The 72,089-nt window shown below is 38.2% G+C and overlaps 1 long non-coding RNA gene across 1 annotated transcript; it reads left to right on the top strand.

Annotated features, from left to right (window-relative positions):
* Window positions 1-38,779: 38,779 nt before the first annotated feature.
* Window positions 38,780-65,778, top strand: LOC124595568. The gene is made up of 3 exons (XR_006978225.1): window positions 38,780-39,389; window positions 59,055-59,570; window positions 65,385-65,778. It is a non-coding gene; the product is annotated as an uncharacterized LOC124595568 (long non-coding RNA).
* Window positions 65,779-72,089: the final 6,311 nt, after the last annotated feature.

The following is a 72,089-nucleotide window of genomic DNA, read 5'->3' as shown; positions in this document are numbered from 1 at the left end:
TGGAAGGTAGGAGACGAGGTACTGGCAGAAGCAAGGCTGTGAGGACGGGGCGTGGGTCGTGCTTGGGTAGCTCGGTTGGGAGAGCACTTGCCCACAAAAGGGAAAGGTCCCGAGTTCGAGTCTCGGTCCGGCACACAGTTTTAATCTGTCAGGAAGTTTCATTAACGAAGATGTTCTGCTGCCACTGAATAACTTTGCCTCGCGAAGAGTAACGCACGGATTTTTTATAGTTGGATGTTGCCTCTCGTAATATCCATATATGTGATGACGAACAGATACTTGTTGAGAAGAATCCAAGTTTGTTATTCGTGGTTCCATCCTTCTCTTTTTACCGTGTGTCCGCTGTTTGCATGAACCAAGCTCTTCCTCTTCTGCAGAGTATTTCTCCTTACAGATTTTCATGACATTATTTTTAAGTATCTTCAAAGCGTCTGCAGTTCTTTCTATTACCTTCGTTAGGGGCAATAGACTTGCACCATTGTTTCTCTCTTTCTCGAAATATTCCCGAACCGACCACTCAAACCCACGTGTCTGACTATGAAAAACGTGAGCAGATCGCTGAACTTCCCGTTAGCAGCTCTTTTGCACGCTTCCACCTAGGAGGTTCAGACATTCTGTAACGCAACATAAACTCGCCACACAGAGAAACAAAGCACACAACGAAGTAGACCACAACTACTTACGTCACCATCTGCGAGCGTCATCTCCAACTGGCTACAGTAGCCGCTGCCTACAGTAGCAGAGAGATTTGACAACGGTGAACGGCACAGGAGGTGCGATCAAGCACGTTCTCACACTGGCTGTTGCTATGGTAGCAGCCTTGTAAAATGCATGACGTCACCACTTTGTCATTCTGGTTCGGGTATAGTAACCGTGGCTGGCGCCCATCGATCCAGCTATCAACCTCACAGCGGAGAGCCGCAGGTTGCCGCAGTTCAAAGGCGCCTGAAATTCAACCGCAGCATATCAGGCGTACAGCAGCCGTTGCGGCATCTGGTGGCGTGACGTTGGCTGGATGCAGCGCTGCTATCGTTTTCTCGAACCACGTGACATTATCGTGACTTCCTAGTATTCTTCCCCTGGCAGGCTTTATAGGCGGCCGCCCAAACACTCGCCAGTCAGTCAGCGTCAGGAGGTAAGGCTCCATAGGCCAGGAGTCGACCGCGCAAGCGGCCCCACAATGAGACTTCCATTCGTCAGAGCGCAGCACATGTCAATCGAAGCCTACAGCCTCACATACCGCATCCAAACCTCCAAGTCTTGCCAAGTGCTTCTTCCACAGACTACGCCCGCATACAGATGTTTTCTGGGTGTGTCAGTGGTACCCTGTTAGGACGGATTCAGTGGCTACGTTAGCACAACAGTACGGCTCGTATATTCCAGAAACTGCCATTGGGTTTGGTGTCAATCCTTATCGGATCAGGACAGTCCTTTAGTGGTACTACTTTGGAAGATGTTTTTGTTGTAGTTGCTTTGGGTATTGTGTAATAAAGTAATAAAATACTATTGTTCTTTTCGCCATCTGGGCACATCTGTCCGCTGTAGAGTGCACCTACCAGAATGAGATCCAACAACAAGCACTTTATAATATCAGCTATTGTACTAACAAGACTTGACATCACCAAGAAATTAATCATTTTTTGTATGTATCGATCACGTCGACGTCTTTTTCTATAAATTAACAGAAGTTCTAGATAAACTCTCAAGTACAGAAGCCAACACAAGTTTGTATGGACACATATATCATAAATGAAACTAGTATCACCCTCATAAATACTTTTCAGAGCTTTGGCATATCCCTGTTGGTCAGTAGTGCTACAATGGTTACTACAATGACTGCATTGGTAGTCGACCATGTGGCCACAAATATGGACAGGGAAAAGTGTGGTGTACCTGTGAAAGTTGTTGGACTACCAGACCTTTTATGCCTAATAATAACAGTAAAATCGGGTATGGAAAAAAATCCTAAACTGCAGCCCTACAAAACAAGTTTATCAGAAATCAAAATATATGATTTTTCATGAGAACTAGCAAACCAAAGTTAGGATGAAGTGTATAGAGAAACAAATGTAAATGTAATATTCTTTAAACGCTCAATAAGGATTAAACTGAACTTTGAAAAGACATTTCCAAAAGTACTCACATCAGTATCAACGCCTCACAAAACTAATACATAACAGCAAGTATTAAGAAGTCCTCCCAAATCCTTAAGTACCTCAGACATATTGAGCCAGAGTTCTTAAATTTCTATCACACGTGCAAAAAGATTTGTATGGAAATGCCGACTGCTCCAAAAAATCATTTCCTTAAGTACCTCAGACATATTGAGCCAGAGTTCTTAAATTTCTATCACACATATAAAAAGATTTGTATGGAAATGCTGACTGCTCCAAAACATTATTTAATGATAAAATAACATACAAGACAGAAAATAAAAGTAAAGCAGTAGGTGAAATCAATAGAAAGAAAACAGGGAGAGGCAAACAAGGGTATAATAACCCATTGATACAGAAGGGGAATCAAGTAATAAATGATCCACACCACCTAGCAAACTACGTAAATGGTCATTTTTCAAGTATTACAGAAAAATTACAAAAAAATACTAAAAACAGATACGTCACCTGTAAATAATCACACATTAATTAAAATGATGTTATTACTAACCACAGAGGATGGAGCCAGTGAAACTGTACAAAACCTGAAAAATAAAAGCGAGTAGGCTGTGATGTAGTACCAGTGTGTGTTGACATAATGTGTACAGAGTACACAAGTCCCTTAATAAACATAATAAATGAATCATTCATATCCTGGAGTGTTTGCAGAAGACACAGAATTTCCCTGTTGTCGTCATTTTCAAAAATAATAATCAATTACGAAAGACAGATTAATGAATTACCCGTATAAATAAAATATTTTAAACGAAACACTGTATGATTTATGAAGTGGTAGAAGCAGAGAATCGACCATAGTGGAATTCACAAAAGTGATACTTGATGTTCTTGACAAATATGAGTCTGTCACGGACGTAATTTTAGATCTTTCTAATGTTTCTGACACTGTTGAACATAATATTCTACTAAGTATACCAGAAGCTTTAGGGATAAGATGCGTAGTAATGATCGGTTCCAATTGTACCTAGCAGACAGGGTTGTAACGACACAAGTACGTCACACAGTGTGGGTATTGTTCCATTTCATTTCGTAGAAGTTATTTCGTCATTCTCTGTGATAACTTCAAAAAATACGATCAGCAGCAGGGCAATTGTAAAAACCTGTATAAAGCAAGCAGTGAGACTATATAGCCCTGAGACCGCATATGCCATCTAATGGCAGCAGGATAAAGTAGGAAATACTGTCAATAAGGTGCTGCCACCAGCCTGCGAACTACGCAACCAATAATCTGATTGTGTTTTAAATGTGTAGCTGTAAATCATGTTTTTTGTATTAATCTCTATACAGGGTGAGTCACTAACTATTGTCATCAAGAATAACTCCGAAAATATGTTCGAAGTGATGACCATTGGTATCAATGCAGTGCTGCAATCTTCTTATCATGGAATGAGTAGTATTCCTTATCACTTCGGCACTTACCGAAGCACATCCTCTGACAATTCTCTCTCGCATATCTTCAGGTGTAATTGGAACGTCTTTATCAACAATGTCTTTTACGAATCCTGACAAGTAAAAATCCAGAGGCGTCAAGTATGGCGAACGAGTCGGTCACGACACATCTCCTCCGAGTCCAATCCAATGGTTTGGAAATTGTCTCTGCAACGCATTTCTAGCCATCAGCGAAAAATATGTTGGACACCCATCGTGTTGAAACCACATTCTGTTCCTTGTTCCTAAAGTTATTTCTTCCAATAACAGACCTAATATTTCTTGCAGGAATGTGGTGTACTTCCTACCATTAAGATTTCCTTCGATGAAATAGGGGTCTATAATTCTGTCCTCCAGAATCCCTTACCATACATTCACCGACCACGGTTTTTGGTGTGCAACTTGCCGCAGCCAACTTGGATTTCCAGTTGCCCAATAATGCATGTTATGCAAATTAACATTTCCATGGTTCGTGAATTTAGCCTCTTTAGTAAATAAAATCAAATTAATAAATGTGTCACCCCTCTGAATCTGAAGTTTAGCCCGTCGGTAGAAATCAGTGCGACGCATGCAATCCGTACCATTTAATTCTTGGTGGAGACTGATATGATATGGATAATATTTATGACGATACAGAATACGAACGACACTACTCTGGCTCATGCCAGATTTCCTTGCGATTAGACGCGAACTAACACAAGGATCTCGAACCACAGCGGCAAGAGTACCAATTTCCATTTCCTCGTTAGTAACTTTTCTTTGCCAGATATGTTTCCGATGCGTTAAAGATCCAGTTGTTCTCAGTTTATCAGACACATATTTAAATGTACCACGTGTATGGTGAGTACGCTGAGGATATCTTTCAGCGTATAAGTCTCTAGCTCTCACTGAATTTCGTTGGCATTCTCCGTAAATGAGAAGCATATCGACTTGTTCTTCGAAGGAATACATCATTCACATTCGCTTGATTCGACGATACTAGTCTTACAGTTCCTATTAGTGTTGTATTGCGAAACCGCCGAATGGTGTTTACATGTCAATAGCACATTAGATGGATACTCCGTATTCGGCGAATATTTACTATTTGCACGATATACGAGAGAGAATTTTCAGAGCATGTGCTTCGATAAGTGCCGAAGTGATAAGGAATACAACTCAGTCCATGATAAGAAGATTGCAGCACAGCATTGATACCAATGGTCATCACTTCGTACACCTTCTGTAAATGGACGTTCATGCCACCTTTATGACCTTCGTTGACCTTGAAAGAGCTTACTGTTACGCATCGTTGGATTCGTCTCGATAGCCACTATCAGACAATAAGTACCAAACTATAGCATCCCATTTAAAAAATAATAAAGTTGACCTTCATATCTCTGAAGCGACCCCACTTAGCAACAAAAATCCAACGTCATATTATGCCCCCATTGTCTCAGCCAACATTAGTGCCACAAACTTCTCAGGTACTGTCATACTTTCGGAGTTATTCTACATGGCAATGGTTAGTGACTCACCCAGTATATTGTTACGTAGATCTTAATTTTAAATGTATTATGAACCTTTGTAATTAAAACTGTAATGAGTCATGGGTTTAGGCTTACATTAAAATCTAAAAGGACTTCCGCCCATAAGAGTAAGGCGGGAGGAACGTTACAACAAAAAGTTCTAAAACAGTCTTCTTTCTGAGCCGTTAGGTTGTGAAGTAAAGTGTAGTGCAATGCCCATGTACTGTATTGTGTGGTGATCAAAATTAGCACAGTTATTGTTAAACGGCCCCAGATGGACGGGAAACTGTTGCTACATATAATTCTACAGTATTAAGCAACTATTTGTCAACCAATCAGAAGTGGCAATGTTAATATGACGGCCAGTGGGAGTCGTCGTTTGCTGTGAAGGGGGTAGACTTCATGTTGCATTACCCACTGTGCTGGCCAAATACTACGGTGGGAATTACGGCTTGGAAGCCACTGTATAAAAGCTGCTAAAGCATCCTTCGGTAGCAAAATCTCATCAGAGGCTCCAATACGTGGCTCAACACCACAAAAGGACGAAGTACTTATTTCTATGGTCAAGTTTAGTATATTCTATTTTTAAAAGTGACTGACATATTGTGAAAGTCACGATTTGTCGTCCTCTTGTACAAGTTAATACAAGATACGTGTTTAAAAGCAACAAGCTTTATTACAGCGTTGTTATTTCAGTAGATGTTTAGTGTGCCCTGCTTTTCACATACTGTGATATTTACTCAGCAACATTTCACGTCATAATCTGGATATATTTAGGCCCATACAATGTACTTAAAATTATTTTTGCCATATTAAGCAAAGTATCAGATAGTGTTCAAAGTACCAGCTATTTTATTACATTGACAAGCATGATAAAAGCAGTTGCAGAAGAAGACCACAAAAGGTATTGTGCACATTTTCATTACCACAAAAAAGATTATTATTGTAGTGTTCAGAACATACGATTTTACTGATTCGCGGCATGTGACAGACTAAATTTATGTTCCAACAAAAGTGCAGGAAAGTGTTTTTGTTACGTTGCATTGAAGTACTATCAGTTCAAAAGTTCTTCACGTCAAAAATTATCATGAAGCATCAGTGTAAAATTTCATTTTCGGTCAGTGGTCAATTCTGTGTAAAGACGATGTTAAAGAAAGATGTTTATTAGTTACGAAACCTACAAATAACTCAACCACAGTAGCTATGCATCTATATGCTTATAAGGACCTTTTCATTCAACATTTCAGTGTTATTTTACATAAAGTGTCTCAAATTTAAAATAGATTTATTCTCTACTGATGAACGTGTCTACTGCTGCGGCAAGGAACGTAATACATGTGTAGGATGCATATTGCCCATATGCAACATATGTCTCTATTTCAAAGTGGTTATGACATATTGTGTGCTCTCCTCCTCCTTATTTGCTTGTCAAATTACTACATCGGCTCCAGTTATTCAAAATTAAAGATTGTGTGGTAAGAGCTTAGATCTGCAGTGCTTAGAGTGATAAGTGAGAACAACACGGAGATCTTACTGCATGCGAGTGTCCGCCCATTATAATTACGAGTCTGATGGCCAACCACGGTCATTTATAGGCGAAAACTGATCCATATAAGGGTAGAACTGGGTGGGACATCGCAGGCTACAAAGAATAGAGATAGCATGTATTTCAAATAAGTAAAAAAATTAGTAACACATTTCTCAGAACCAAAATACATTACCATCGCAGTTCCTCAGGGTGTTACATTCGGGCCAATACTGTTTTCGATGTTCATCAATCACTTTCTCAGTAGTGTTAGCTGCAGGAAGAGAATTCTCTTTGCTAATGACAGCAGTATTAGAGTCGCTGAGAAAACAAGAGAGCCCATTGCAGAAAAAGCAAATGATACCCTCGAGGAAGTTTACAATTGGTAAATATGCAATAAAGTGACATTGAGCATAAAAAACGAATGCCATGAATTCAAGTTTGAAGAGGAAGAACGATATTTATAAATTAAATGTAGATGGAATCTCGATAGACAGTGTAACAAAAATAAAATCTAGGAATGAATATTGATTCTCAGTTGATGTGGGTGCGAACACACAAAGATACTTGCAGATAGAACATTATCAGCATGTTCCACCTTCAAGTCCTGTCATCAGTATGTAAAACCCAGTGTTCTTTAGTTACATACTGTTCATGAGTATACTCAGTTCTTGGCTATGGAATTCTTTTCTGGGGAACAAATGCACAAAACGTGAACTGAAAAAAAAACTGTAAGAACAATAACCAAAAGCAGTAGTCGAGCTCATTGTAAGGATATATCCAAAACATGGCGGATTTTAAATACACCATGTGAGTACACTTACTAAGCAGTTGTACATATCAAAAATAACATTTATAATTATTACATAAACAGCTCTCTTGATGACTGTGAAACAAGAGCTAGTCTAAAATTTACCAAGAAGGAATGAACAAAAAAACTCAAAACTTAATTTTCTACTAGAAAATAAAATTGTACAGTAAACTGGCAAGGAGTTTAAAGAGATTAATATAAGAAACTTATTTAAAAAGGCAGTTTACAAGTACCTGATAAGCAATACATTCTACAGCAGAAAATTCTCCTGTCAGAGCACAAGAAAGGCGAATGCGTTCTTCCAAAGACTCTCGCAAAAAAGTGGGGAACCAAGTACCTCAATCCGCCTTTCTCGCCAAAAATTTTGTCAGGTAAACGTATTCGCGCTCTTTTAATACAGAATATTCTAAATACTTTCACTCAGTCTCCCCTCATCTTCATATTCAGCATCTCCCTCTTACTGCCGCTGTCTATATTCGTCTCTCTCCCACTGTCTCCTTTCTTCCCACTGATTTACAGTACATCCCACTGCCACTATCTCCTCTCTCACTGACACTGTATCCTTTGGTCTTTCTTTCTCACTACCATAGTCCCGACCACACCTCCACAGCTTATAATATTCTGGTGATTCAGGTTATTTTCTCCTAATCCGACATGTATAAAATTTCGGTCCAAAATGAGCCCTATCCTATACCAACATATTAAAGTTCGCCTGTCTGGGAGGGTTCAGGTCCCACAAGCCTATATATGGCCTCCACTCACCTGTAATTTTTATTTCCACTGTCTCCTCTCTTTATTGCTCCCGCCGCTCTTATCTCCATTCATCTCTCTTTCTCGCTTACTGCCATTATCTCTCACTGACCACTAATGCCTCCTCTCTCTCGCTTCCAATTGCCATTGTCTTCATTCATCTCTCTTTCTCTTTCTCATTCACTGTCACTTTCTCTCCTTCCCACCACCACTGTCACCCCTCACCTTCTCCCCCACTGGCTGTGTCTCCACTCTCTTTCACCGTCACTGTCTCTCTGCTACTATATTTCTGCACAAAAAAACGTGAATATGTTCGCATGCCAAAATGTTTGATGGACAAGACCGCTCGGCTAATCCCGCGCGGCAAAGACCCTTACCGACACCGTTCGCAGGGAACTAAGGGAATTCTTATAATTAAACCCTGTTCGAGTGCGATCGAGTTTGACATGGCAAACCCACCCACAGTGGACGAACAAAAAGCAAATGAAAGGGCGATTGGTATTGTACAACAACAGTAGATGACAGTTCACTTGATGATACAGAAGACTGCCAAACTGCGAAAGAAATATGGGACGCGTTGAAGGTTTTCCATACATATTTTGATTTCTGAAATGGAATGCTTGCGTTAAAGGAACATACGAACATCGAAAACAGAGTGGGAGAATCGATGTTAGATTACCTTTCGAGGTGCAACGCACTGCTGTTGAAAGTACGTGGTTCTGACAGAGAATCGTCAGACAAGCAAGCAGCTGTGTACACCTTGAAGGATATATCTTCCGAAAACAAAATTTTTGCAATAAGTACGCCGTGTGGTGAGGCGGATTTCCCTCTTAAGAAGTTCAAAAATCTTATTTTTGAAGAGAAACGATGACTTACAAACACGAAATGCGAAAGTGAAGTGACAGCATTAAAAGTTTCGACTGTTAGACGGGCCCACACAACAGACGTGTTCAAAGCAGACGAGGCCATGGCACCAGTCAGTGTGATAACAGCCACAACAATGACGAAAAAAATATGACGGTTGTCCACGATGTTTTCGTTGTCAGGAGCGCGGTGATGTTTGTAAGTATTGTCCACAATTTGATGATTACATTACAAATAATGGGCAAGCATACCATAAAAAGGAGGCAGGCAAAAATCTTTAAGTTCTGTAACACTATCTACTAGCAAAAGTGAGTTATTGACAGTGAAATACAATGACAAAAAATGTCATTCTACAAATGAATTAAACGTGACCCTATTTGACCTGGTTGCGTCTTTACAAGTGGCGTACATCACTTTCCGAGAAAACGAGCAATGAGTAACCTAATGATTCGATTCTTGCAGCTGGAGAGAATGTTTCCACAAAGTCAACTTCAGGCCATTGGTTGAATCCTCGTGCAACTATTCCTCTATTTCTCCTCAGCAAGTATCCATCATTTCTATATTTGTTCCTTAAAACAGTACTACAGTCAACTATCCTTTCGTTTTTTGACCTGTCTGCAATGCTCCAGGCATCATTTTTTCATCAGTGATCAGTACTAACACTGATCTTCGTTACATTTGAAATGAAATTAGAATCATGAATTGAAACATCTGATAAATCTACATCTGGCACCGACTGTTGAGCAGGTGTGGCGCTTGAAGAATTATTCTCTTCATCACATGATAATTCATCATCGGTACTGAATCCTTGGCCTGTAGAGATTGGAATGCCGTCTCCTTCAAGGCCATAGAACAGTTCGTTATCTGACAATAGCTCTGGTCTATTGTTTGTATTACCATTGAAAGCGCCTTCCACCTAATTCGCGTTGATGCCCCCATTTCGGTGACATCATAGAAGTCCAAATAAGTTGGTTTGATCTCAAAATTGTCATGATCATTTTACTTCACATCTCTTCACACGTGACTCCTGTGAGCCAAACAGATAGAACAGCCTAAAAAAAATCCCTTCTTTGCCTTTAGGCTCGAACTTTTCTTTGTTTGGCGATTCATCTAGGATGATGACCTTTTGACAAAATGTACGAAAATGAGAGAGGTCAGGTATTTTCTTCAGCCACTTAAAACATGGAGTTCCATCAGACAATCCATTAGTTGAGCAACGATTTTGCATGTAGTTAGCTATGTTGATGGCTTTGGTCCAAAATGATAAAATTAGTTCTGTCTCGAGCAGCCTGCAATGAGCCACTTCGACCAACGAATGGTTCCTTTGTTCAGCAACACCGTTCTGCTGCAGTGTGTATGGAACTGTTAGATGTCGCTGTATTCCTGGCATTCTGAGGATGGAGTCCAGCCTTTCATTGCAATACTCCTTGCCATTGTTTGACTGAAGCGATCTAATTTTAAACCCAGTATGCTTTCAACTAACTTTTTGAACTTAACGAATTTTTAGAAAACTTCTCTTTTATGACAAAGGAAATAAAATTGACACCATCTGCTGTGGCTGCCTATAGAGGTCACAAAAGGTTTCGCAGCATCTTGACATATTTCTGTCATTAGCCCACAGACATCCTAGTGGTTAACTCCATAAATTCGTTTAAGTTCCCTCCTCGTTTGGTCAAGGGATGAGGCGAGATTTTTCCTTTAACACACACAGTGCGTCTAATAAGATCAAATGGTTCACATGGCTCTGAGCACTATGGGACTTAACATCTGAGGTCATCAGTCCCCTAGAACTTAGAACTACTTAAACCTAACTGACCTAAGGACATCACACACATCCATGCCCGAGGCAGGATTCGAACCTGCGACCGTAGCGGTCGCGCGGTTCCAGACTGAAGCGCCTAGAACCGCTCGGCCACTCCGGCCGGCCAATAAGATCAACATCATTGAATTTCAGACCTGTAACATACTCATTTTTGAGCATTTTGATCTTATCTCGCGACTTCGTGTGGCCTAATCGAGCATGCCCGAGATGCATACCACGTTTCGTAACTTTCGGTTCGAAGACACACGCCTTTGGACATTTTCTTGTAATCAGTTTGATTTATCCGTTAGTATTCGTATAAGTGCACGAGTTTTTTTTTTTTCAATTATCACTGTGTGGTTGTTGTCCTTAAGCTTTGCCATTGAGATGAGATTTGTTGTTTAGACGCGTTCAAAGTGTTTTTCAGCGTTATAGAGTTGGCGCCACTGGCTGCGATTGCAATGCGTATCACGTACGTCACCTGTAGATGTTACTTGCGTAGCACTGTTGTCTGGAAGCATTAAATTCTATCATGTCTCTGTCACATGTGTGAATACTTTTGGATTGTTTCACATACGTGATGTGCAACCGCTGTCTATGTTGGAGTCACAAAACTTCGGAGCACGCTTACTCACAACAAAGAAACAGCATCGAGCATCGTTGACATTGTTTGCAGCTTGCACATTTAGTTTTCTCTAGAAAAAGCACTTATCTTCTGCGTGCCCCTTCAAGTTATAAAAGCAGCATTTCTACACAGATTTTTCCCTTTTTAACCTTTGTTCCAAATTTTCACTGTCACTTACAGCATTTTTTCCCTTGTTCATGAAATGTTTACCCAGTTTCACAAACGTCGAGGAACTAGCAGTTTCACTGTTTTCTGAATCCTTGAGTTGTGTTCTTCCAAGATTTTTACTGTTAATTTTACTCTACATCTGATAGTCTATCACGAGATTAAGATCGAGCGAGGTGGCGCAGCGGCTAGCATAATAGATTCGCATTCGGGAGGACGACGGTTCAAACCCGCGTCCGGCTCTCCCGATTTTAGGTTTCCCTTAAATCGCTTCAGGCAAATGCCGGGGTGTTTCCTTTGAAAGGGCACGGCTGACTTCCTTCCCCAGCCTTCCACAATGCGATGAACCGATGACCTCGCTGTTTGGTCCTCTCGTCGAAATCAACCAACCATTCAACCTGATTCAGTAGCACACCTAAACTGCCGTAGCTGTCTTGAAAACTGTAGATCAGCATTATTGACAACAGTCATCGCTAATGTCGAATACATTGATTGTAACTTACATCTACATCTGCACTCTGCAAACCACCTTGAGGTATATAGCAGAGAGTACATCCGATTGTACCAGTTATTAGGGTTTCTTCTCGTTCCATTCACGTATGGAGCGCGGGAAGAATGATTGTTTGAATGTCTCTGTGAGTGCAGTATTTGTTATAATGTTACCTTCACTATCCCTTTGTGAGTGATACGTTGAGGTTGTAGTATATCCTTACAGTAATCATTTAAAGCCGGTTCTTGAAACTTTTTAATAGACTTTCTCTGGATAGTTTATGTCTATCTTCAAGAGGCTTCAAGTTCAGCTCCTTCAGTATCTCTGTGACACTCTCCCACCGATTAAACAAATATGTGACAATTCATACTGCCCTTCTCTGTATGCATTCAATATTCCCTGTTAGTCCTATCTGGTACGTGTTCCACACACATGAGCAATATTCTAGGATGAGTCGCACGCGTGATTTGTAAGCAATCTCTTTAGTTGACTGTTTGTACTTCCCCAGTATTCTAACAACAAACCGAAGTCTACCACCTGTTTTACCCACGACTGAACCTATGTCACCATTTCATTTCATATCCCTACAAAATGTACATCCCAGTATTTGTATGAATTGGCCGATTCCAACAGTAACTCACTGACATCATAGTCACAGGATAATACTTTTTTTTATTTTGTGACATGCACAATTTTACATTTCTGAACATTCAGAGAAAGTTGCCAATCAATGCACCACGCTGAAATCTTTTCAAGATCTGACTGAATATTTATGCAGTTTCTCTCAGATAGTACTTCACTGTAGATAACTGCATCATCTACAAAAAGCCCAATTTTTCTATTAATATTGTATTCAACGTCATTAATATACATCATGAATAGCAAGAGTCCCAACACACTTCCCTGGGGCACACCCGAAGTTACTTCTACATCTGACGATGACTCTCCATTCAAGATAACATGCTGTTACTTTTAATTGTATTATTATGAACTGCAGTATTAACTTTGTAGAACTAATATTTAATGCTACACATTGTAGTACTGTGCATTGTATATACATTATCTTGTATCAAATTTACGAAACCCATAATATTGTGAAATGATTTATGGTGAATAAAGATTCTTGATTCTTGTGACCTTCCTACCAAAAAGTCCTCAATGCAGTCCCAAATTTCACTTGGTAGCAGTGGTGCCTACTTAGGGGGGGGGGGGGGGGGGGGGCAAGGTACTTTGTGCCCTCTCCCCCCCATAGTTAAACGTAGGGGCCTCGCCCCCCCCCCCCCCCCTCCAGTATTCAAACATTCATTTCTCACCGCTCTCTCCCCCTTCCTCATCCTTTACTGGGAAATTTGTTAAAATTTCCACATACATTTTTGCTTAATAGTATGTAATGATTATGTAGGAAAAAAATACCGATTTTACGAGCTATTGCGCATTCCTTTCTGCTACTCCTCCAACCTCTGCATATGACGAACTGTCGTGACAGGGTTTGTCCCCTGCATCTGTACTATTCGCACACTTTTACTGTACGGAGGTATGCGGGGAACGAAAGTTCACCATGAGCTCGCAGCGCTTTGGCTGCTAGGACGAGCTCCACTTCCTCCCACAGCAGCCTGATGGCAACTTGCGAAAGAAACTAATGACCAATAGTGACACCGAATTTGATGGCGATCGCTAGAAGGACTAGGTAACATTAAAGACTCTTCATTCATTTTTGTAAACTCTATTGACAATCACTAGGTACAACACCACACAAATCAGCACCGGCTCCAGAGATTTTGCCGCCCCGCGCGAACATGTCAAGTGCCCCCCGCCCCCGATTTTCGACATAGTCAACTTTTCCCATAATATATTTCATACATGACGCCTTATTTTCACATATCACTCTCATTCGTCTCTTTGTTGTAAATATGTCTTTAAGATCAAAGCAGCAGTCAGTGATACGTCTACAGTGCAATACATTTTAAGCCATTTTTGTCGGAGGAAACGTTTCTTTCGTAAATCGGAGGACACTCTCTCTGTACCATAGATAATTTTCAATAAGACTCTTGATTTTATGAATAATTTGTATTTCCAATTTATTCTCACATTCCTTCATTTACGCAAGATGGATTTGCCGCCCTCAAAAATCTGCCGCCCTGGGCTATGGCACGGTTCGCCCCTCTCCCTTCCTAGAGACGGCCCTAACAATAATCAACACTATTGTTACATGGCTACTTCTTGTTAGGCGCACAGTACTGTTACGCAGGCCGCAGCTAATGTTCGCAGCGAACGTAAATATTCCGGAGCTGGACATCGCCAATGGTCAGTTAGTCTTACTGTGACTCGGTTCAGTTGTTAATCTTTCGTCCCTTACTGTCCAGTTTAAAATGGACAAGTTTATAATTAGAAAGAAATGTGACAATGTGGCAAGTGTTAGCGATGGTGAAGTGTTACTGATGCTGTGTGTGACAATAAAGACACAGATAGTGACGGAACCGTGGCGGTGACAAAAAACACTGTTCCCGGAAAAAAAAACAACTCTGTTATCAGCCCTCTTGGAAACAGCAATTTGTATGGATCGATTACAATAAGGTAAAATATTTTTTTTTTTTTAATTTGCAGACAAAAGTTTGAAGAAAATCGTTTTCAGCTTTCTCACAAAATGGAAAAAAACTTTCATGGAAACTGTTTTTTTCGAACTGGAAGAAAGGGGCAGAAAAGTTGAAAGCGCATGAAGCATTGGGCTGCCGCAGAGAAGCTGTACTGAAATTCAAATCCTTAAAACTGAATGTCAATGTATTTAGCCAGATTTCCAAAGAAAAACTGACACAAATGAAAGAAAACCGAGCGTGTTTACTAAAAATAATATCTTCCCTCCGTTATTTAGCAGTGCAGGGGCTTGCAATACGTGGGCATACTGGTGAAACAAGTAACTGACAATTTATTACGCCTTCGATGTAAAGATAAACAGCTACTTTTAATAAGGGTACAGCGCGAAACTTACAAACGAACATTCCATGATGTGCAAAACGATATTTTGGCCATTTTAAGTCATACGCTTCATAGAAAATTACTGGAGGATATCTAGAATGCAGAGTATTTTTCAATAATAGCAGACGAAACAACAGACATAGCGACCAAAGAGCAATTTAGTATCCGTATAAGATTTGTTGATGCTTCGCTAGAGATAGAAGAATATTTTTTAGGGCTATACTCAATACAAAGTACCACAGATAAGGCTCTGTTTCATATTATTATCGACATTTTAAGACAATTTGATTTGCCCACATCTAATTGTAGGGGTCAATGCTTTGACGGTTCAGCTAACATGGCCGGATTATATAATGATGTCCAGGCAAAATTTATGAAAATGGAGAAGAGAGCTATGTTTGTGCACTGCCTTGCACACTGTTTAAATCTAACACCACAAGACACTGTGAAAGCAGTTCCAGAATGTCGAAATGCACTGAATGTTATGAAAGACTTGATACATTTTGTGAGAGATTCACCTAAAAGATTAGATCCTTTTGCTCACCTGAATGCAGATGCCTCTACAAATTTGAAATCACTCTGTCATACAAGGTGGGCTGTAAGATACCTGGCAATGTCTTCAGTTTTGTCCATCTATACAGAACTTCAGGATTTTTTCTAAATGTTTCAAGTAATGGCAATTCAGACACTGGGGCCAAAGTAAACGGCATCTTGATTAATATGCAGACATATGATTTCTTTTTCATGTTATCACTTTTGGTAAAACTGTTTGGTCACATTGACACCGACCGCTAGGGTTGCAGGTTCCAATCCTGCCCCGGGCATGGATGTGTATGATGTCCTTAGGTTAGTTCGGTTTAATTAGTTCTAAGTTCTAGGCGACTGATGACCTAAGAAGTTAAGTCGCATAGTGCTCAGAGCCATTTTTTTGATACCGTAAACATAGCACTACAGAGGAAATCCCTACACTTAGAGGAGGCCAATAAGATGATTTCCACTCTTGTAACTTATATTAAATTTATGAAAAACAATTTTGAATCATTCTGGGGTGAAGTAACTTCAAAATGTCAAGATATGGATGTTGATTCCCCAAAATTACCCCGTAGAAGCAAAGTTAGTAAGAAATACGATGACTCCATCAATTCATCTGTAGAAGCATTCACTGAAGTATGTGACAAATATAGAAGATTGTATTATGAAACAGTGGATACATCCATCAGCTTCTTGGAATCATGGTTCAAAACTCAATCATTCATGTTTGTAAATCAAACTGAACAATTTCTTCTTGGTGAAAAAAAACATTCATTCGATATTTTATCTTATGTATTTGTTTTGTACCACTACTGACCTATACTCCGACTGAAATGACATTGTGATTGACGTTTCAGCGAGTCGAGGGGTAAGGGCTAGTCGCCAGCCTATCGTAGTTTGCATGATTTTCATCTGTTTGCATTTTTCATTATCCTTACAATCTTTTATTGTTTCTTGAAAGTTGTTATGCTGTGAGGGGGATTTTCCAAGAATATGATGTCATAACTCAAAAGGGAAAGTAAGCGTGCATAATAAACCTCTCTCCTTCAGCACTTGTGTTGTTCCATATAATTTTCGTTGCATAGGTCATTTTACGTAGCTTAGAATTTAAGAATGTGATGTGGGAATTCCATTTCAGATTGTCTTGTAAGTAAACAAAGCGATTTTGTTTCAGTGACACTTAATATTTTGGTTTTCCAAAGAAATATTTGGTTTTGATGGATTTTTAATTTTTCTGTGTGAGGAATTATATAGTGTGGCGGTTATTTTTTTTTTAGTCAGGAGCTTATTCCTGAAATCTTTTCATTTGTTACTTCAGCATACAGCCTAAGAGCCTTTCTACTTCCACCTTCAATCAGTACACTGGTGTCATCTGCAAGTAGGACTGGTTTGGAGTGTCGAACATATAGATGGAAACGCAAAGTTATCTGTTAAATGTAGTACCTAATAAAATTATTCTTGCCCCCCCCCCCCCCCCTCCCCAAAAAAATATTTTCAAGTCGGCGCCTCTGGTCGTAGCTATATTGAAAACTGTAGATCAGCATAGTTGACAACAGTCATCGCTTATGTCTAATACATTGATTGTAACTTATATCCACACCTGTCCTCTGCAAATCAACGTGAGGTGTATAGCAGAGGGTACATCCCATTGTACCATTTATTAGGGTTTCTTCCTGTTCCATTCACGTATGGAGTGCGGGAAGAATGATTGTTTGAATGCCTCTGTGAGTGCAGTATTTGTTATAATCTTACCCACACGATCCCTTTGTGAATGGTACATTTGGGTTGTAGTATATCCTTACAATAATCATTTAAAGCTGGTTCTTGAAACTTTGTTAAAAGACTTTCTCTGGATAGTTTATGTCTATCTTCAAGTTCAGCTCCTTCAGTATCTCTGTGACACTCTCCCACTGATTAAACAAATATGTGACCATTCATGCTGCTCTTCCCTGTATGCATTCAATATCCCCTGTTAGTCCTATTTGGTACATGTCCAACACACTTGAGCAATATTCTAGGATGGGTCGCAAGCGTGTTTTGTAAGCAATCTCTTTACTTGACTGTTTGTACTTCCCTAGTATTCTACCAGCAAACCGAAGTCTACATTTGTACGAGTGAGGTTTCTCAGACACTGTGTAACAACGTGCGTAACACTCGATGTTTCATTTTTGTAGGCGTCTTTTGCGCCTTCCAGAAGTACAACAAAGTTTTTATCGTGCAGTATTTTTATCTCTGTGGATGCAGTAATTTTTTAATTTTTTCAAGTGTGGCTCCTGGTTCCAATATACCACAAGAATATGCTTTAGTTGTTTCTTTCAGCTTACTCTTAAGTCCACGACTACAGCTGTCTGAAAGCACAAACAGTTTGCTGTTATTGGAGTTCATAATGTGGGAATCGTTTTGTATTGTTTTACTAAACACTCTTCGGCACAATTTTTGGTCGACACATTTACATTGACCTCTTTCACGCTTGTCTGCGTCAGCAAATTTTCTTCTATTACCTTATTCACAGTGCCTTTTTGCTTTTCCCATCGTTCTTGCGAGCTATATGTTGCATTTTCACTATCGGTGGTTGAAAGTACTTGAAATGTGTTCCCGTGCACAAAGCATGCTTTTACTTTCACAGGTATTCCGATTTTGCACTTGGGTCTTGCTGCTATTGCACTTCACATTTGACCACTTTTCCGTAACGGACGAACTATCTCGCGCTAGTTTTAGCGTGTTCAGCTCACTATTTTCTTGTTGTATTTTCGAAATATCCGTTTTCAAACTACCGATTACGAACGGTAGGCTCGTTATGAGTTCATTCAGTTTCGTAATTTCATCCCTAAATTTTCACACGATTTCTTTTTTACGGCAAAATTTACGTTTGTCTGGAAGGAGACTTGCTTAACTTCTACTCTAGCCGCCATCTTGAATCACACACTTTGACATGAAGTTGTTGAAAGTTACAGAGCTCAAAAGGCGAAATTACTTATATAGGTCCTACCTAATGACGTAACAGTTAATCATGCAATCAAAGTTAACTTCGAAATCGTATGAAAAATGACCTAATGACATAACAGTCAATCAAAGGCTTCGAAATCGTACGAAAAATGAGGTGTTAAGTTCAACACGGATTTGAACAAGGAAGGCTGTATGCGATAATTACGACACATAAAGAAAACAAGCCGAAGCACTACTGATTGAAAACGGCACTTGGGTATATGTACATACCACAGCCTGCAGTACCTGGTGAAGTGTTCGCTGCTGTAGAAGGTACATACGAAGCATAACTAGCAGCAGACAGAAACGCTAAAGCAGACTCGATTTTATCCACCAATGCCACCGAAATGTAGCAAATAAAGAACTGGTCTACATCAAATCGGGTATGGCTTAAACTTGAGTCAATCTGTGCCTCTACAGGACCTACCCGCAAAGCATCACTGCTCATTGACGCATCACGCTTCACAAAATACAACCATTCTTCTGCCAAGCTGTGGTTATTCGTGACAGCATCAATGACTAGCGTAGGAGAATATTGTCAAATGACATTTCACAAAATCCATGTATTTAAAGGCTGTTAGTGGCACCAAAGTTAGCGTCTTGTCCGTAGCGAATGAGACAGAAACTGAAACTGAGGGTGCAAAGCAAAAGTTAAATGTTTAACTCCGTTTTAAAATGGTTCTTTACAAAGAAAAACACAAGAGAAATGCCCTAATTTAATCCTTGTACCACTGAAAATTTTAATGAAATAAGTATTAGTGTCAGTGGTGTTGAGAAACAGCTGCATTTGTTAAAACTGAACAAAGGTTCAGGCCCTGATGAAATCCCTGTCACATTCTATACTGAATTTGCTGCTGAGTTGGTCCCTCTTCTAACCATAACCTATCGCACATCCCTCAAACAAAAAACTGTGCCCAGTTCTCGGGAAAAGACACAGGTCACACCCATCAACAAGAAGGGTAGTAGAAGTGATCTACAAAACTATCGTCCAGTTACCTTGACATCGATTTGTTGTACAATCTCAGAACTCATACATGTTAAACAATGACTGCACACTAAAATTCAATGGAGATATTCATAACTATACAACAAGGCAGCAATCTGACCTACATATGATTCAGTCCAGAACTACCTGCTACCAAAAAAGTGTTTTAAATGTTGGGATACAAATGTATAATAATTTACCCAATGAAATCAACGCAACAAAGAACCCAAGAGCCTTCACACATAAGTTAAAAAAAGTATCTTTTGGACCATTCCTTTTATGCAGTTGATCAGTTTTTGAAAGGGGTTAAAATGTAAACAACATGATAAATGTTCAATTAGGTCTGAAAATTATATACTGTGCATGTCTATGAAATACACTGGACTACTTTACTATTACATTTGTATTGGCTGTTTGTATTTTACCATACAACATTTGTATTTACTGTTTTGTTAAAGATAGCTAACTTCCTCATTGCAAAATAATGTAAAATCAATTTATTAAATATTACTTGCAAATGTGTTCCCTTGACCTGTCCAATATCGTATGTACAACCTTACAATTCTATGATTTGTATTAACTGTTTTGTTTAAGATAGATAATTTCCTTGCTACAAAATAATGGAAAAATCAGTTTGTAAAAATTACTTGTAAATAGCTTTCTTGACCTATCCAATATCATATGTACAGCTTACAATACTATGATTGCCTGGATCAATAAAAATACAATACAATACAATACAACGTATTCTGAACTCAAACATAATGAGGTATCTTGAATAGAATGACCTCCTCACTGCCAACCAGCATGGATTTCGGTAACATCGATCAGGTGAAACCCAACTAGTACTTTCATGAAATGACATACTGAAATCTTTGGATCGAGGCATCCAGGTAGACACATTGTTTCCCGATTTCCAAAGAAGATGACTCAGAACCGCACCTACGCTTGTTGTCAAAAGTCCGATCATATGGGCTACCAAGTGAAAATTGTGAATGCATTGAGGACTTTTTGGTAGGGAGATCACAGTATGTTATTTTGAATGGAGAGTCTGCGTCAGATGTAGAAGTAACAACTTTAGGTGCGCCCCAGGGAAGTGTGTTGGGACTCTTGCTATTCATGGTGTATATTAATGACGTTGTATACAATATTAATAAAAAAATCAGGCTTTTTGAGGACGATGCAGTTATCTACAATGAAGTACTATCTTATAGAAGCTGCATAAATATTCAGTCAGATCTTGATAAGATTTCAGCGTGGTGCAGAGATTGGCAACTTTCTCTGAATGTTCAGAAATGTAAAATTGTGTATTTCACAAAACAAAACAAAAAAGTAGTATCCTGTGACAATAATGTCAGTGATTCACTGTTGGAACCGGCCAATTTATACAAATACCAGGATGTGTGTACTGAAATGCTTTCTTTCTAGATCATCAACAGGGAGGAAAGAAAAGCATTTGATGTGGTCTTGCAGATCTTTCTGCAACTCCTGTTTGCTTTTTGAATCTCTTTTACTTACACAAGAAGATTCTATAAGGCCATGCCTGTGAGGTGTACCAATCGCAATCGCTTTTTGGTCACCTAAAGTGCATAACGCATCTCTTAAGATTCCGTTTGTTATTTCAGTTCATTTTTATACACGTCATTTGAGCCAGCTAAAATTACAATACACTGATTCTGCGACACACAACTACTGATTTTATAATCTTTTAGAACTTCTTGCAAACCTGCTCCAGGTTTCACAACGCTTGTAACATTTAAACCTTGTTGCTAATGAAGAATTCCCGCAAATCCTATTCCGTGGCTGTCAGCAAGCAAAACTGCACTAATACCTGTATTATATTTTTTTTGTGTCACAGAGGGACTTCCGTGTTGTGCTTGCTTGTGTGTTTTCTTCAGTAATGCTGTGATGAGTGAACGCTGTTACTCTTGTGGGTATTACCGCTGAAAATATATCTTAACGTAGATTCCACATACAACACGGACTTCACCTGAATGACTTGGTGAAAGAATATCTTGCAAACCTGATAACCATGGAAATAAAAACCACCAAAATAAATTCAAAACCAAAATGACAATTGCATCGCCATCGCCAGACTCCATTACGAAAGCACTTCAAAAAGGTAAAAGCATGAGAACCATCATCAGCACCAGTAAAGCATGATGTAAAAAATGACGAAGTGTTAATAGAGAGAACAGTGGATAGCGACTTGAGCGACAGGAGAACTACAGTTCCTCATCATCCAAAATTTTTTTTTAGACGAAAACAAGAAAAACGAGAAGACTCCAAGTTCACAAGAAAGCACAGCAGCAGTGGCAGAACCAACATTTGAAGTGTCAGAAGCAGCATCACCGTCAACAACAACATAAATGGTAGTATTAACTATATATTAGCAGCAGCACCTAAAAAAACAACAACAAGCAACTCATCACAGCCCAATGTACAGGTACAACCTGAGACATACAGGAAACCTGTCTTTCTCAAGGATTTTTTGTATCTCACCCGGACAAGGGAACGAGTATGACAGCACAAAACGTAAACAGTCACCTACAGATTTTAAGCCTAAATATTCAGTGCCTTAGAAATAAATCACTAGAACTTGAGGTAGCAATGAATGGTGCAAACACTGACTACATCTGCATCATGGAGCATTGATGCAGAAGTTTTGAACTAAGTAGCATTAATAATCATCCATATAAGTTGGCAAGTCAGTATCGTAGAAAAAATGCCAAAACCGAAAATGTACGTATCCTTGCTAAATCAAATATGAGGTACAAAAGAAGGTGTGAAGCTGAATCATTGAGTGTGGAAAATCATTTTGAAGCAGCAGTTACACAGTTGTATGAAGTACAGGGAAAAATCATAATCATAGCAATATACAGACCACCTACTGGGGATACAGACATATTCATTAATCAATTAGAAACACTGCTTAACATTCTTTTTACCGAAAGGGCCACTGTAGTTGTCTGTGGGGATTTCAACATAAATCTTATGAATGAAAGTAGGCTAAAAAATCAGTTCCTAAATCTGTTATGTAGTTTCTATCGGTTTCCACATGTATATGAACTCACAAGAATAAAATACAATACAAACAGTCTTACAGATAATATATTTTCAAATGTACGATCCATAGAAGTAGAAGTAACAAATACTGATTTGGGATTATTGGACCATAATTCTCTTGTCCTCAAAATTCCTTTAATGCCACTGCAAGAAAAAAAAAAGTGTACTTCATGTATAAAAGAAAATTTTCCACTGAAAACTGTGGAGAATTTACAAATATCCTACTAGTGAGACCTGGGCTGAAGTGCTCACAAATGCAAATGATGCATATAACGCTTTTCCTTCATTTTTCATGGGATATTTCGAAATGTGTTATCGAAAAAAGCTGTCAAGAATCACATCACAATACAAAGCCAAGTTCTTGGATCACAGCTAGCATCAAAACTTACTGTGGCACTCCAAAGAGACTAAATTCAAAACTGAAGACATCTACAGATCCACAGTTCATAGAATATGTTAAGAATTTCAAGAGGGTATATCGAAAAGTAATTTCCAAGGCAAAATTTATGAGTAATGACAACTTAATGAGACAGTCTGACAACAAATCAAAAGCCATATGGGGTATTGTGAAGACTGAAACAAGAAAGAGACGCATAGACCAGGACATCAATTTCAAAAGCGCAGAAAATGTCAATATTAAAAACAAGATTTGCAAATTACATCAACAATTATTTCATAAATGCGACAGCTTCAGTAAGTTCAAAATTTACAAATGAAGAAAAATCAGAATTTTCAAAAACTGCTTGTAGCATGAGAATAATCCAAGAGACGGACATGAAGTGTTCAAAGTAATAAAGAGCTTGAAACCTAAAATGTCAGAAGGATTAGATGAGGTGTCTGTTTATATCATAACAATGACAGTTGCACAAATCGCAAAGCCCTTGTCATATATAGCCAACTTATCATTTAATGAAGGAGTGTTTCTGGAAAGCATAAAAATGTGAAAAGTGAAGGCATTATTCAAAAATGGTGACAAGCACAAGGTAGAAAACTATCAGCCAATATCTCTCCTTCTGGCATTTTCCAAAATAATAGAAAAATTAATGAAGCACAGATATCTAAATGACCATAAGTTACTAAACAGAAATCAGCAGGGCTTCCAGGCAGGTAAAAATACAAAAACAGCACTAATGCGCTACACTGAACAAATAATCAAAAATCTGTTGTTGTTGTGGTCTTCAGTCCTGAGACTGGTTTGATGCAGCTCTCCATACTACTCTATCCTGTCAAAGCTTCTTCATCTCCGAGTACCTACTGCAGCCTACATCCTTCTGAATCTGCTTAGTGTATTCATCTCTTGGTCTCCCTCTACGATTTTTACCCTCCACGCTGCCCTCCAATACTAAATTGGTGATCCCTCGATGTCTCAGAACATGTCGTACCAACGGATTCCTTCTTCTAGTCAAGTTGTGCCACAATCTCCTCTTCTCCCCAATTCTATTCAATACCTCCTCATTAGTTATGTGGTCCACCCATCTAATCTTCAGCATTCTCTGTAGCACCATATTTCGAAAGCTTCTATTCTCTTCTTGTCCAAACTATTTATCATCCATGTTTCACTTCCATACATGGCTACACTCCATACAAATACTTTGAGAAACGACTTCCTGACACTTAAATCTATACTCGATGTTAACAAATTTCTCTTCTCCAGAAACGTTTTCCTTGCCATTGCCAGTCTACTTTTTATATCCTCTCTACTTTGACCATCATCAGTTAATTTGCTCCCCAAATAGCAAAACTCCTTTACTACTTTAAGTGTCTCATTTCATAATCTAATTCCCTCAGCATCACCCGACTTAATTCGACTACCTTCCATTATCCTCGTTTTGCTTTTATTGATGTTCATCTTATACCCCCCTTTCAAGACACTGTCCATTCCGTTCAACTGCTTTTCCAAGTCCTTTGCTGTTTTTTGACAGAATTACAATGTCATTGGCGAACCTCAAAGTTTTTATTTCTTCTCCATGGATTTTAATACCTACCCCAAACTTTTCTTTTGTTTCCTTTATTGCTTGCTCAATATACAGATTGAATAACATCGGGGATAGGCTACAACCCTGTCTCACTCCCTTCCCAACCACTGCTTCCCTTTCATACCCCTCGACTCTTATAACTGCCATCTGATTTCTGTACAAATTGTAAATAACCTTTCGCTCCCTGTATTTTACCCCTGCCACCTTCAGAATATGAAAGAGAATATTCCAATCAACATTGTCAAAAGCTTTCTCTAAGTCTACAAATCCTAGAAACGTAGGTTTGGCTTTCCTTAATCTTTCTTCTAAGATAAGTCGTAGGGTCAGTATTGCCTCACGTGTTCCAATTTTTCTACGGAATCCAAATTGATCTTCCCTGAGGTCGGCTTCTACTAGTTTTTCCATTCGTCTGTAAAGAATTTGCGTTAGTATTTTGCAGCTGTGACTTATTAAACTGATAGTTCGGTAATTTTCACATGTGTCAACGCCTGCTTTCTTTGGGATTGGAATTATTATATTCTTGTTAAAGTCTGAGGGTATTTCGCCTGTCTCATACATCTTGCTCACCAGATGGTAGAGTTTTGTCAGAACTGGCTCTCCCAAGGCTGTCAGTAGTTCTAATGGAATGTTGTCTACTCCGGGGGCCTTGTTTCAACTTAGGTCTTTCAGTGCTCTGTCAAACTCTTCACGCAGTATCGTATCTCCCATTTCATCTTCATCTACATCCTGTTCCATTTCCATAATATTGTCCTCAAGTACATCGCCCTTGTATAGACCCTCTATATACTCCTTCCACCTTTCTGCTTTCCCTTCTTTACTTAGAACTGGGTTTCCATCAAAGCTCTTGAGATTCATGTAAGTAGTTCTCCTTTCTCCAAAGGTCTCTTTGATTTTCCTATACGCAGTATCTATCTTACCCCTAGTGAAATAAGCCTCTACACCCTTACATTTGTCCTCTAGCCATCCCTGCTTAGCCATTTTGTACTTCCTGTCGATCTCATTTTTGAGACGGTTGTATTCCTTTTTGCCTGCTTCATTTACTGCATTTTTATATTTTCTCCTTTCATCAATTAAATTCAATATTTCTTCTGTTACCCAAGGGTTTCTACTAGCCCTCGTCTTTTTACCTACTTCATCCTCTGCTGCCTTCACTACTTCATCCCTCAGAGCTACCCATTCTTCTTCTACTGTATTTCTTTCCCCCATCCCTATCAGTTGTTCCCTTATGATCTCCCTGAAACTCTGTACAACCTCTGGTTCTTTCAGTTTATCCAGGTCCCATCTCCTTAAATTGCCACCTTTTTGCAGTTTCTTCAGTTTTAATCTACAGTTCATAACCAATAGATTGTGGTCAGAGTCCACATCTGCCCCTGGAAATGTCTTACAATTTAAAACCTGGTTCCTAAATCTTTGTCTTACCATTATTTAATCTATCTGATACCTTTTAGTATCTCCAGGGTTCTTCCAAGTATACAACATCAAAAATCTAGGAAAAGGCAATTGAGTAGTAGGAATAAATTTAGATCCCTCTAAAGCATTTGACACTGTCAATCATGGCATTCTTTTAGAAAAACTGGAAGTAATAGGTATTCATGGGACAGGTTTGAACCATACCTATGAAACAGAACACGTATTGTAGGACTGATGTCAGATTACTCCAACCACAAAATAATTGCAAAAAAAGTGGAAATAGGAGCGCCACAAGGCAGTATTTTAGGTCTCTTATTGTTCCTTGTCAACATAAATGACATTCAAATCTCAGATGGAGCAGCAAAGACCATACTATTCGCAAATGGCACTTGTGTGATAATAGGTGCACCAAAGCAAATGCTGCAAACAACGACTGATCAAATAGAGAGACTAGCCAGAAACCACTTCATAACACATGGCTTACACCTAAACAAATGTGGCAAGGAGATTATCTGCAATAGACTGGCCTTCCTGACAACTATGGGGGACAATAAGAAACCAAAAGTCAGAAACCATAAACAGACGCTAATATGCAATTGGATAAAGACAAACAAGATGGGAAATAAAAAGAGTAATAGTGGCCATACTGTGCAAACTACACTAGACAAATGGGTCACGAAGTCACAGAGACAAAACATAAACCCCCTGACCCCTCAAAAAGGTCAGGAACCTGAAAGGATCAATAATGTGATGGTGAACATTATCGAGACATCCCACCAAAATGTCAATGTGACGCCTCAGCAGTGTGAAGTGCATGTGGATACTTTTCAGGCCCACCTGGAAGATGAGTCGGCTGCCAAGGACGACCAACAGAACCAGCACAACTGCTCAGAAGTCAACATACCTGGAATACAGCACAATTTAAACTAAATGTCAGTGACACAGTAAATATGACTTCAAGCCCCCTGAGTAAACCCCACTCAGACCTGAAAATATGTTATCACAATGTCCAATCCTTGAGCTACAAAACTGATGACTTAAGCATTTTGCTGACCAATGAACTCAGTGATATCTCTGTAGTATGCCTAGCAGAGCACTGGCTCTGCACTGATGTAGGTAAGTTAATCTCACTACCAAACTTCAAATTGTGCAAACACTACTCCAGATCAAATGATGGACATGGTGGGGTTGCCATCTTCATCAAACAACACATTGTATATAGCCCACTTCCTACCCTAAAGGAAATAGGGACAGACAAGATCTTTGAATGTGTAGCCATAAAGCTTACAGATCTAAATCTAATTGTAGCTACAATTTACCGTCCCCCCTCCTGTAGTATTAATGATTTTCTGTTACAAATGGACTTGTTTCTATCCAAAATAAGTCAGTGGAAACAGGATGTGATTATATGTGGTGACTTTAATATAGACTTTCTCACCCGCAACAGAAACAGGGAAACATTGATTAACATTGCAAAACTCATAATCTGCATGGCCTTGTAAACGAGCCCACTAGAATTACACCCACATTCAAGACAGCTCTAGATCAAATTTTTGCAAATAGAAATAAACTTAACCCAACTCTAGAAGTATACAATGCAGGATTCAGCGACCACCAAGTTGTCATTCTAAAGGTCGATGTTAGCAAAGATACCTCAAACCCAGTCCCACCTAAAACTTTACTAAGGTTTTTCACCCAAGAGAACTTGAACAAGCTAAATGCCCTCCTTAGTAAAGAAAAGTGGACAGAGATGTACACAGCCAATGATGCCAACATGAAATTCAACATATTTCTTCACAAAATGATCCACCACTTTGAAGAGGCCTTTCCACAAAAACCAGTAAGAATAAATAATAATAATAATAGAAACAAGAGTTGGATTACACCAGCTATCAAAATCTCTTGCAAATATAAAAGAATGCTCCACATGTTATGTAAACAAAGTAGTGACTCCCCCCAACTAACAGAATACTATAAAAACTACACATGTATCCCAAGAAGAGTGATAAGACAAGCAAAAAGGATGCAGAATGATGAGTACATTGACAAATCCAGCAATAAAGTAAAAGCAATGTGGAATATCATAAAAAGGGAAAGAGGGGAAATGAAAGCTTCACACACGAACATAGAAATCAAACTCAACAATGAATCTATATCTAATCTCGAAGTTGTGGTGAACTCTTTCAACAATTTCTTTAAGAGCATAGATGAAAAATTGATCCAAAATAATCCTAACACAAATTACCAACCAGCAAACCAAAAGTATCACACATGCGCAGAGTCAATTTTCATCACCAAAGTCACTGAAAATGTTGTTGCAAAAGCCCTCAGAGAGTTAAAAAATTCATACTCAGCTGGAATTGATGGTATCCCAGCAGCTGTAATCAAAAATTGTGAACACACAATTGCTGAACCATTAACTCACCTCTGTGACTGTTCTTTCCAGGCAGGTATCTTCCCTGAAGCTCTGAAACTTTCTAAAGTAATTCCTGTCTTCAAAAAAGGTGATAATAAAGATATGAATAACTACAGGCCTATCTCAATCTCATCCTGCTTTTTTAAAGTTTTTGAAAAAACAATGTACAAAATAATGATGGACTTCATCGAAAAAAAAGATTTACTAAGTTTAGCTCAACATGGGTTCAGAAGCAACAAATCTACTGAAACTGCCATATATGATTGCATAAATACGCTATTAGAACTGTTAGATAGAAACAAACCATAACAGGCATATTTCTGGATCTGTCAAAGGCTTTTGACACTGTTGACCACAAAATATTACTGGAAAAATTAGAACACTATGGTATCAGGGGAATTGCAAAAAACTGGATTGCTACATTCCTAACCAATCGGATGCAGAGAGTCAGCATGAAATATACTAATAGACAAAGCAACTCAATAAGCGAAATACTATCAAGTAATAAAACTGTTAAGCAAGGTGTTCCACAGGGCTCAGTATTGGGACCCCTCCTGTACATTAATTACTTAAGCCTGAATGTTGATGCACACAAAACAATAATATTTGCTGATGACACAACTGTACTCCTCAAAGGGGAGAATACAGAGGCTGTGTAAAAAGCTGTGAACTTGGCCACTGAACAACTCAGCAACTGGGCTAAAATCAACAGATTAACTATCAACACCAAAAAGACAGCTTCCATGAACTTTCACACAACACAAAATGCAAATTCCTCTCAGCCATTTGTCACTGTATATAACCAGTCAATAGATACTGACTCTGTTTTCAAATTCCTGGGTCTGTGGGTTCAAGATAACCTGAAATGTAATACACACACAGGAAAGGTAAATGCCAGGATTTGTACTGGCTGTTATGCATTGAGTGTACTGAAAACATGTGCTAGCCTGAAAACATTAACCAGTGCATACTACACTTACATACAAGCCCACCTAAAATATGATGTAATATTCTGGGGAAATTCTCCAACTGCTCTGAGCACTGTCAGAATCCAAAAGAGAGTAATGAGGATTATTACTGGGAGAAAACCCAGAGACTCCTCCAAACCCATCCTCAGAAAGTTGGAAATCCGTACACTGCCTCGCCTCTACATTCTTGAGACTCTAAAATATTTCAGAAACCGCATAGTGCCAACTGACCCCAGAATCGTGAAAAATAATGACATACATGAACACAACACCAGGAAAAACGCAAACCTGCATGTTATACGTACAAACACTCAACTGTGTAAAAAGGGAGCTTTCCACATGGGCCTCCAGCTGTTCAACACTCTTCCCACTAGTATTAAGTCCATCGAAGACAACATAAAACTTAGCAAAGCCGTGAAGTCATATTTGTTGTGTCACTGTTTTTACTCTGTAAATGAATACTTAGAGCAGTAATCTTGCTGTTTGTGTTAAATTAAAAACATTGAGTAATGTAATACATTAGGATACTATAGGCCTATGTTAACATATGTTAACAATGTTAAATGATATTTTCCGACATCTGCAACACACTGTGTACCATCAGATCACATGGAATAAATAATTAATTAAATAAATAAATAATAAAGAATGTCCACACTTGGTTTAATGCAAACCAGTTAGCATTAAATGGAAATAAAACAAATTATATGCAGTTTGAGAAAATATGTAAAAATGTAAATCCTGATGTGTTGTTGGGTGACAAGGCCATAGACAGAGTGGCAGCAATGAAATTGCTGGGGATTCATGTAGATGATAATCTTAATTTTAATGACCAAGTAATGAAATTTATGCAGAAACATAACTCAGCCTGTTTTCCTCTTAGAATTATTGCAAATGATTGTACTGAAGGGGGTACCAGGATGGCATATTTTGGCTATTTTCAGTCTCTTACAACATACGGAATAATATTTTGGGGTTCCACCACTTGCCATCTAAAACAAATCTTTTGGTTACAGAAGAGGGCTATATGAATAGTAACACACACAGTCATCCATAGACACAATGCAAACCCTTATTCAACAATACCTTACTTATACAGGGTGTTTCAGAAGTGATGGTCAATATTCAGGGATATGACAGGAATGATCATTCGAAACAAAAATGTCTAGTAAACATGGGTTCTAAAATGCATATCTTAAGAGCTATGAGCACTTGTTCATCTTCACTACTTTGAAACACAGCTCTTCTAATGCACAAGTGCTCGTAACTTTTAAGGTATGTGTTTAGAGCATATGTTTACTGGACTTTTTTTCTTGTTTTGGAACATACAACCACTTCCCAAAATATGTAAAGCAAAGAACTTGCAGTAGAAAAAAATTTTTTTTTTCACAGTGTTGTAGATCAAGAATTGCTAATAGCTCTTGTATGTGTTTCAGAGCTCATGTTTACTTGACTTTTTTGTTTAGAATGATCGTTCCTGTCATATCCCTGAATATTGACTATCACTTCTGAAACACTCTGCATATATAGAAATGTGTTTTATATGTTAGGGCCCACCTTTCAGATTTTCAGATAATTGCCAACTTGCATAATTACAATACCCGAAAGAGCACAGCACTCCATACTCAGCAAACAAAAAGAACACACACACACACACAAAGGCACGTGGGCCATACCAGCGCAAAACTCTACAACAGACTGCCAGCCAACATCAGAAAGTTAAAAGATGAAAACAGATTTAAAGTAGAATTTAAAGAATTTCTACATGAACAATGTTTTTACTCAGTAAATGACTATTTAGGCCAATAGATAACTCTGATAATGCTTATATTAAGGCAAAACTTAAAACACTGTCTTTTATCCCCTAAAGTTTATGTTAATTTTATGTTATGGCGTAGTCCATATCGATTCTGGCAGGCTAGGAAAAAATCATACCTTCATAGTCTAAGATGATACTGAATTTAGCATATGTTAAAATGGAGGACTAAGTAAGGAACACATATTTTTTGGTTTTCTCCAAAAAAATTTCTGCTCTGGGATACAGCCCTCCAAAGGTGACACTATGCACACCATTTAGAAGATGTGAATTTTGGAAAAAAAATTTAAATTCTGTATCTCTGGAACAGTCCTAGATATTTTGTTAGGGTTTTTATGTTTGAGAGATAATTGCTTTATGATTACAAAGAAATCCTCCATTTGGACTTATCTGCCAAAAGTTCTTTTATTACAGCATCCTGAACTTTTTTTATAATGTATGGAAAAAAATTTCAAACATACCAATCCATAAAATTTCGATTTTCTTCTGTTGATTAGCACTGTATAGTTCTACATTCCCTGAAAATGAGCGCTTCCACTTTTAGGTTGAACAGGTTTTATACAGAATTGAAATTTTTGCCATACATACAACCTGTTTCATTACCACATTATCATATAACACACTGATAAAAATCAAAACCTTGCCTTATTTAACATAATTTTTGTTTTGAAAGATGAGTGAGAGACTCATTTTCAAGCACTTTAAATGGTTCCAAAACGTATGTGAAAGGTCCAAAGAATTGAAAGTTTCAATTTATACAGCTTCTGTACTGAAATTAGCCAATCAATGAACTAAAAATGCGTTCCACTTCTTCAGTATCTTCTACATCTACATCTACATTTATACTGTACAAGCCACTCAATGGTGTGTGGTGGAGGGCACTTTATGTGCCACTGTCATTACCTCCATTTCCTGTTACAGACACATATGGTTCGCGGAAAGAACTAATGCCAGAAAGCCTCCATGCATGCTCGAATCTCTCTAATTTTACATTCATGATCTCCTCGGGAGGTATAAGTAGGGGGAAGCAATATATTCGATATCTCATCCAGAAACGCACCCTCTCGAAACCTGGACAGCAAGCTACACCATGATGCAGAGCGCCTCTCTTGCAGAGTCTGCCACTTGAGTTTGCTAAACATCTCCGTAATGCTATCACGCTTACCAAATAACCCTGTGATGAAAGATGCCACTCTTCTTTGGATCTTCTCTACCTCCTCTGTCAACCTGACCTGGTACGGATCCCACACTGATGAGAAATACTCAAGTAAAGGTCGAACTAGTGTTTTTTAAGCCACCTCCTTTGCTGATGGACTACATTTTCTAAGGATTCTCCCAATGAATCTCAATCTGCCACCCACCTTACCAACAATTAATTTTACATGATCATTCCACTTCAAATCATTCCGTACACATACTCCCAGATATTTTACAGAAGTAACTGCTACCAATGTTTGTTCCACTATCATATAATCATACAATAAAGGATCCTTCTTACTATGTATTCACAATACATTACATTTGTCTATGTTAAGTGACAGTTACCACTCCCTGCATCAAGTGCCTATCTGCTGCAGATCTTCCTGCATTTCACTGCAATTTTCTATTGCTGCAACTTCTCTGTATACTACAGCATCATCTGCAAAAGCCGCGAGGAACTACTAGGTCATTTATATATATTGTGAAAAGCAGTGGTCCCATAACACTCCCCCGTGGCACGCCAGAGGTTACTTTAATGTTTGTAGATGTCTCTACATTGAAAACAACATCCTGTGTTCTGTTTTCTAAAAACTCTTCAATCCAGCCACACAGCTGGTCTGATATTCCATAGGCTCTTACTTTGTTTATCAGGCGACAGTGCGGAACTGTATCAAATGCCTTCTGGAAGTCAAGGAAAATGGCATCTACCTGGGAGCCTGTATCTGATAATTTCTGGGTTTCATGAACAAATAAAGCAAGTTGGGTCTCACATGATCACTGTTTCCAGAATCCATGTTGATTCCTACAGAGTAGATTCTGGGTTTCCAGAAATGACATGATACACAAGCAAACAACATGTTCTAAAATTCTACATCAGATCAATGTCAGAGATATAGGCCTATAGTTTTGCGCATCTGCTCAAAGACCCTTCTTGAAAACTGGAACTACCTGTGCTCTTTTCCAATCATTTGGAACCTTCCGTTCCTCTAGAGACTTGCGGTACACGGCTGTTAGAAGGGGTGCAAGTTCTTTCACGTACTCTGTGTATAATCGAATTGGTATCCTGTCAGGTCGAGTGGACTTCCCTCTGTTGAGTGATTTCAGATGCTTTTCTATTCCTTGGACACTTATTTTGATGTCAGCCATTTTTTCGTTCGTACAAGGATTTAGAGAAGGAACTGCAGTGCGGTCTTCCTCAGTGAAACAGCTTTGGAAAAAGGTGTTTAGTATTTCAGCTTTACGCGTGTCATCCTCTGTTTCAATGCCATCATCATCCCGGAGTGTCTGGATATGTTATGTTATGTGTTATGCTGTTTTGATCCACTTACTGATTTAACATAAGACTACAACTTCCTAGGATTTTCTGTCAAGTCAGCACATAGAATTTTACTTTCGAATTCACTGAATGCTTCATGCATAGCCCTCCTTACGCTAACTTTGACATCGTTTAGCTTCTGTTTCACTGAGAAGTTATGGCTGCATCTAAATTTGCAGTGAAGCTCTCTTTGCTTTCCCAGTAGTTTCCTAATTTTGTTGTTGAACCACAGTGGGTTTTTCCCATCCCTCACAGTTTTACTTGGCACATACCTGTCTAAAACGCATTTTATGACTGCCTTGAACTTCTTCCATAAACACTCAACATTGTCAGTGTTGGAACAGAATTTTTTTTTTTGATCTGTTAGGTAGTCTGAAATCTGCCTCCTATTACTCTTGCTAAACAGATAAACCCTCCTCCCTTTTTTTATAGTCCTATTTACTTCGATATTCAGGGATGCTGCAATGGCCTTATGATCACTGATTCCCTTTCCTGCGCTTACAGAGACGAAAAGTTTGGGTCTGTTTGTTATCAGTAGGTCCAAGATGTTATCTCCACAAGTCGGTTCTCTGTTTAATTGCTTGAGGTTAATTTCGGATAGTGCACTCAGTATAATGTCACTCGATGACTAGGAGCATCATCAGAACTAATGATAATCTTCTGTGCCCCTGTTTGCAGATGAAGAATTTTGTGCATTGCTAGCATAGCATGTGCTGAGTCATGTCTGTGTCATAACTTATAACTAGGAGCATCATCAGAAATAATGATAATCTTCTCTGCCCCTGTTTGCAGATGAAGAATTTTGTGCATTGCTAGCAAAGCATGTGCTGAGTTATGTCTGTGTCATCACTTATAACTGCAACACTTATGGCCCTGTTTTGAAAATATGTCACTCCTGTAAAAATTTAAACCTGGTCATTAGTCCAATGATACCCTTGTACTTCTTGTGGTAGAATTACAGACCAGATCTTCCTTTGATATAGTGTGATGCCTTCCTGTTGAACCAGTAGGAACTGAAGCACTTACAATATTCAAAACATTGTGAGCAGGAAGTGAGCACTGAAGCCGTTGTTGCTGTCCTTCAGCTGGAAACCTATATCCAGCAGCTGATCCGTGTGGTAGCATAAAGTTCACTACAGTTTCGTTTAACTCATAACTGGTGTATATAATCTCTGCAATCCATCAGTCACAGTCATAGACACACCCACAAACATCCTCCTTCTCAGGTTGTGGATCTGATATTATCCTGCTGTTTCTGAGGTGTTGGCCGAATGAGTGAAATTTCTTCTTTCTTGCTCTTTAAAGTGTATGCAATATGAGTTCACCCATAATTTTGAGTCCAAAAATGTGTCTTCTGAATTCCTTTCACAGGAGTAGTTCATTTGGACCATTCTTTTTTCTGCTCTCAGAATTCTTCGATTTCCTCTTTGGACAAAAGAATGATGGCTTTGGATGTGTAAGATTCCATGACTGTCATAAAATCCTCAGCATCCTGAATCGCAGCTGTATTTGGTCTGGAAAGGTTATGTTTTGTAGCATGGCGCTTCAGCAGGCCTCCTACACCATCATAAGGCCCCTTCCCATGACTAGTAGCACTGTATACCCAGTCAGTTGGCACAAGCAACTTACTCAGATCAAACAGCTGGTAACAATTTTTAAAATGACTAGGAGCATCATCAGAAATAATTATGGTCTTCTCTACCCCTGTTTGCAGTTGAAGAATTTTGTGCATTGCTAGCAAAGAACGCGGTGAGCCATGTCTGTGTATCACTTATAACTGCAACACTTGTGGTCTTGTTTTGAAAATACGACACTCCTGTAAAAATTGAAACCTGGTCATTAGTCCAATGATACCCTTGTACTTCTTGTGGGCGAATTACAGACCAGTTCTCAGCAAAATCACAGTGAAGCACTAAACATAGTTCTTCAGCCTGTACACATCCTTTCACTTCTGCAGTGTGTTGTTGTTGCAATTTCTTCAGATGCTGGTGTGTTACTGCTTTCACTGACCATTTAAAGTTCATCAATGAAACTGTCAAAGGCAACAGTTTTCTTAATTAGTTTATTTTCCTCCCATGTTGCATATGTAATTTCTGCAGAGTTATCTGCTACGTCTTCCAGGCCAAGTGTCTGTAAAGACAGTCCTCCCCTTCCAGGGCAGTCACCACATTCTTGAAACAAGGAAGTCTCTCGCTTTACATCACAGACTACTAATGACTTCACATGCCCAACCAAGGTGACATATGTCACGTGCTCCAGTAAGTTCTTTATAGTTGCCACACAAAGTTCAAAATTTTCACAGTACACACATAAACAGACATCTCTAGATGGGTGTGGAACTACACAATTTGTTCATAGTGCATAAAATTTTGATCTTCCAATATGTGAAGTTGTATAGCTGCTCTTATAAATTGCAAAGGTTTCTTTAATACTGCAAATCATCTGCCTCTTCACTTTCACAACTTCTTGACCTTCAACTGCTGCAGTTATAGTGTCTTTTTTGTTGCACTCTGGCGAGAACAGTCCCATTTATCTTCCAGACTGTACTATTTGAACTTGAGGATCTGGTCTTCCAAAGACTCCTTTTACAAACCTCACATTTCTTGATTTTTCTACCTTGTACTTTGATACTGATGAAACATGGTTCAAAATTGTTTTCTTTGAAAATGTCTCTGGAATAATAGTTAAATCTTGCACCTTTTCACTGTAGGATGCACAATATTCAACAGATTAATTTATATTTGTGAAAAATTCCTGGCATGAGGTGCAAGAGTGGTTTGGTTCATTTTCTTCTGAAGATGGAATTTCTTCTTTGAAGACTGTGGTTAGTTTTGCTGTAGTGTATTCATCCATAGCTTTAGTAATTTCTCTGTGCTTTCATGATACATAGAGCTTATGACTTGACTTCACTGACCACGGTTTCTGCACAGGACTAACATCTACCTTTGTAATCGAATGATTCAGGGTATTTAATTCTTCCTCTATTGATGCAAAATGTGCATCATCTGCACAATGGGAGGCTTCACCTTGTTCAGATGCTGTCATTACTGTTATTATGTCAAAACACTTAGAACACAAAGAGTTGTCGCTGGAAACATCTTCACTTTGAAACAGAGTCTTCAAATGAGAACAAAAAGTCTGTTTTTTGTTTGTTTTGTATATCACTCTTTTATGGATATACAAATAGTCAGCACACTTCACTCTCCTGTGGCCCCAGTCAGAAGACATTTCAAACCACCCTTTTTCACAAAACAAACTGCAATTGTGTCAACTGGCAAATTCCTCATGAAAACACAGAACTCACTGGATGGTCTCAGATTTCTTAAAGTTAGAAGCCTCTTCAGTACACAAATTAGCACTGAGCAACTATAATACAGAAACCTGCAATGAACAGCCACGACAAAGGAACTGACAAGAAACTACAACAAACTGTAAGAAATATCTGCAACTATGAAATTGAAAAGAAATAACTGCAACAAAGTAAGTGACAAGAAATAACTGCAACTGAGACAATAGAAGCAAACATTGTAACAAAGAAATTAGTGAGAAACAAACTTCAGTGAAGACATAAATTACCCTTGAAAGTTAAAAAAATAATTTTTCTATAAAAAAAAAAATAAAACCTGTCCAACTTAAAAGTGGAAGCTCTCCTTTACAGAGAATATAGTAGTGCATGGTACTTACCAACAGAAAAAAAACCTAACTTTTCTGGATTCACGTTTTTGAAAAAATAATTCAAAGGCAACAGTAAAAGAATTCTGACAGATATGTCCAAATGTAATCATAAAACAATTATCTTTCAAATTAAAAAACTCTAACAAAATATACAGAACTGTTACAGAGATTCTAAAAAAATTTCTGAAATTCGCATTTTCAAAATCGTGTTGTCAGTGTCATCTTTGGAGGCCTGTATCTCGGGGCAGGAATTTTTTTGGAGAAAACAAAAAAATATGTTTTTTACTTACTCCTGAATTTTAACATCTGCTAAATTCAATAACGTCTGAGACTCTGAAGATAATCCCCCCCCCCCCCCCCCCCCCCCTGCTTGAAGTGATACAGATTATGCTTACTGAATTATTGTAGTGAATATAAGGGCTTCCTGTTTATGGAAGACAAAAGTAAAGCCTTAGGGCAAACAGACTATGCAGTTACAATACTGTTGGTATACATGTATAAAAAGTTGTATTACTGTATCTTCTATAACCAAGTATTATTCTTTATACATTTTTTGCGCAATTTTGTATCTATTATTCTTTGTACTACTTAATTTAAAATTTTGTATGTTCCTTTTCCATAAATTGTTTCCCATAAATTGACATGTACTTTTGGACAACATCCATACAATATTTATCGTCTACCGATGGATAAATAAATAAAAAAATAAATAAATACTCAGTATTCAACCATCAATTGGTAGGAACATGTAATGTCAATTTGTTTAACAGCAATTAGGGCTTGTCATTTACAAACAATCGAGCAACAAAGAAGATACCAAATGTACTGTAATTATAACATTTGAAACCTGTAACAAATCTGTTTATCACACTGTCAGCTTGTTATGCTGTTGGCTAGTGTAAGAACATCTAATTATCTCTTAATTACTGTAATTCATAAAATGAAACCAGATTAACATTGTGAACAAAGTGTTTATTTGTGATGGTGTATTAAATGTTGCAAAAAATAATGTACTCACATTTGAAACAGGAGACATTGCAGGAAAACTTGCGATAGTGTAGTTAAAGAGTAATTAACAAAAATATAACCAGCATTATTTATTTGTATCATTTCACTTATTTTTCCACGAAAACAATGGACATGTAATGGCTTTGTATCACATTCCATGCATTTCATTTGTAACCACTGGATAATAACATTCTCTATAATTATCAACAACTTCTATAATTGTAATTATCGACTGTGCTACATGTCATAATACCGTAATACCACAGCTGTTAAAATGAGTATATAAGACTTACAAGCAATCATGTGGAAGGCCCAGAATGATATAAGATCTTGAACAGCACTCTGTGACATCATAAATGGTGCACCAGAAACAATAATAGACTTTTCACGTCTGTTGAGAACCATAGTGTTCTTTGGCCCATTTTCTCTTAAGAAACTTACAAGGAACATCAAATGCAATGAACCAACAAAATGAAAATAAGTTATGGTCAATGTATATTATTTTGATCAAACTGAGTTACTACCACAAAATTTTAGGAACATTTACTTCACCTACCATTAACAGAACTAACATTTCATAATGACATTTACTTTGAATTATTTTCTGTTGATAACATTTATCCCCAGCTGGGTGGTTACACAACAGTATGGTGGAATGAGCTGGGATAGTGATTTAATTCATGCCAAAATGCTAAAGCCAACTTGTGAGTTTCAGGTGTACCACTTTTAACATCTAGACTCAAAGACCATTTTATTTGAAAAGCAAAATTTTGGATTGGACACTGAAACATTGTAGAACCAAAAAAGTTACAAGAACAAGGTAATTCGACTGTGGAACTGTGAGTACCAACAGTTACAATCAGCTTGGACATCGCAACAATCGACGTACACCATCTGCAATTATTTCATCTTTCCTACATCGCCAGTTTGGTAGGCTGTGTGAAAAAATTTTTGTTTAATGAGCGTTTTTGTGTGTGTGTGTGTGTGTGCTTTTTGTATAACATTTCCATGATGTGTGATGACAATGGGGTTGAAAATCAAGATATGGAGGAGGTAGAAAATTTTTATACAAGATAATAAAAAGTTAGTTAAATATAATGTTAGTGACATAGAATCAGAAGGGAAGAAGTAGATAGAGATTCAGACAGTATTTGTTCACTGACTAAAAGTTTCAGACATGAGGAGATAGTTGGCGATAGCAGCAGTCTTTTTAATATGCTTGCGAAATTCGTTAGGGAGAAATTAGGCAAACAAAGTCAGAAACCTAGACAGCAGGACTGGGAAAAAAACTTGAAACAAAGTGAGCAATTAGAAAAAAATTGGATCAACAAGGGAAAAAATTAGACTGTTTCAATAAAAACTTGGAGTGGTAACATTAAGCACTAAAATACACATATCAGAAAAGATTTAGATGATGTCAAAGTTCAGGTAGAGAAAACTGCAGAGATAACTTAGGTATTAGAAGTAGATTTAAATTATTTTGAAACATATGTAAACACAGAGCATACTAAATCTGAAATATGTGATACTTCTGTAGAATATGAGACTGAGAAGACTGGAAACAAATTGATCAGTGAGGTAGAGAGCAATGACAGGAGCCTAAAAATCTTATATTCTATGATTAAAAATGAAAGTGACGGTATTAATTGAAAATTGACTGAAACGAATAGAATATTTAACAAGAATTTTCAGATGTAAATGGTGATGTTGGTGCATGTGTTGGTAATATTTAAAGTGCTGTGGTAAAAGTAGATGAAATTGAAGAAAATGTTGCAACTAGAATTCTTTTTGTAGTAACAACTGTAGTAGTTGGAATAGTACAAACATAAAGAATTTCCCAGGGAAAACAAAATCCATCCAGTGGACTTTATTTACCAACGTAAGGATAATTTTACTAACCATTTGTCAGACATCCTCGAAATTAAATTTGGAAAGAAATTTTTAGATCGGGAGGTACTGTCATGGCCTAATTAGAATATGTGTACAGATATGACTTTTGAGAATTTGCAAAATGTTTTTGAACAAATTTTGGTCTGAAACCATGCAAGCTAGGATCAGATCAGAATTTTTGGATGGGTCATGTTTCAGAGAAGGCAGCATTCCCACGAAAGACTTTTGTGAACAGCAACTTAAAAAAACTTGCACACTTAGATAAACCATCACATGGATGCATTACAGAGGTAATTGCCACATAAAGTACAGTAGGAGGAAAAGAAAAAAAGAGGCAAAGGGATAGACAAAGAGAACGTGGATTTTATCAGAATGGAGGCAGAGAGAGAATAAAAGATAAAAGGAACAACTGCCATGATAATAGTAATGGGAGAGATAATCACTGGAATTACAGGTGAAGGGATGATGTCAGTAGAAATAATGTTAGGAATGATAGACATAGGAATGATAAAAGTGGTCATGAGCAAAGAAGTAGGCAATGGAAAACTAGTGACTGAGTATTTGATGACACAAATTTAGAATGGTTTGGGGCAAGATGAAATAGATACCAAAACCAAGCTAATAATTTTAGGAGAGGATGAGGTAATTTTCAGGAGGTGTGCCACAATAGAGATTATAATAGTTCTTGCCAGATAAATATGATAGTGTTTGGCAGGGAATTTTGTGAAGGTCTATTAGGAGATAAAAGGGGAACAAAATAGGAAGCAGAAGGCTGAAGCTGATCCTGATGAAGATGTCTTGAAACAACTTATTTGATGAACCTTGTAGCTGTAACAGAGAATTGATTAAAGATACTGATGATGAAAACTGTGATAGGTTTGATCTTGTAAGGATAACGAGTAATGAAATTGTTGTTGTTGTCGTTGTTGATCATGATTCTGCTGTGAATAATGATGTTATTGGTGATGATTTGGGTGATGGTGCTATTAATGACATTTCTGATGTTGAAATGTTGTTGTTGTTGTTGTGGTCTTCAGTCCTGAGACTGGTTTGATGCAGCTCTCCATGCTATTCTGTCCTGTCAAAGTTTCTTCATCTCCCAGTACTTGCAACAACCTACATCCTTCTGAATCTGCTTAGTGTATTCATCTCTTGGTCTCCCTTTACGATTTTTACCCTCCACGCTGCCCTCCAACGCTAAATTGGTGATCCATTGATGCCTCAGAACATGTCCTACCAACCGGTCCCTTCTTCTTGTCAAGTTGTGCCACAAACTCCTCTTCTCCCCAATTCTATTCAATACCTCCTCATTAGTTATGTGATCTACCCATCCAATCTTCAGCATTCTTCTGTGGCACCACATTTCGAAAGCTTCTGTTCTCTTCTTGTCCAAACTATTTATCATCCATGTTTCACTTCCATACATGGTTACACTCCATACAAATACTTTGAGAAACGACTTCCTGACACTTAAATCTATACTCAATGTTAACAAATTTCTCTTCTTCAGAAACGCTTTCCTTGCCATTGCCAGTCGACATTTTATATCCTCTCTACTTTGACCATCATCAGTCTTTAAGTGTCTCATTTCCTAATCTAATTCCCTCAGCATCACCCGACTTAATTTGACTACATTCCATTATCCTCATTTTGCTTTCGTTGATGTTCATCTTACATCCTCCTTTCAAGACACTGTCCATTCCGTTCAACTGCTCTTCCAAGACCTTTGCTGTCTCTGACAGAACTACAATGTCATCAGCGAACCTCAAAGTTTTTATTTCTTCTCCGTGGATTTTAATACCTACTCCGAATTTTTCTTTTGTTTCCTTTACTGCTTGCTCAATGTACAGATTGAATAACATCGGGGAGAGACTACAACCCTGTCTCACTCCCTTCCCAACCACTGCTTCCCTTTCATGCCCTCGACTCTCATAACTGCCATCTGATTTCTGTACAAATTGTAAATAGCATTTTGCTCCATGTATTTTACCCCTGCCACCTTTAGAATTTGAAAGAGAGTATTCCAGTCAACATTGTCAGAAGCTTTCTCTAAGTCTACAAATGCTAGAAATGTAGGTTTGCCTTTCCTTAATCTTTCTTCTAAGATAAGTCGTAGAGTCAGTATTGCCTCATGTGTTTCAATATTTCTACGGAATCCAAACTGATCTTCTCCAAGGTCGGCTTCAACCAGTTTTTCCATTCATCTGTAAAGAATTCACATTAGTATTTTGCAGTTGTGACTTATTAAACTGGTAGTTTGGTAATTTTCACATCTGTCAACACCTGCTTTCTTTGAGATTGGAATTATTATATTCTTCTTGAAGTCTGAGGGCATTTCGCCTGTCTCATATATCTTGCTCACCAGATGGTAGAGTTTTGTCAGGACTGGCTCTCCCAAGGCCATCAGTAGCTCCAATGGAATGTTGTCTACTGCTGGGGCCTTGTTTTGACTCAGGTCTTGTTGAAAATGATGATGAAATTATGCTTTTTGAAGAATTAGGTGGAATGATTTATGTTGAGATTAAACAACATAAAAGGTGATGATAAGAACACAATATTAGGTAATGATAATGATTTAGTGAAGAATGAAGAATACATTATTATCTACTTACACAAGTTAATATTGGCAAAATAGGGTCCACCCGTCAGTATGCAAAGTGAGGTGATTAGTGCTGAGATTTTAAAGATAACTTGTAATTATTTTGATAAAGTTAGTATTTGTATTTGTATTTATTTATTTATCCTGTGGATCACATATTGTACAAAGTACACATGATATAGGAGAAGTCATTTTTCTTAGCAAATATGTAGTTTGGAGAAAAAAAATAGGCAATGGACTACCATTTAAAAAATGTACACAAAATTGTTCATTGATGAATATAGTAACTTCACATACAGAGAATACAAACAATTTACATGGGGAACTAAGGAACATGTAGGCAATGTAGTGCTACTTTAAATTTACACAAATAATCACTGAGATTACAGAATAGTGAAAATGTCAACTGGAAACACAACAGAAGGACAATGTCATTTAAAAACTACATTAAATATGAAATTAACATTGAGATTTCACAGACAATTAAGTTTTAATACTAATAGAATGTGTACTTGTACATTCAAAAAGCGAGTTAAAAAATTTTGGGAAGTGAAACTGAAACATAGTTGTGTATAGTAGAAATTAGGTTATTATTTTGCCTACAGAACGTTTTACTCTAATCACAGTATTTTACAAAGGAACTTTATAATTTTTCATTTCCAGGAATTCTTGTACTGAATAGAAACAGTGCTTTGTCAGAAATGCCTTTAGTTTATTTTTAAATATTGGATCTGGAGCAGTTTTTATTTGTTCTGGAATTTTATTGTGTAATACGACACCCAGATGAGTTATATATTTTTGGTATGATGATGTCCTTGAAAAAATTTGATGGATATTAGATTGCCCTCTGGTATAATGAGCGTGTATATCATTGTTTTGGATTAATTTGCCTGTTCTTGAGAGGTATTCCCTGGTGAATAGGATTGTTTCTTCAATGAATAGGGATGGGATGCTTAGAACATTAAGTTTTATAAATTGACATTTACAGGATTCCAGCTTTTTGAGGCCACAGATTATCCTCAGTGCTCTTCTTTGTAGTTTAAATATATTTGTGCTGTGAGTTGAATTTCCCCAAAAGATGATTCCATAGCAGAGCAATGAGTGGAACTGCGCATGATATTCTTGGATTACTGTGGATTTACTTGTAGTAGATTTTAGTGTTCTTAGTCCATAGCACAATGATGAGAGTTTGTTTGATAAGTTGTTTATACGTGTGTCCCAGTTTAAATTTTGTTGGACCCATAGACCCAAAATTTTGTTACATTTACATTTTCAATTTTATCATTATTTAACTTTACTTGGATAGTTTTTTGATTGGATTTGGGAATTAGATGGAAGTTGATACATACAGTTTTCCCACTATTAACAATTAGGCCGTATTTGTTAAACCACTCAGAAAGTTTTTTCATAGAGTTATCGGATATTGTCTGAAGGGATTGAGGGCTAGATCCAGTCAACACTATGCTTGCATCATCAGCAAACAGGATAGTTTTTTGTGGGCTCATATGTTCAACAAGATCATCTATGTAAATGAGGAAACGTAATGGCCCTAGAACAGAACCCTGGGGAACACCATATCTTATTGTTCTTTCCTCCGAGAGGAAAACTGTGTTATTTATTTTATTCTGTATATTAATATCGTATTGAAGTGATACCTTCTGTCTGCGGTTTTGTAGGTAAGAGCATAGCCAGTTGTGAGCCACACCTCTTATTCCTCTTCTTTCCAATTTAGCAAGCAGTATTTTATGATCTAGTACATCAAAGGCTTTAGAGAGATCTAAGAAGATACCTGCAGCTATATTATGTTGGTCAATTGATTTCAGTATGTGGTCCAACAGTTCAAAAATTGCTGTCTGGGTGGATAAAGATTTACTAAAACCATGTTGTTGAATGCTGATTGGTGCGTGGTTTTTTATGAAATTTATAAGCCTGTCATAAAAAAGTTTTTCCAGGATTTTTGAAAAGATGCTTAATATGGATAATGGTCTATAATTGGATACTAAATCAGGGGAACCTTTCTTTAGTAATGGTGAGACCTTAGCTATTTTGAGAGTATCTGGAAAATTGCCAGTTTTTAATGATTGGTTGTAGATGGTTGATAATGGCTTTACTATATGGGGAGCACACACCTTTAATATGAGGTCAGGTACATTAGAGAAAGGTTTTCCTTTATAGGTGTTTAACTACAAGTTTCTTTTTTAATAACTTTCCACATAGCTTTCATTTTGTTTGAAGAGTTTCTTATGAAATTGTCATTCCATAAATGTTTTGCCTGTATAATCACTCTAAGATAAGTTTTTTTGTAGGCTTTACAATAGTCAGAAAATTCTTCAGTGACTATGTATTTTCTGGAGCAATATTGGAGAAATCTGTTTCTCTCACTAGAAATTTTGATTCCTTTTGTTACCCATGACTTTCTATTTTGATTGCTTGAAGTTTTTGTTTCAAAAGGAAATGCTGTATTAAAGTAATAAAGGAAGGTGTTCTGGAAGCTTAAGAACATATTATCAACAGTTGTTTGCATGTAAACACTGTCCCAATTTTCCTTAGCTAATAGGAAGTTAAAAATCCTAATATTATCATCTGAAAAGTTTCTTCGTTGAAATACTTTTTTGGGGCTGATTTTACTATTTTTGATGTGAACGCTCAGTAGCTGAGCATCATGGTCACTGTATCCCATGCTCAGTACTTCGCCAGTGAATTTGTAACCAGTATCAGTTATGAAGATTTGATCAATTATTGAATCAGTATGCTCTGTTGATCTTGTTGGAGAGTGTGTTGTGGGGATCATATTAAAGGATTTGGTCATGTTTAACAAATCAAGTTTAGCATTACTGTTTTTTGATAAATCAATGTTAAAATCGCCACAAAGTATTATTCTTATATTTAATGAGCTGACACTATTCAGCAGAACTTCTAATTTGGTCATTAAATTTGGAATATTACTACTTGATGCTCTGTATACATTTATAATTATATAGTTTAGTTCAGGCAGCTTAACCATAGAAAGCTCAAATTCCTTATCTTCAGATAATGCAATCTGTTCATTTAGGCCTACCTCACTGAATTTTATCTGGTCCTTTACAAATATAGCAGTACCGCCATGTGTGGAGAAATTCCTACAATAAAAGCTTGTTAATGAGTACCTTGGAATAGAGGTTGACTGAATTTCTTCTTTAGACAGCCAGTGTTCGGTAATACATATTACATCTGGATTTATTTGAGACTGAAGTAACACTTCCAGCATTTGAATCTTATTTCTGAATGACTGGACATTATGGTGTAATACAAGAAATGATGGACTTTGTGACTTTTCAGTTAAGGGTTTAATTAATTTCTTTTCTAAAGGTATTTCTGACACAGAACTTACCCTAAAAAATTGGCCGAGATTTTATTTTATGTGTGTGGCTTCTTGCACGCAATTTTCAGTAGCAGAGATGGTTTTGAGTGGTTGACACAGTTCTGCTTCCATCAAAGCTTCTGTTTTTGGACTAAACCATTTTGTAATTTGTGGTTGTTTGGCGATCTTGATACTTGGGGCTGATTTCTTCAGGATATGATTTCGGAGTTTTTCTACTATTTGGTCTTTTCCTAACATATTTAAATGTAGTCCATGAGCTGTATGAAATCTTCTTCCTAAATTGTATGTATCAATTATCTCTACGTTATGAAATGTAGAACATATTTCTGATATCAGTTTGTTTGCAATGTAAATTTCTTGGTTGACGCAGGACCAGGAAGGCAAATCATAACAATGAGGAATGTTAACATCGAGTACATTTGTATGTAATAGTTATATATAAATAGTTTATTAAATATATTAGTTTCACTTTGTATGTAATAGGTTGTTTAAGCATTCCTTCATTTCTTTTGCAAACCCTTTTGTTTCATTCCTATATATATCGTTTGAACCACCTAGAAGCACGACAAAATCACAATTACGTAAGTGAGATACATCAGTAGAGTTTGTTAGTTTATTTACCTCACAAAACTGCGCTCCTGGCTTCACAAAACCTGTTACCATTAAATTACATTTATCTTTCAATAGTGCTGAAATTCCACGTCCATGACTGTCACCAAGCACACAATTTTTTTTGTTTATCACAGTTTTGGGGCTAGAAGGTTTTGAAACGTGTTTTTGCTGTGTAGATATATTCTGTTTTTGCACATTCGGTAACCTTTTTTGATAACTATGAACCTGTGTTAACTTTGCGGTCTTGGGAGCAAATTTATTGTGTGCAGCAGAAGTTTGTTTTTCACAATGACCACCGTTTTGTAGTAGGATATCGAATTTGTTTTTTTGAGCTATTACTGAAGAAGAAACACTATTTACAATATCTGCACACTTTATTTTACATGGACTCTGTTGTGTAGGTTCCACATTTTGCTTAATAACAGGCTTTTCTTTCAGATGGTGCCCGATCTGATCTTTTGTAGATAGGCCTACCATTTTTTGGAGCACGGCAGGAGAATTTCTTACTAAAGACGACAAAATGATTGCGCTATGGTTTGCGTTACCGGTACACCCAGAATGTGTTGGAAAACTTGAAATGGCGACGGAATCATCGGTTACTGTGTACACTTTATTTATGTCGATGGTAGTATAATGCATGATGATTTGAAGGGAATTTGTCAGGACATACATCCAGAGTGGGAGGTGACTTTTGAGCCTAATGAAGAACCATTAGATTACAATGTAGTTTTGGAAAGCTTACAGCCTGTGGAAAATGGATAATCTGTAGAGAAAGGAAAAGGCATAGGTTTCAGAGAGATAGAAGAAGCTTTGTTGTATGAATATGGAAACAGTGATAATAATAATATATGAGAGAATCTGTATATTTGTGTTCAGACTGGTAATTGGAGAGATAATTGCCTGGTTGACAATCAAAACCTGATTTGTGGAGCAGCAAAAAAGGTAAGACATAGAACAAAAGATGGGGTGAACTCGGTGAGTTACCTGTAACGGGAGTCAAAATGGAAGGAGGCACGGGAAAAAGTACTGAAGTGATCACCAGACAACTTTTATTATTTTTCAAAATAGATGGTGTTTCTTGTCTACGGGGACAACTTTTATTATTTTTCAAAATAGATGGTGTTTCTTGTCTACTGGGATGTTTAGTGATTGAGGATTTGAATTAATGTTTAATACCAGTAATGGACTGGATTGCCAAGACAAAAGTTAATTTTAATTGCAATGAGTTAAATAATCATTTACTGATTCTAAGATAGAAATTTCTGGGGAGACAGATATTGTGATGACAAATATTAATACTAGTAGTCAGGTTAGAGGTCAGAGGAATTTGGTGACAGAGGATAGGTACTATGAGGAAGGCGAAGGATTTTGTGATGGAGAAATAACTAATGACTCTTACAGTGAAGTCATAGCAAAAAGATATGGGAAACCTAAGTTTTGAGTGCAAATGATAAAGAGAAATTATGATGAGAGAACAGGTAGAGTGAAAAATTATCAATGCAAACTTAAGTTGAAATCTCATGACCCAGTTTCCATTAAGCTTTATGGTGTGTGTGGAAAAAAATATCTATGTAGGGTAAATATTGATAGCCAATTGTATGTGCTTTTAGCAATGAGGAGAGATTAATGGTTCTTAGACTGAGATTACAGTAAACATAGAGAAATGATATAATGTAAGTTGACTGTTTGTATAGCACAATCTAGGGAACTGCTTGAAGTGGAAATTGAGATAAGAGTTGTGCTTGCCTTCTGCAAAATGGAAGTTAGGACAGATGTTAGTTTTGTCAGTCATGTTCCAACACTGCTGAAAAATTAGTTGTCTCAAAAAAAATGGCTAATTTTGTAGTACATAAAACAAAGTTGAAAAACTTTTCTTCTACACACAGTATTACTGGTTCACTGATCTGTTGCTATTAGAAGATGTATTGTTTGTTTTGTATGTACTGTCATATGTGTGAATGCTTAAGTTGCTGTTTCATGGATAACCTGCAAAAGTTTTGTCCAACCTATTGTTGTACAGTACTTTTTTGTGGGGGGAGATTGAAACGCAACAGCTGATTTTTCATATGATTTGGAGCTGATTTGGACTGTATGACTGTTTTATCACCAAGCAGCACTCATACAAATAATTTTGCATCAACAACCTTGTGTCAAAGTACTCACCAATATTACTTTGATCCGTTGGTAGGAACATGTATTGTTAATTCATTTAATTGCAATTAGGGCTCCTCATTTACAAACAATTGAGAAACAAAGAAGATACTAAATGTACTGTAATTATAATGTTTGAATCCTGTAACAATTCTATTTATCACATTGTCACCTTGCTATGCCATTGGCTAACATAACAATATCTAGTTACCTTTTAATTACTGTAATTCATAAAACAAAACCAGATTAACAATGTAAACAAAGTGTTTATTTGGCCTGCTGTATTATATATTGACAAAAATAATGTACTCATATTTGAAACAGGAAACATCGTAGGAATACTTTGGATAATGTAGTTTCAGAGTAATCAACAAAACTATAGCCAATATTGTTTATTTGTATCATTTCATTTATTTTTCCATGAAAACAATATTTATGTAACCATTTTTGTATCACATTCCATGCTGTATCAGCCTCCATGGGGAAGAGGGATCTCTTGTGCATGCACTTGATCCTGTCGATGCACCAGTAACTGAACAGTAATGGCGACCCTGTCGCATCCATCGATGGCGGCCACGATGTGTCCTCATCGGTGTCTCTCAGTAACTGAAATGAACATAGAAGGGTGATGTGAATGGTGGGTGAGATGTCAAGAGAACGAGGAGAAGCAACGAACATGAAGATCACTCTGTCACCAAGTTGAAGATACATGTCCTCAACACAGAAGTTGAGCATATCAATGGTGAAGACCACAGTAGTGGAAGGTGAGGGTGGGAGGGGGGGGGGGGGTGACAAAAGTACACAATTCATTTCTTCATGTGTCACATGAAGCACTAGTGTCAGGGGACACAATGGGGGAATAGAGCACTGGGAGGAGTAATTGTTGAAGGGCTCATCTGTCTGTACTGCACCTGCATTTGTGATTTTAGAAGGTTCCTCATTCTTTGGCAGGTTTTGCACTGTTTAAGGAGACTGTCTAATGTTTCCTGTTGAGAAGAATGTCAGTTGGTTTATCCACACAGCCAAAGACCCTAAGTGGGACAGAGTATGGTGGTTGAAGAGATGCATGAATGGTGTCATCGCATAGCAGCACAAACTCACAATGTGCCAAGTTGCCTTGTAAGAACACTCATAGCAGGGTGTGGGGACGCGGTGTTGGTATATGTATATTTGCCATGTGTGAGTGGACGTGCTCAAATAGAACAAGGAGCTCATCCTCAACTAGAACTAAGAGCTCATCCTGAGGTGAGAGGTGTCCTTGACAAACTCATCAGGTAGCACTAATGGCATGCCATAGAGGATATCAGTAAGGGAAGAGTTCAGGTCATCTTTGTGAGCTGAACAAATGCTAAGACAGTGGTAGGGCCTCTGACCAGGAACAGCTGTGGCACATGAGAGCCGCTTTAAGAGAACTGCCAATGTTTGACCAGTCTGTTGTTCTACGGTTGGTATGCAGCTGTATGGAACTAGTCAACACCACACAGAGAGCATAATTTGGCAAAGAGTAGGGACTCAAATTGGCATCCCTGGTCAGTGACGATGGACATAGGGCATCCAAAATGCAAAATCCATGTAGAAGTGAAAAATCATCCTTTGGTATGCCAAAGTTTCCCAGTGGAGATTAAATGTGGCATCTGACCTTAGTCGATAGACATGGTGTACATGCACATGTCTGAGAGCAGCAGTCATTCTTGATGTTGGGCCAAACAAAATGCTCCATTATGAGACATTTTGTAGCCTTAATGTCTGGGTGTGTGAGATCATGGATAGCCAAGAAAAGTGTCTGTCATAGAGGGGCCAGAACAAGGAAGTGGAACTTACAATTTGAGATACCACACAGTATTGGATGGGAGAGGACACCCAGGACAGTGTCAAATTAGAGCCTTGTTGCAGTTTTTGATTTTCAGGATTGTCTGTATGCAGACAAGGTAGTTTATCCAAGTCCAAAGAGGAAAAAACTGAGATCACTCACAACAGGTAGTCAGCTAACACATTGTCTGGCCCCCTGATGTGCTAAATGTCAGTGGTACAGTATACTAACTAATAAAGTCCATGAGTCAGAATCTCTGTGGGTGAGGTACTGTGGGGGGCTGTGTATAGAGTTCATGAGAGGCTTATGGTCAGTAAAAATTGTGACCTTGCAGCCTTCAATGTCCTCACAGAAGAACCTCATGGCATTCTAGACTGCGAAAAGTTTATGGTTGAATGCTGACCATTTGCACTGAGGAGCAGTGAGTTTCCTCGAGAAGAACTGGAGGGGTTGTGTTGTATCGCCAACACCTTTCTGTACAGCTGCACCATTCAATGTGTCACTTGTGTCAGCTGTGATGGAGATATGTGTATCACACAGCAGCTGTGCAAACATAGCAGCATTCAAAAGCACAGTCTTAAGTGCGTCATATGCTTGTATCATTTTGTCTGACCACAATATCTTATGTGTCCCAGAGGTTTTTCGCCAGCCAAAGCATCCGTCGGAGGTGCCTGGAGAGAGGTGGCATGTGGCCAACATCTTCAAAAGAAGTTCGCCATTCCAAGAAAACAGCACAATTTACGGTAGGCCATGGGTAATGGGAGGTCAGGGATATGCGAGACATGATCAGACATTGGGTAGATACTCTCGGTGGTGACAGTGTGATGGAGGAAAGTAACACTCATGCAGCTCAAGTGTGGCTTATCGTGATTAATTTTCATACCATTATTGTTGAGAGTAGACAGAACTTGAGATATGTGTTTTTCATGCTCCTCAGTGGAGCACCTCGTTGAGTTAAGCATGGCAATAAACTAGGATAAACAAAACAGAGCCAATGAAATTTTGCCAAGTTTGAGCTGCATTCTTGAGTCCATAAGGCATAAACAATATGCGAATAAGCTGAATATTGTAATTATTTCTATTTTAGGGATGTTACCTTTGCACGCAGGGATCTGACGGTATGCCTTGGGACAGTCAATAGCACTGAACACTCACCCTCCATTAAATAGTCAGGTGAAGTCCTCAATGTGAAAGATGGGATTACATGAAAAGTCCAGGGTAACTGCACGTCCAGTATAAGTTGGGGCCAAAGTTCAACCACACCATAGATGTTGATGTGCAAATGGTTGTCAGTATGAAGGGCAAATGCATGGGGGCACAAGGGGTGGGAATGAGACAGGAATCCACTGTGGTGTCTATGAAGAAATGAAGGTTGATAATGCGATCTAAGATTCAAACTCTTCTGCTAGGAGAGCCCATCTTGCTTGATGACAGTTGCACTTAATAGCATCTTTTAGCATTGTTGTGACCCGAGGCACCTAGACCAGCCTGCATGTAGAGTTTGGGTGCCACACACAGGGAGGATAATAGTTCCTTGCTGCATCACCGAAGGTGGTATGAAACCAACAAATTGGATAGAGAGGGCGGGAAGTAAGGCATTTTTCCTCTGTGCCATTTGTTGTGTTTTTCTGGAGACCTGCCATAAGATCGGGTGTTGGTTGGCAGGTGGTGTTGATGGTGTGACAACTGTTGCAGGTAGTGTTAGTGACCAGTTACCAGGTGGCAGCAGGGTGTTCTGCTGCATTGTGTGAGCTCTGGCGTGACTTCTGCCAGCCAAGCACATATGAGATGGGTGGGGGGGGGGGGGGGAGGGGGGGGGAGGGGGAGGAGGGTAAACTGTTTCTGCAGAAGAGCTAATGATGAGTGATTCTATGTGTCTCATCTGCCAGCCCGAGTTTAGCTGTGGAGGGCACTGAGTTTGAGAGCAGCTGAAGTGAGAGATCATGTAGTACCTTAACAAGCCATAATGTGCAAAGGGTGATGTCTGACATGAACGCACGGCCAACCTGTACTCGGAGGTGTTGGGACAGCTCTGATGGCGATCAGCTTCGCAGTAGCATGTTTGGGTTGTGAAGGAGGGCTCAAAACAGGGTTGCTAATGAGGTCAGTATGGTCATGAATGTGGCTGATGATGCATATGGATCAAGTATCATCGTTTAGGATGCTGTGTATTTTGAGAACATTGTCCACCAAGGATTTTACTTTTGGACCTGTGGTAACTTGGGGAATCTGAATGCTGGGATGTGCTGCATGGATGTTGGTTGACTCAATGTACAATGGAAGAGAGCTGGTGATGTGGTAGTTGTGATGATATCTCCCAAGCAGAGGGTGAGAAATCTTGATTGAGAACACCATGAAAGGAAGGAGATCAGTGTGATGTGTCGCCTGAGGTCCCAAGGTCCCCATGGAAGGGCAGATGAAGCATTAGCCACATGTGCTACATGATGCGGCAAGTGTGGAAGTGGAACTGACTGACAGAGATGGGACAAACATGGTTGTTGAAAGATAAGATGGAAAGTTCATGAGAAATTGCTCGGGCAGCGGATGTGACACTGTGGCATCTGTGCATAATAAATGTCTACTGCCTGTTGTGGGTGATGAACTGATGAAGGTGGTGGATGTGTAGAAATGAGAAAGAGCTTGGCATTTGGCATATATTGCAGTGTGCAATGGCACAATTGCAAGAGGTTCTTGCCATGGCGGTGCAGTCACGGTAAGATTAGACACATGTTGGCTGGTATCGAAAGAACGTACATGAGCACAGAGAACTGATACTCGCACTGTTGATTGCGTGTGTGCTTCACAATCAACATCTGGTGCATAAACAGGGAGTTAGGAGTCAACTGTACACCACAGTAATATATATATCTGCTGTCAACAGTATGGATATTTATCTCTACACCCGTAGGAGGTAAGAGAAGTCACCCAACTATAAGAGACGATGTGAACCTTATTGTCTGAATAAACCGTACGCATGAGAGCACAAGTGTACATCACAACAGCGTAGCACAGACTGAAGTCCAAAGATCATAACGTTCATCATCGTAGAGGCTTGGTGGACTATCAATAGTTGCCACAGAGTTAAGTTTGTAAGCTGTTTCTGAATTTTTGAACTACCAATACATAAATAGTTTTTTATCCTTTTTATGGCTGAAAAGCTTCTCACAACTGAGGCAATGGATGTAGACATACTCAAAATAAGTTGAAAGAGTTTTACAATTTCACAGTATGCAATCTGGAGTCCATTTAACAACAAAATTCAATAAATCACCAACATTTTTGTGTGACATTTCTCTGAAAATATACACAACTACTAGCCATGACCGTAAATAAAGAAAAACAAAAGAGATCCATAGCAATCTGTTAGCGATAGTTTGCAAGTTCTGGGTAACACTGTTTATACCAATCAAAGTTATATACCTTTAAAAGTTCCAGAAATAACAGAGTTGAAGCTACTGAATCTATCTGATAACAACCCCAGCACATTATCCAAAATTTTACAGTAGATTCTTACAATGCTTGTTTCCAAACTGGCTGCAGCACCATATCTAGTACATTTAGTTAATGATTCATCCATATTTTTCCCATGAATTACTCTTTCCCCTATTCTTTCAAATATGTCAAATTTGGTTTTCACTATTTCTTGGGATTCATCAGTTTTTGTTATGCATTACCTAATGTCATATGCTCTGGCTTGCAATATATCAAATGAGGTGTCATTGAGAGGTAAAACATCAGCAAAAGCATGTTGAATGAAATTACTTGCATCATGATTTCAAATCCACAAGCAGCAGTAGAGGTTTTTTCATCCCAATCAAACACATACAGCACCTTACAGGCTCATACAAGGCAGGGAGGCTTATCGATTCGAACAGGGTACAGAGTTTTAAGAGCAACCTAGAAGAGGTAGAATGGGATGAAGTATACACAGAAACTGGTGCTGATGCCAATTTCAATTTATTCCACCATAAATTTGTCTCAATACTTGAGAGTTGCTTTCCTGAAATGTTATCCAAAAAACCATTACAAATCATGAAAGCCAAGGATTACTAAGGGAATTAAGATATCGTGTAAGAGGAAGAGGGAAATATATGGGCTGGCCAGAATAAGTCAGGATCCGATGTTACTTGCTTACTACAAAAGATACCATAATATTTTAAGGAAAGTCATTAAGAAGTCGAGAATCTTATGTATTCTGAGAGAAATTAATAATGCGGATAATAAGATTAAAGCTATATGGAATATTGTCAAATGGGAGACAGGACAGCCTCACACTGCACAGTATACCATAGCAATAAAGCTAAATGATGATGCTGTGAGTAATAATTCACAACTTGCAAGTATTTTTAACAATCACTTTCTGAATGTATCAGCAAAAATAGGGTTAAAGGGTTCAGTTGAGGAAGCTAAAAAATATGTTAATAATGTCATTCCCCAGGACTTAAGGCCTTTAGAAATAGCACCAACATCCCCCACTGAAATTAAGCGAATTATAAATATACTGAAAAACAAGAGCTCGTGTGGTGTTGATGGAGTCTCCAACAGAATTTTGAAGTGTTGTTCTAATTTAATAAGTGGAGTCCTTAGTGATATATGTAGTGCTTCGCTAGCACAGGGTAGTTTTCCAGACGGATTGAAATACGCAATTGTCAAACCTCTTCATAAGAAAGGGGACAAGAATGACTTAAATAATTATACACCAGTCTCATTGCTAAAATATTCAAAAAAGTTATGTACTCAAGAGTACATTTACTCATGTCACAGTTCGGGTTCCGGAAGGGCTACTGAACTGAAAATGCTATCTACACATTTACCCATTAGATAGTACAAGCCCTAAATAAAAAATTATCACCAGTTGGTTTTTTTTTTTTGTGATCTCTCCAATGCGTTTGACTGTGTGGATCATGTCGCACTCCTAGAAAAACTCAGGTTTTATGGAATTGAAGGCTGGTTTGAATCATACTTAACGAACAGAAAGCAAAAGGTTGTGCTGAATAACACAAATAATGTTGAGAGGGTGGTAAATTTTAGTGAATGGGAAGTTATCACAAAGGGAGTCCCACAGGGTTCAATTTTGGGTCCTCTGCTGTTCCTTACTCATGGGAATAACATTCAGCAAGCAGAACTAGTACTTTTTGCAGATGATATGAGTGTTATAATAAATCCAGAAAGAGCAGCTGAAGATGTTTTTAAGGACGTTTTTCAATGAATTATTAAGTGGTTCTCAGAAAATGAATTCTCCCTTAATTTTGAAAAAACTCACTATACCCAGTTCTGTACACCGAATAGAGTCATACTGACAATTGATGCAGCATATGAACAGGGCTCAGTTAAGAGGGTAGATTTCTCCAAACTTTTGGGTGTTCACATTGATGACAACAAGTTCAGCTTCTTTCGTACTTCATACACTCCTGGAAATTGAAATAAGAACACCGTGAATTCATTGTCCTAGGAAGGGGAAACTTTATTGACACATTCCTGGGGTCAGATACATCACATGATCACACTGACAGAACCACAGGCACATAGACACAGGCAACAGAGCATGCACAATGTCGGCACTAGTACAGTGTATATCCACCTTTCGCAGCAATGCAGGCTGCTATTCTCCCATGGAGACGATCGTAGAGATGCTGGATGTAGTCCTGTGGAACAGCTTGCCATGCCATTTCCACCTGGCGCCTCAGTTGGACCAGCGTTCGTGCTGGACGTGCAGACCGCGTGAGACGACGCTTCATCCAGTCCCGAACATCCTCAATGGGGGACAGATCCGGAGATCTTGCTGGCCAGGGTAGTTGACTTACACCTTCTAGAGCACGTTGGGTGGCACGGGATACATGCGGACGTGCATTGTCCTGTTGGAACAGCAAGTTCCCTTGCCGGTCTAGGAATGGTAGAACGATGGGTTCGATGACGGTTTGGATGTACCGTGCACTATTCAGTGTCCCCTCGACGATCACTAGTGGTGTACGGCCAGTGTAGGAGATTGCTCCCCACACCATGATGCCGGGTGTTGGCCCTGTGTGCCTTGGTCATATGCAGTCCTGATTGTGGCACTCACCTGCACGGCGCCAAACACACATACGACCATCATTGGCACCAAGGCAGAAGCGACTCTCATCGCTGAAGACGACACGTCTCCATTCGTCCCTCCATTCATGCCCGTCGCGACACCACTGGAGGCGGGCTGCACGATGTTGGGGCGTGAGCGGAAGATGGCCTAACGGTGTGCGGGACCGTAGCCCAGCTTCATGGAGATGGTTGCGAATGGTCCTCGCCGATACCCCAGGAGCAACAGTGTCCCTAATTTGCTGGGAAGTGGCGGTGCGGTCCCCTACGGCACTGCGTAGGATCCTACGGTCTTGGCGTGCATCCGTGCGTCGCTGCGGTCCGGTCCCAGGTCGATGGGCACGTGCACCTTCCGCTGACCACTGGCGACAACATCGATGTACTGTGGAGACCTCACGCCCCACGTGTTGAGCAATTCGGCGGTACGTCCACCCGGCCTCCCGCATGCCCACTATACGCCCTCGCTCAAAGTCCGTCAACTGCACATACGGTTCATGTCCACGCTGTCGCGGCATGCTACCAGTGTTAAAAGACTGCGATGGAGCTCCGTATGCCACGGCAAACTGGCTGACACTGACGGCGGCGGTGCACAAATGCTGCGCAGCTAGCGCCATTCGACGGCCAACACCGTGGTTCCTGGTGTGTCCGCTGTGCCGTGCATGTGATCATTGCTTGTACAGCCCTCTCGCAGTGTCCGGAGCAAGTATGGTGGGTCTGACACACCGGTGTCAATGTGTTCTTTTTTCCATTTCCAGGAGTGTATAATCGCTAGTCTTGGTAATAAACATATCAGCCTCCGAACATACTTTGCATATTCCCACTCAATAATGTCTTATGGAATAGTTTTCTGGGGTAACTCACCACTTAGACATAAAATATTGATTGCACAAAAGAGAGCAGTGAGAACAATTAGTGGTGTTCACACAAGGACGTCATGTAGGCACCTATTCAAGGAGTTAGGTAGTTTAACTGCACCACCAGAGTACATATATTCACTAATGAAATTCGTTACAAATAATCCATCTCAATTAGCGAAGAACAGTGATGTTCATATGTACAACACTAGAGGGAAAAATGACCTTTGCTATCCATTATTAAAGCTGTCAGTTGCTCAAAAAGGAGTACATTATTCAGCAACAAAAATCTTTGATCATTTGCCCAACAACATAAAGTGTCTGGCAGGTAGCAGATCAAGTTTTAAATCTAGCTTAAACTCATTTCTTTTGGACAACACTTTCAACAACAAAAAATCTTACCTGTAAATGTAATTGCACGTGTAGAACTAAAAATTTCAGTAACAGTAATGTATTATCACTATTCATGTGTGTATATATATCTTGTAATCTGACTTGTTCCACATCATATAGATAAAACAATCGTGAAAATGATCTATGGGACATGACATAACTAAACTAAACTAAACAAGTTAGCTACAATATGAGGTATTATTTGTTTAATATTAATCACTGATTCATCAAATCTTTGACATATTTTCACCAAATTAAAGGCAACACTCCACTGTGTGGCAGCTTAAGACAATCATTTCCTTACTTCTTCATCTAGGGCCCAACTCCTTTTAGATGACTTTGGAAAAAAAAGTAGCAAGACCATTCAAAGTGAGAGAAAAAATTCTGCAGTTTTTGAAAACATTGCTATAACTTGCATTGGCACTGAATTCATTTGACAAGTGAACTAGTGGTTAAACATCATGGTAGAAATAGTGAAGTACTCATGAGACCTTTGAGAAATTATAGACAATGATCACTTCATCCAGATTCTTATCTCTTATTTCATACATGAGCGTGTTAGTAACAGAAGAAGTTAAGTGATTCTGTATTAGGTTTTAGACTCCTGCAAATATAGAAGAATGTTCTAAATTATGTTTGAGCTTTTCCTTATATTCACTACAAATTGAGAAGACGTACAAGTTCAACAAAAAAAGTGTTCATTCAGCTTTTGTGTATTAGAGAATCCTGACAGCCTGTTGTTGCTATTTTAAAGATGTATAGGAAAACGTCATATGTAAAGTTTATAGTTATAATGCATGATTCAGTTGCAGGTCTAGTCAGTTCTGTTCTGTTCTTCTCCTCTTGAAAACCGCAGGTAGCAGAGCTGTGCCACAGAGTCGCACATTCACATTGGCACTGCCCTGGTTGGATTCCCATAATTTCACTGTCAGCGGTGTGATATGCAATGGGCATGGTTGATTAATCTTGCCGTCAACAACAGAATGACAAAGCCATTGAAATGCTGCCCAGACAAAGGAATGAAAGGAAGCCATCAGAATCAGTGTCCATTTGATGACACTACCAAACCAAACATGGAGAGAACAGAAATAGAAAAAGATGCACATTCTGACTTTAGCCCCACAGAAGCTTATTGACTGGTACATACTCATCCAATGCTGCAGTGGCATTCCAGTCACAAGTCAATATGAAAAGGGTCTTGACAGTTGCCGATAAACAGTAAATCTGATGACATATTTTTCAGATTTTGTTCGGGAGGCCTGTTTAATATACAAGAGTGATCCTGCCCAGTTGTCAGGATAAAATAAGATTGCTAGCACTTGTGATCTTGCACAGTTGTCAGGATAAAATAAGATTGCTAGCACTTCAGAAGGTATGTTTATGACATTTTTAACTAGTGTAATGGTGTATATCAACTTAACCAAGGATTTCAGATTATATTGGTAGCAGTTTAGTTTTTATTTAATAAATAAATAAAAACTAAACTGCTACCAATATAATCTGATTTAATTTAATAAATAAATAATTTAAAAAATAAATAATTTAATTTAATAAATAAATAAAAACTAAACTGCTACCAATATAATCTGAAATCCTTGGTTAAATATTTCATTTGTGTGGCACCACACTTGTAAATGGCTCTCCTACCACTTTACTAGTATAGTTAATGAGATGAAATATACCTGTGTGCTAATGTGGGTTTTTTTGGTGGACAGTCATTTTCTCTCATGTGGCAGTGTCACAAGATTGACAATTATTGTGCAGTATTGTGAAAATTCTTGTGCAATAATGCATAATAATTAATAAATTCATTAACAATCAATTAAACAATTGTTTGTTTACTGAATTGAACATTAATCAACAAACACTGTACTGTAGATACTTCTGTGATGAACATTTTGAATGATTTCTTTTTCAGCATCATTCCCCATTCAAAAAACCGCACACCTAGGCAAATATTTGATTATTATTTTTATTTAATTATCTTGATCACAGTGCATTTTGTTTAGAATTACTGGTTTCAGCTGTGCGCTAGCCATCTTTGAATTTCCCAATAGAACTAAAAGAAAGACATTACTTATTAATATAGTAAGAGATTAAAAACAAATGATGGAGGTTGTAATAAGAAAAGTATATTTCTCAATGTGCTGCACTGCAGCAACTCATAATATGTAAAAAGAAAATGAGTCAAAATGGCCACGCATGTATAACCAGCTACACATAGGATGTAAGGCAATCCTAGATGCCGTTGATGCATATATAACAAAGATAATAACACAAGTGAATAAAAGGTAATTAATTTACAAGAACAGTTCATTATAACATTCTCAGTTAAATATAAGAAAGCAAGAGTTTTTAAAAAATGCTTATCTATGCGAAAATATACTCATCTTCTGACAGTTTGAATTGCTCAGAATTTAACAAAATGTTTAAAATAAAAAGTGATTACAGAAATCATTCTGAAACTCATTACATAGTCAAGGCTCTAAAGTCAGTCTTATAAAGGAAGAAGGTAAAATTAACTTCAAGAACATGCATTCTGTTCTGTTTCTCATATTTCAGTTTATATTTTGATTATGAAAGTAAGTAATACAGTCCTTTATAAGTAACAAAGCCCTTTATAAGTATAACTCCTCTATAAAACTGATTTTAGAGCCCTGACCATGTATTAAATTTTAGAATGTTTTCTCTTGTCGATTTTTATTTTGAACATTTTGTTAAATTCTGACCAGTTTAAAATGTGAGAACCCCAATACATTTCCATATGGATAACATTTTTAAAAAAACCTTGCTTTCTTATATTCAACTGGGAATATTTTGAAGACCTGTATTTTTAAATGAATTTCCTTTAATCACATGTATAATTATCTGTACATTATGTATGTGCCGACAACCTCTAGGATCACTTTGCTTCCTAAATGCATGCATGGTGGTTTTTACTTGTGTTATTTTTACACGTTATGACTTTGCTGCAGTGCAGCAGAATGTGAGGTATATTGTTTTTATTATAACCTCTGTTATCTGTTTTTAATCTCTTACTATATTAGTGAGTAATGTACTTTCTTGTGCTTTTAATGTAGAATCTGAAGATGTTTACTGCACAGTTGAAACTGGTAATGCTGTTCAAAAAGCTGTGTGGTTAAGACAATTAAATAAAAATTATGCATGTCATGGTTGCTCTCCAAATGGTCATTTTAAGCCAAATTCTGTTCAAATATTTGACCTTCTCGGGCAGCAGGAACTTGCAGTCATGTCACAGCCATACAGTCAAAATTGTCCTGAGGATGTAGGCAGTCCATAGTTCATTTCATCTGACTGCTGCTAATGACAATCAAGTGCAATTTATTTTGTTGAACTTGTGGGTGAGGTGGAACCAGCGTTAAACAGAAATGTGACAAACTTGATGTTGCCAGTAAACAGTAGTTGTATTACCTCTGTGTTGAGCACTGTCTATATTCATATTATCATTCATATAAATGCTTTGTGTTTTATACTAGTGTGGTAACATTAATATTGCACTATAGAATTTCTTAGCCATGGCACTGTTGCCTAGACAAAGGAATTAAAGGAAGACATCTGGTCAGCATTAATCCCCATTTGATGATACTACTGAACAAACAAAGTATCGTAAGATGGAGAAACTCAGATCAATGTACAGCACAGCAAAGTTGGTGTATGCCAAGTAAATGAGTCTTCGTGTGAATGGTGTCCCTACAGCCTCCAGCTTTTCCAAAGTGATTACAACAAATTCATTGGGGTGAATGGCCAAATACCAGAAGGAATATAAAGATACAGAGAAACCATTATCTCCAGTAAAATGACTAAGGGAACCAATCTCATTGTATGAGATACTGCATATAAGAACCATCATATGTCCAGATGTCCATGTATCCACAGTGTGCCTAAATCTTGTCAGCTATAAACATTTGTTATCTACTAACATTGTAACTGGAACTACAGTTCAAATGCAACTGCAGGCACTGCTGGACTGTCTTTCAGAGAAGTTGACTGATGGGGCAAAAAACTAAATTAATGTGATATTATAGATTCTGACTTTCTTGATGTTTGTACCTCAGTTTGTAGGGCTTTGACAGATCTACTGCAACAAGAACAGCAACCATGCAGGTGTTTTCTTCATTTCAGTTGTACCTTTGGATCTTACTGTGATGTCTGACAAAAGCAATAAAAATGTTATTTGGAGAAACGTAAAGCCACAATTGATGTGTTTTTGCAGATTGCTGAGGCTGCAAGTTTTGAAAGAATCTCTGAAATATCCACACTGAGAAACAAGAATATCTTCGAAACCAGCCTGAATTTCTTGTTCTGTTCCATACTGTTGTCAGTTACAGAAATATAGTGCTTAAATATCAGTTGTTTTTGACTGTAGTCAACAGCAAAGTGAAATATGCTATAACAGACATTTGATCAGCTCAACATTGTTATATTTGTAAGAAATAAACGAAACAAGTTAATAACATTGATTCACTCGTGATAAAGAGATCAATTCTGCAAACACTAGTCTTGGGGAATCTTCACTCCATGTCTGCATAAGGTTCATGGCCCAGTTTATACTTAGCTTATAAGAACAGCAATGACAAATTGGAGGAAACATTGTAGGCGTCATCTGTGGAGCAGAAACAGTATGTCACAATATACTGATTATTATTAATTCCTTTGACTCCTCATGTGGAGCATAGAGCTGCAACAAATGATTGCTTTCTTGTTCTGTCTACTGCCAGCATTTTCACTTCTTCCCACCCTATTCCTTGTTGTTGACTATCTGCTTCAACTGATCATCTCCGCATCATTTTGGGCCTGCCTCACCTCCGTCGTTCCTGCAGGATCTGATAAAGTGCTTCCTTCGTAATATGTTCATTTGGTCTCCTAAGTGTATGTCCTAACTATCGCCACTTTCTGGTTTTTATTTGCAGCTCAATTGGCTTCTGGTTGGCTGTTTCCCAGAGTGTTTTGTTAGTGATTACATTTGGCCACCGTACCCCCATGATGTTCCTAAGACATGTGTTGCTGAATATCTGCAACTTATGGATTAGCTGCTTTGTCACTTTCCACATCTCAGGTCAATATAGAAGCACAGATTTTATATTACTTTCAAATATGTGCATTTTGGTCCTCAATGCTATTTCCTTCAACCTCCAGATAGAGTGAAGAATTGTGAAAGCGCCTTTTGCTTTGTTGATGAGGCTGTTAATGTCCTCTGTTGTACCACCACATGGTAGAATCAGTCTTCCAAGGTAGCAAAACTTATTGACCCTTTCGATTACCTGGCTCTCAAGCTTAAGGTCTGTGATGTTGTTATCATTTGCCCACATGTCTTTTGTTTTTTGGGCATTAACTTTCAAACTGACTTTCTTTGCCACAGATTTCAGATCTTCTAATTTCTCTTTCATGTCATTGAGGCTGTGAGATAGAAGGCAAAGGTCATCTGCAAAATCTAGGTCTTCTATGTGTTCCATTGCTCCATTTTGTTCCTCTCATGTAATACATTGCTTGCATCATTACAAGATTCAGTACTATGTTAAATATATTGGTGAGAGCATGCAGCCTTGTTTAACTCCTGCTTTCATTGCTATTGAATCTGAAAGCAGACCTTGTTGAACTTGGCGTGTGCCATTTCCATATATGCACTTGACAAGAGCAATTATTTTCTTGGGAATTCCAAAATTATGGAGTGAGTTCCATATTGTTGTTCTAATTACACTGTCAAAGGCCTTTTCAAAGTCTACAAACAGCTTGTAAAGTGGCAACTGATATTCATATGAATGTTCAGCCATTATTCTCAAGATATTTATCTGGTCAATGTAAGAGCAACCTTCCCTGAATCCTGCATGTTCTCTTCTTATTTCCTTGTCCAGATATTCTTTTATCCTATTTAGGATTATTCATGAGAAGATCTTGCTTGGGATTGACAGCAGGGTGAAGCCTCTCCAATTATAGCAAACTCACACACTGCAGGTATTCTTTCCTGGCGAGCTTAATGAGCAAGCCTCTCTTCCAATCACTCAGTACTATAACATATGTTTCATTCATCCATATAGCCGTCAGGAGTGGGTGTACAATTTCTGCTGTTATAGAGGGATCTACATTTATTGACATATCTTGTCGGAGTCATTCCCTGTCCACATTCAGTTGAGTTACATTTTCTTCTGTACTTTCATAGTTCAGAATATTCTCAACATGTTGTTTACACCTGTGCACATTATCTTCTCGAGTTGTGAATAGTTTTCCTTCTTGTACTTGATTTGCATATCACCCCCAAATTTCTTATTTGACATTTTCCTTGTGATGTCATATAGTATCTTGATATCACCTCTGTTGGGTGCTGCCTCTGCCTGAGCTGAAAGATTATTGATGAAGGCTCTCTTTTCTTTTCTGAAACTCCTCTTCACCATCCTACTTAATATGCAGAGTTCCTGTTGAATTTCTTATTTTACTTCCCTTGTCTGTGTGCAATTTAGCTGGAGTCCTGCCATCATCCTCTGCTGTATTGCATCCCAAGTATGACCAGAGATCCAGTCTTGTCTGCTGTGGTCCTTTGTTCCACGAATTTCTTTAGGAGTCTGTGCATAGGTTGTTTACACTGAATCTCATTGACACTCAATGTTGTTCTCTCTGATACCTCTGCTAAGCACTTCAAAACGATTTTTCAGCTGGATCAAATGCTCCTCTCAGACTTTTGTAATGTCCAACTTTCAAAAATTAAAATTAATCCTCTTCTGCCTGCAATGTCTCTTGCATGCAGCTATTTTTAGATGGATTGTTGCCAGCATAAGGTAGTGGTCACTACCAACATCTGCTCCTCTTTTATTCCTCACATCTAGAGGTGATCTTCACCAGGTCCTGCTGTCACAGTATGAAAAGTGAAAATTAAAATGAACTTCAAATACAATTTCCGTTTGCTGATTGACTTTTCAAAACAGGGATCGTGCACGACAAATGATGGTAATACTATTAGTCACTTTTTTGGTGTTGTACCCTTAACTGCACAAATTTTGGTGAATTGTGAGGAGTTTATGGTTGAGAGCAAAGTGATCATGCAGACAATGTCAAGTGAATGTGCCAATAATACTGAAATATAAAACCTACTGCTTTAAGATGGCCAAATGGTATATGAATTTATACCACTGTACTCAGCGCCAACATAATTCTACATAGTCTTCATTCACAGATATGTCATAATAAAAGCTGCCCCATTGCCAATTCGTTGAGCATCTAAATATGTGCTGGAAACTTGGAATAATGATATCTGGTGTTACCAAGAAGATTTTATGGCAAAATTCCCATGAGAAAATGACACATGACTTCAGGCGTCTTTGGATCCACTCATCTCAAGCTTAAAGAAAATGACACTTGAAGAAGACAAACTGATGCCACCTGAGGTAACAGATCTGCTTTTCGAACCATCTCACAGTGGACAATTCAATAGCGACTCTTCTAACAGCGATAGTAACACAAATGACAAGTGTGACTATGATTTGGATTGAAAAATGTACATGATCAAATAAAACATTTCAAAACAGCAATTGTGACTTCTAATTCATTATCAGTGACCTGAAGAGACCTTATACCCAAAGTTTACCCACATCTGCTAAATTTATAATTTCAATCTTCCATATTGTAACTGCCATTTTGAATTTTCTAGTTACAACATCAGATTCATTATCAGCAATCCCAAAAATATAACAAGAACACAGTTTTGTACTATTTTATAACCATTTTTGTATTATGTCCAGGTTTTGAAGCGAGTTGGCCCACTGCTTCATTTCAATGCACTGTGTATATTCACTATGTCATTATTGATTAATGATACAGCAAAACAAAGTTTGTGTTTCCAAGGTGGTGCAACATCTTCAACTGATGAACACGTCCTACAGGTCAGTTGCGAAAAATTTATTTGGATGATAGTTCTGTATGCAATGCCACAATCAGTCCAAAAGAAGCAAACTGGATCCGTTCTCATAAGAAAAGAAAATTAATGTCAGATAACTATTGGCTACTGCCTATTTACGTTAACAGGACTGAAATAAAATAAACATGTTTGTTACCAGAAGTTCACACTCACACAAATGGACCTGACCTGTCCTGGTATGATTTTATAAATATTTTTAGCTAAAAAGTTACATCTATTTAACATTTTTATAACATACAAAAAAGGAATCTCATATGAGGGTTTCTTACACTTGTAAAACATTAGTAGGTACTGGTATCTGCTACTGACACAATAAATCTTAAAATCTCAGGGGCACTCACACTTTCTATCATTTCTGTATAGTTCTGAAGTAAGGATCACAATGTCATATTTAATCTACAGCAGGCTAAATGCTCATAAAAGGAAATAATTCTTCTCATCTTTAATGATTACCAGTTTTGTAAATGAGTGTGGTAGCAGACATTTGTAACTCTCTAAATCATATTACCATGTATCACATTATTGCTATTTGTGTTTCCATTCATGACTCTCAACATTAATGGCACATAATTAAGTGAAATAAACATAGAAACATGTTCCAGAATACTGCTCTCCATCATCAAATACTTCAGTTTAACATAATCAAAAAATCAGTCCCAAGGACAGCGACAAATGGTGCTCTCTGTGTTACAACATGGTTGGGCACTGGAATCAGTAGTGTAATTGACAGTACTGATATTGTCTTGTTGCAGACTCATCTCCAGCCAAGCCAGTGCCTCTTCAGCTGCTTGCACTGCTGACAACCACTCTGTGGTATTTACACCCAATTGAATGCTTTCCTCAGGATCGTTTTTAATGTTGAACACCAACGGGGATCAAAAATGAGACATCACAGGAAAAATTTTGTAATCACAGTCTAGAGTGCCACCTGCAAATTGAAAATATACAACAATTAATTGCAACTTAATTATGACTTTTTACTGTCTACATGTTGCATTCCAGTCAACATATAACTGATAGAAAAATAAAGAAACACTAATATAGAAACGAGCTGAATAATTGTATACAATAAGAAATAAATGATATTCATTAGCAAGAAGGAAAGATCTTAAATAGTGTGCAGAGGAAGATAACATTGTCACTTCTGTAACAAAAGACAAAATTATCAGTTGTTCACAAAACCAAACTATAGTAGTTCTTGATGGAAATTAATATAAGTAGTAGGTTCTGATATAAATTAATGTGCAACAGCTCCTAATGAAATTTATGTAAGTTCAAGAACTACTCATTTTCATGCATGTGTATGGACATTATAACATTTAGCAAAGTTCTATTCAGTCTTGGGGTGGCAGGAATCACATGCTCGTCAAAAGCACTATACAGTACAAGCCTAATTTGGTTAAGGTAAACAGCAGCAGCAGTCGCAGTTCACTTGTAGAGACAAAGTCAGATAATAGCAACTGAAAGTCAGTCAGTCACAGGGTGGCCTTATATGTGCCAACTACAGAAGTTCACATGACCAGCCTGCGATGTCAATAGCTTTCCTGCTTCATGTATCATCACTGGAAATGGATGCTGTTACACGCACTGATACATCTATATCTTCCATTTGCACATCCGTTAGGGTTATTAAAAATATGGAAACAGTATTTTCTACCAGGGGATCCAAGTATCCTGCCAATGAACCCCAAAGTGTGCCCTTCTGTCCTACCTATAACTGCCTATAACTGAGCTTAGGTGATCATTCCATTTCATATCCCAACAAATTGTTTCACTCATGTATTTATAAGTTAACTTATTCCAATTTAGCTCATTGATACTGCAGTCCAATTTCACTATGATAGTTTTAGAATCATTCATGAAAGTCTACACTCAGTCAGTAGTGGGGAAATACCGAGATTATTTCACATGCGTTGGAGGTGAGTTTAACCTACCGAGTACAGCCTGGGACATGTATGAATTCATTGCAGGTGTTATGGACAGACAGTCTTCTGAAGAAGGTTTGGACACTACCTCTGAAAACTGTCTTGAGCAGCTAGTTTGACAGGGCACAGACCTGGCAGCTTCAAATAGGCCCAACCTCATTTACAGTGTCAGCATAGTGACAAGGATTAGAGATCATGATTAGAGATTATAATGTCATCATAATCATGATGCTTACTAAAGTTAATAAATTCACTGAGAAGGCTAGGAGAGTCTTTTTGTTAGAAACAGTGATTAAGCTGTTGTTAGCATTCAGCTTCACTTAGTTTCCAAATGATGGGTGTAGAGGAATTCTGGGTGAGGTTTAAAACTTTAATTGCAGTCTGGAGAAGTATGTGCCAGGTACTTGGGTTATGGGTGGGAAAGATCCACCGTGGTTTTGCAACAAAATGCAACAAATGCTGAGGGAGTTGAGACTATTGCACTCTAGGATAAAAAAGAATGTGCAAATGACAAACAGAAAAAAGTTAGAAGAAATTCATTCACCTTAAAGAAGAGCGACTCATACCTTAGTAAAGGATCTTGCAAAACCCAAGAAACTTGATCCTATCTACAATGACTAAGCAAGTCAAAGGCTTCTAACCAGTCACTCATTGACCAGTATGGCATGACAACAAAAGATAGCAAGTAGAAAACTGAAAGTTTTAAATTTTGTGTTTGACATCAGTCACACAGGAGAAATGAACAAACATACCATAGTTTGACCACTGTAGGCATGTCTGATGTAGGGAAGCGAATGAAACAGTTGAAAACAAATAAGTCACCATGTCTGGATGAAATCTCTGTTTGGTTTTACAGAGACAACTCTAAGGCACTGCTCCTTTATTCTCCTTTATTCAGCCTGCATTTATCATCAATCTCTTGCCCAAAGCAGAGTCTCAAGTGACTGAAAAAAAGTGCTGGTGACTCCTGTATATAAGAAGGCTAAAAGGAAGGACCCACAAAACTGCAGACCAATATCCTTAACATGGGTTTGCTGCAGAATTCTTGAACATATTCTGAGTTTGAATATATTAAATTTCCTTGAGACAGCAAATTTTCTGCCCACAAATCAGCAGACACTTAGAAAGCATTGCTCACATAAACCACAGCTTGCCCTTTTCTTATTTGATATCTAGCAAACCATTACCGAAGGGCAACAGGAAGATTCCATGTTCCTAGATTTCCATAAAGCATTTGACATGGTGCCCTACTGCAGAATGTTAACAAAGGTCTGGGCATATGGATTAGATTCCCAGATATTTCAGTGGCCCAAAGACTTTTTAAGTATAAGGGGTGATCAAAAAGTTTCAATTTGAGAGCATTTCTACAGCATATATGCAATGTGGTGTAACTTTGATGTGGGTATATAAGTAACAACATGTAGGCAAGGGAATAGTGTGGCATTCATGTTTTTCTGATGTGTACAGTAAATTCAGAAATGTGAACTATGGCAGTATTATTACTGAAACAGGACAAATTTGCTGTTATTCTTTTCTTGGCTGCTGAAGGACAAACACTGGTACAACTTCATCGAAGAATGAAGAATGTGAATGGGGCAGCATGTCTGTCAAAAACCACCACTGTGAAATGGGGTGCCATGTCTGTCGAAAACTACCATTGTGGAATATGGAACAGAAGGGTGCTGCTGCTTCATGACAATGCTCATACCCATACCGAAAATGTTGTAACGCAGAAGTTACATGATCTCAAGTGGGAGACACAAAAACACCCACCCTATAGTCCTAATCTCTACCCATGTGATTATCACATCTTCAGACCCTTAAGATAGGCTTTGAATAGTTGACAATTCCTGTCAGATCAGGAAATACAGCAGGCAATTACAGACTTCTCCACACAGCAGGACACAGTGTTTTACCACACAGATATCTCCTCCTTGGTGCACTGATGGGATGATGCCTCAATGCTCATGGTGATTTTGCTTGATAGACATACCAGTTATGGACCATACAGCCTCCAAATGGAAACTTTCTGATTGCCCCTTATAGCAGAACTCCGTACATTGTCCTTGACAGTGAGTGTTCATCAGAGACAAGGACATTGTCAGAAGTTCCTCAGGGAAGTTTGATAGGATGACTCTCATACATACATACATACATTACATACATACATACACGATCTGAAAGACAGGGTGAGCACTCTGCAGCTCTCAGCTGATGATACTGTGATATAGCAGAAGGTGATGACATTGAGTGGCTACAGGATGATAAAAGATGCCTTTATGATGAATGGCAGTTTGGTCTAAATGTAGAAAAATGTAAGTTAATGCACATGAATAGAAAAAACAATCACCTAATGCTCAAATGCAGTATTGGTAGTGTATTGCTTGACACACATTGATTAAATATGTAAGTGCAACATTGCAAAGCGATATGAAATGCAATGAGTTCATAAGGTCAGCAGTATGGAAAGTGAATGGTTGAGTTTGGTTTACTGGGAGAACTTGAGGAAAGTGTAGCTCATCTATATGGGAGACCATGTATACAGGGTGTCCCAAAAATGTTCCAACAAAGTTCAAGGGGTTGTAGAGAGATGTCTTGAGAAATAAATCAAGGATAGGAACCTGTGCCCAGAAATGTCATCCAACAATGCTACAGAGCATCAAACTTACAGGCATTGGTGCAAATGTGACTTTGTTCATTGATGGACCATAGGCAGAATGTCTTGCAGTGTTGTTTGTTATTCAGTGATTGTGACTGATTGCCATGATCACCAGTGAAGAAGGTGAGGCTAGCTGTTGTATAGGCAGACCTTGTCTCCTACAAATGTAATGCTCTATTGCCTCGGTGGATGACAGCTTTTCTACTGGAACCCTCTAAGATCTTTAATGTTTTTTAGTATAAAAGAGAATAATAAATTGCAGATGGAAATCTGTGTCTGAAAACCATCATCCACCAAGGTAACAGAACAACACATTTACAGGAGACAAGGCTCCGTATTCTCCACTGCCAGTCATGGAAAGCAGTCGCAAACATTGAATAACAAACAATATTGTGAGACATTATGTCTACAATCCATCTGTGTAGAAAGTCACATTTGCTACCAAAGGTGTGGCAAGTGGCAGGTGCCAGCACCAGCACCTATAACTTCAGTGCTCTGTAGTGTCATTGGATGATGTCTTTAGGCACACATTCTTACCCTTGATTTGATTCTCAAGACAGCCTCTACAACTGCTTGAAGTTTGTTGCAACATTTCTTCTCACCCTGTTGAATACTAGTGTGACCTATTCTTGAATGTCACTAGAGTGTTTGTGACCCCACCACAGCAGATTAAAGAGAAACATCCATGTAATTCAGATGTATTCTGCTAGCTTTGTTACCAATAGGATCAGTCTATATGTGAGTGTTATGGAGGTGCTTTGTGAACTCAAATGGAAATCCCTGGAGGGGAATAAGTCATTCTTTTCACAAAATATTATTGAGATAATTTAGAGAACCAGCATTAGAGGCTGACTTGAGAACATTCTACTGCTGCCATCATACATTCCACATCAGGACCATGCAGATAAGATAACTTAGGGCTCATATGTAAGCATGTACATGGTCATTTTCCCCTAAATCTAGATCCACAGCTATACTCTGTAAAACACTGTGAAGTATATGACATACGATATGTCCCACTGCACCAGTTATTACAGTTTTTCCCATTCCATTCATGTATGGAGCATTAGAAAAATGATTCTTTAAATACTCTGCGTACATTTGTAAGTAATCTAATCTTGTCGTCTCAATCCCTATGTGAGCAACACATAGGCGGTTGTAGCATATTCTTAGAGTAATCAATTAAAGCATTTTATGACATGGACAATTTTAAGCTTTATATGTAGGCTACCTAAAGATAGCTTACATCTATCTTCAAGACTTCCTTCAGTATCTCTGTGACACTCTCTCATGGTTCACACATACCTGTGACCATTTGTGCTGCCCTTCTCTCTATGTGTTCAATATCCCCTGTTGGAACTACCTGGTATGAGTGCTACA

The sequence above is a fragment of the Schistocerca americana genome, chromosome 2 (genome assembly GCF_021461395.2).
Source record: "Schistocerca americana isolate TAMUIC-IGC-003095 chromosome 2, iqSchAmer2.1, whole genome shotgun sequence".
Lineage (NCBI taxonomy): Eukaryota > Metazoa > Arthropoda > Insecta > Orthoptera > Acrididae > Schistocerca > Schistocerca americana.
Note: the sequence above shows the minus strand (reverse complement) of the source record. Positions and strands in the feature narration are given on the sequence as shown.